We start from the raw sequence: 72,089 nt of genomic DNA on the forward strand, positions 1-72,089 counted from the left end.
CATCACAGAAGAATCGAAATTCCAAATTAATACGAAATTCCTAATTCAGGAGTACAGATCCGCTAAAAATAAAGGACAAAGAAAACTCTTTGAAGAACATTATCCTTTTGATTCTGAGTGAAAAGAGCTTTATGAGAAATGGGTTTCTCATCTGGAAACTCATCAAATAAACCTTCCTTTTTTCTAGTGATTAAAACTTTATCTTCTTAATAACTCCTCTAACCCTCATCAGATTAGTGAGATTAAGAAGATAACAACCACTTATATCTCTAAGGACAGAATAGAAATTGAATCTGTTCATCCTCCATTTCAAGCCTTAAAAATAGGTGGAAACAAAATGGTTGTTCCTCTTAAAATTTCTAGCCATACCTCTGCTGCTATAACTGAATTTCATCTTAGTCAAGTTGTTGAACAAAATAACTTTAGTAATCTTTGTCTTCAGTCTATTGGAAGCCAAACTGATTGTATTGAGACGATAGTAGACTCTTTAAAAATCTCTAATCCGTCTACGTCTCATGCTAAAATTGAGCATGTTTGGCCAACTTTTGCTTCTCAACCTAAAAGCACTCCAAAAGAATCCACTTCTCAACCAAGAATTAACCAGTCTGTCTTATTTAAACCTCCTCCAACCCTGGATATTCCAAAAAAGAAAATTGAAAAATATGGGGCTAACATTCTTGATGAGATTGTTACCCGACTCCAAAAGATCCAAGTCTCTAAGGGAAAATTAGAAGACAGTTAGGCCCTGACTCTTTCTGTCACACCCCGTTGATTCTGAAATAGAGTTAGCAGAGAAAAAATTTCAGTCTATGCTACCTCAACAGGCAGCAGTTCCTGAGTCTCTTCCTCAACTAAATCAAGTTATGAGAAGAGCTTGAAAAATTATGCCTATCGCTCCTATAAACTATTATTACCCTCGACCTTCTCCTGTCGACCTTCAATTTGAAGTAGAAGGAGAACCTGCCAATTTTCTGATCGATGATAATATTATTTTTGAGTGAAATATTGATGGTTTATCTGAATATCAAATCATCAATCTCTTGAAACAGATGCTTATGTATGCCACAACAGCAAAACTAAATTATTCATCTGATTCAGATGTTGCTAAAATGATAGCAATAGGATTTTTTGGCCAACTCCGTGGCTGGTGGGATTTTTATTTGTCTGAAGAAGTTAGACAGCAAATTTTAAATGATGTGACCCGTATTCCACAACAGCTCACTGAACAATTAACTGATGGTAATTTTGCCCAGCGAATTGTTTATGTCGACCAAGAAGATGCGGTTAATACTTTGGTCTATACTATAACTCTTCATTTTGTTGGACCAGCTAAAATTCTAGCTGATCGAACAAGAGAACAACTAATGAATCTTCGTTGTCCTACACTATCTCATTATAGATGGTATAGAGACGTCTTTTTTGCTAAAGTCTTTTCTAGAGAGGACTGCAACAATTCTATATGGAAAGAAAAGTTCATCTTTGATCTCCCTCCTTTATTTGCTCAAAAGGTAAGGTATAGACTTAAAGCAAAGCATAATGGCACTATTCCCTTCTAGCAATACACCTACGGGGAATTAGCTACTGAAATTTTCAATGAAGGTCTTCAACTCTGCATAGACCTCAAACTTAAGAAACAACTGTCTGAAGAGAGACAAGCTAGATTTCGAGAACTTGGAGATTTCTGTGAACAATTTGGGTTTGAAAATGTTCGCCTTCCAGGCTCTAAGAAAACCCATCGGAAACTCTCTAAGTTTTCTAAACCTAAATATCAGGCCAAACATTATATAACTAAGCCTAAGCGTAAATTTCTTAGGTGTATACCAAGTTTGTTGATAAATTGCAACAGACTTATGAGTGTAGGTCTATACTCTTGTTGCTTAAATTGGAATTCTAATTCCAATTCCAAGCTTCCTTCAATCCACCATGGAATGGACCGAGGCTACAAACTTACAAAATAATCATGGCTGGGCAACATGAACGATATGAGGAATCTTCTCTTCATCGAAGGGCAAACTGACAATTCTCGAGCGAATTCCTATGAAATCTCCCCTTCAAGCTCCCCATGTAAAGCCTTACAGTACATATACAACATTGTATTCGCAGCTACACTATAAAGCACGCACATCATTATCAACGTAGAAGAAATAACGGTCAATGCAACAAATATCCAATCTCTCAAACCACTCGGAGCCACCGCGAATCACCAGTTAGTCCACACCGTAATCCCAAAAACCAAGCTGAAGAACAACAACATAGAAGCTGCAATCCCACTCATGCCCTTCACCAGATAAGTACTTCGCCTCAATGGTTCCAGTCCCCAACTCGACTCTACCACCACCACCACCACCAGAAGCCAAAGCCCAATTCACCTCTAAATAAAACAATCTGAAATCCAAAGCCAGCAAGCCAAATTGGGTAAATAGCGAAAAGGTAAGAGAAAGATGGTGAGATCTAAAACTCTAGAGATTCAATCCCTTTAATCACCAAAAGCACGATGACACCAATGGCAAAAGAGATCGCCAAGATGATAATTTGAGAGCAGATAAATGTCACAAACAGACGAGGAAAAGAATTCAAAAGAGATTTGATAGCCGATGCAAATTTCACAGGCCGACCGAAGAATCCATGGTATACGTTGTATGTGATGGTTCCTACAACGCAGATAGATAAGGTGAGGATCGTGAGGGCACAGATTATAGACAAACCCGTGGTTTTTAAGAACAATCGTTGTTCAGGTCTTGATTCCATGGAACCCAAATCAGTTCTCTATGTTTGTTTTGGGACCTCCCCTTGCTTTCTTGTAGCTCAATTGGGTGAGATTGAGTCGGGTCTTGAAGCATCAGGGCATCCCTTCATCTAGGTCCTTAGAAAAGAGAAGCAAGGGCGATGGCTTCCAGAAGGAGTTAAAGAGAGGGCAATGGAAGAAGTTGGTAAAGAAGACGACAAAGGGTCTGATAATAACCGGGTGGGTGCCATAGATAGTGATATTGAACCATCGAGCCATTAGAGGGTTCCTCACTCATTGTGGGTGGAACTCAATACTAGAAGGTGTGGGTGTAGGGGTGCCTATGATCACCTGGCCAGTTTCCTTAGAGCAGTTCTACAATGAGAAGTTGGTGATGTAGGTGCTGAGGATAGGAATTGCGGTGGGTGCTAAAGTGTGGTCTCTATTCGACTTTGATGGACAAAGGAGTCCATCTCTTCTGACCTGTTCTTAACCTTATTCTCTGCTGTCTTCTTCCTTCACTCCTTTGTTTCTTCACGTCGAGGAGTCGCCGTATGATGTCGTCTACGACATTTCTTCCTTCACTCCTTTGTCTCTGTTGTCTTCTTCCTTCGCCCAAGTTGCAATTTCTTCTTCTTCTCCTCCTCTTTATCACAAATCAAACAGTTCCCCTATCGATAAATTGGGAAACAAGAAAAAAGAAACAAATACAAAGACACCACTTCATATACCCAACCGATTGTTATTGGGTTCTTCAAATTCTCGGGTGGAAAGAATCCGAAGGTTGATCGGAGACATCCCATTGTCATCTTCGATGAAGGTGAATATAGGTAGGGGTGAAGAGGAATTGGGTTAAAACATGAATTTTAATGAGTAGCGTATAACAGTCATTTTCTCTTTACTTAACAATAACTGACGGTAAATGGTCTAAGTCTAATTTAGTGAAACAGATGAGATGTTCTTATAATAGTGACATTCTCTAAGGGGTGGCACTGTAAATTTCCCTTTTATTTATTATCCTATTGATCAGGTTACATACAAGAACATTCTCGTACGTCTTTGATCCATGGATTTAGAATCAATTTTCTCTCTCTTCAGTTAATATATTCTAAATCCACGGACCAGGACATTCTCATACATGAATCTAATCCACTCTCAACCCCTTCACCATCAATCTCCGGCCAATGTCCAATCGACTTATGGCCACCTCACTCACTTACACATGCATCTCAGAGGGTTGAAGCACTTACACACGCTGCTTATATTTTAGCGTAATTTTTTTTGGTTCTTGGGAAAGTATATATTTTTTTGACTTCGTGAGTTCAGGTGATGTAATCACCGCCCTCACTTCTTTTCTTCTTTTTTAATTGGTTCCTCTTTTATTTTTTATTTTGGAATTTATCAATATTTCCTCACACCAAACCGTGAATCTGAGTGATCGTGAATCCTGTAATAATGACGCGATTGATGATTGATTAAACCATAAGACGCAAAACCGTCTCGTCCTTCCCATAATCTACTTATCAGAGTTGAACATTTCCTAGGATAACAGAGAAGCAGGGACTCAGGGAGAGAGGATCACATCAGATCGGAAACCCTAAAGCCTTTTCCACTTGCGAATGTCCTCTCTGTCGACTTATTAGGGTTTCTCGCATCAGAAAACCCTGATAACGCATCACATCCTCCTTTTCCCCGGCGGTTTCACGCAACCCTAATCCGGAGACATTATTCGTTGCTGGAGAAAAACAGAAAAAGAAAAGAAAAGCTCAATATTTGTTAGGGTTCTAGTTCCTTTCCCGGACGGATCGGTGAATTCTAGGGTTTTGATTCAAAAACGTATGTATGGCTTCGGGGCCTATAGTCGGTGGAGGCGGTGATGGTTCTCGAGATAAGCATAGATGGGGTGATGGCAAAGTCTACACCAGAAAAGCTCACAACAAGGGTTCTGATAACGCACCTCAACAGCAACCTTCTCAGACCACGGCTCCTGAGGACGGCAACTTCTCTCAGCAGCAGCTTCTCACTCGTTTTGATGCCGCTTCCGACGATTCGTCCAGTATGAACCGTCGTCAATCCGCTGCTCCCAACAGTCGTGAACTCCCTACGGGTAATGGCTCCGTCCGCCCGGTTTTTCCAAGGTTGGAGAATGGTGTCACGATTAACTTGTCCTCTAGGTCTAAGCAGGAGATGCGAGAGCTACGGCGGAAGCTTGCGAACGAGCTCGATCAGGTTCGGAATCTGGTGAAGAAGCTTGAAGCTAGGGAAGTGCAGCTCACTGGGTTCTCCGGTGGTGGTTACAGTCACTCTCAGCTGTCCACTAATGATGTTGCGGACAACTGTAGCACGAAGAGGATAAATTCTGAGGTTGGTTCCGTGGGGCATCATGAGTTGAGGCCGTTGCACCAACTTAATGTCTCAGTGGTGGAGAATAGCCAGGGAGTAAGCGATGTTGTTGAGAAAGAGAAGAGGACTCCGAAGGCAAACCAATACTATCGCAATTCTGACTTTGTGCTTGGGAAGGAGAAATTCCCACCTCCAGACAGCAACAAGAAGTCGAAGTCTAATAGTAAGAAACATGGACATGGGGAATACGGGTTTCAGGGGTTTGGAATGGATAAGTATTCCAGTCAGGTGTTCAAGAGCTGCAGTAATTTGCTCGCCAAATTGATGAAGCACAAGCATTCTTGGGTGTTTAATACCCCTGTGGACGTGAAGGGGCTTGGGCTCCATGATTACTATACCATTATCAAGCATCCAATGGACTTGGGAACAGTGAAATCGAGGTTGAATACGAACTGGTACAAGTCTCCTCGGGAGTTTGCAGAGGATGTGAGACTTACATTCGAGAATGCCATGACATATAATCCGAAAGGGCAGGATGTTTATGTTATGGCGGAGCAGCTTTTAAAGATATTTGAGGATAAGTGGACAGTTGTTGAGGCTGAATTCAATCTTAATTCGAGGTTTGGAACTGATCATGATGCTGTTCTTCCTACCCCTACCTGGAGGAAGGCCCTTCCACCTCCATTATATCCTGAAATGAGAAGAACCCTTGATAGATCAGAATCAACAACGCTTCCAGTTGATTTTAACATTAAACCTTCAAACTTTGCCCTGCCGGGTCCAGGTCGGACCCCTGCACCAAAGAAGCCTAAGGCAAAGGATCCACACAAAAGAGACATGACGTATGAGGAGAAGCAAAGGCTCAGCACAAACCTTCAGAGTTTGCCTTCGGAAAAGCTGGACAACATTGTCCAGATTATTAAGAAAAGAAACTCATCGTTGAGCCAGCATGACGATGAGATTGAAGTGGACATTGACAGTGTTGATACAGAAACTCTATGGGAACTTGATAGGTTTGTAACCAATTACAAGAAGAGTCTAAGCAAGTACAAAAGAAAAGCTGAACTTGCCCTTCAAGCAAGAGCTGAAGCAGAAGTGGAGGCAGAACACAATGTACAGGAAACGGTACACCTTTGAATCATAACGTTTACCTTTGCAAAACAAAATTATGATTTTCAATCTTCTGCCTTGATGGAAGTTTAGCTCTTTATATATATTTTTTGCATATCTTTAATCATTACAGAATCCAGCCCTATCAATGACTGAAGCGCGCAAAGAACCTAAAACTGGTAAAAGTAGTAAAAGCCATATTAGTTGGATTCCTATTTTTAGTTCAATATTTATTTGAATGGTACCTGGTTTGTTAACTCAGTGATTGCTGGAATTATGTTCTCATTTTCACAGATGAGAAGATTGTTTCCTCTTCCTCGCCTGTCCATGCAGAAAAACAAGGGGATAATGCGAGTAGATCGAGTAGTTCAAGCAGCTCTAGCAGTGACTCTGGATCCTCTTCAAGTGGTAATATTAAGAAATTTTAACTTTAATTGGTTGTTAATTGCTTAGGGTTGTTTTGAAACATTTCCAGTGAAATATGACGCTGATCAATATAAATATATATATTGCCTTCACCTGCATGGGCAATGTTAACTGGATGTTTCACTCATTCTGAGCTGTATTCTACAGATTCTGATAGTGAAAGTTCCTCTGCATTTGGATCTGATGTGGGACATTCCCCAAGGACTTGAATGGATTCAATTCAGGTAGAAGTGCTATTTTGGAACATTATTGATTTGTGACTCTTGTTTTATCACTTAACTTCTTTGTAAATTGTTTATTTATTGAAACATTTCCGTTTTATGACCGATGTTGAGTGCATGAACTCTTGATTGTCTCTTTTATCTTGAATGGAACTTTTATGATTTAATTCTGGCCAGTCATCCCAGATGATGAAGTCTATTAACAATACTCATATATCCTGCTTTAGTCTGTGTGGAGAAGGCATTGGGTTTGCTTTCACATCGTGAATTGCCATTGTGAATGTCTCAGTATGGTTAGATGTTGATGCAAACCAACAATTAGATAATTGCTTGTTTTATTGCTATTTTCCATATTTAAAGGTTATATATTGTCAACTCTGTCCTTAAAAATATTGGTCTGTATGGAGTTCGTTCCTCATCAGTTGCAGCTTATGGTTGGTTCATTCTGACATGACTGAACTATTTATAATGCGAAACTCCGGATCACAAACCCTATTGGGTTCTCTATGGCCCGCCGCAAACAAATAATCCCACTATAAGTAAAGAGTGGCAGTATGGTAATTAGTGGAAGATCACAAGATAATTGAACAAATAAGGGAAAGTAACGTATTAGTGGAGAAGGATGATTTTGGAAGGGGAAGCAAAATATGTATAAAAGGTAATAATGGAATAAGGGAGGGAAATATGGGAAAATTGATAGAAAAAAGAATTAAAGGGCAAGTATTGTGGGAGAGGGTGGGATTTGTCTCCTACCTTGCATCATGTAGAACCAGCGGTGATTATTGGAGTCAAGGAGGAAGTACTTCCTCGCAAGAGCTCAGGTCGATCTGAAATTTGGGATGGTGAATTGCAATGCACAGCCTACTAAAAGTGACAAGTGGTTTCCGTAGACAACAAGCAAAACAATGGAGTCAAGGAGGAAGTACTTCCTCGCAAGAGCTCAGGTCGATCTGAAATTTGGGATGGTGAATTGCAATGCACAGCCTACTAAAAGTGACAAGTGGTTTCCGTAGACAACAAGCAAAACAAGGAATCGCAATGATTCTAAAGGTCTGAAACTGAGCCCTGTGGTGATGTTATATTCAGACCTGCAACTTAGGTTTGATTATACGATGAGAGCAAGTTCTAGAACCAGGGTTTGGGGGACTTGGGTTTGCCCAAGGAAGAGGTTCCTATGCCTAGAAGATTGGGGGGTGGGAAGAAGATTTGATGGATATTGCTCACGATCGAATGGTTTCTGCTGTGTGCCAGAGCAAGATGTAACAGAAGGGAAAACAAAGGAGGAGAAGAATAGAAGAAGAAATCAAGGGATAGAGAAAGGAGGAGAGAGATTGCGCTGGGGAGGGGTAAGAAGCTCTCTACCGTCCATTGGGTTACATCTAAATAAAAGAAAAACATCTCAAAAATGGAAAACTATTCTCGTAAAAAACTAAAATTGGAACCACAATAAAATATCCTATCCTAAACTACCCAAGCAGAAGAAGATATAAAAGATCACTGCTATGGATCTACACAAACAAAAGGAAGATCACGATATTATTCTGAAAATAAACAAACCTTCCTATAATCCTACTAGACTCCAAAAATCAATTAGATCCAGTTCTTGGTCTAAGTTCCTAAACAGGCTTGGGTTGATCCATGGAAGTGCTGATGCGGAACTTGGGTCAGCATAACCCTATTGGGTTCGCTTATGGCCCCAACCAGTCAATTAAGATTCAAACAGTAGCAATTTGAAAAATAATCTAAAGTTTAAACAGGGAATGGCAGATTTGTAAATAACCAAATGAATTAATGAGCTACTTGGAAGGTAGGACCTAAAGAGAATTAGTATTTATTGGGTAGGGATAAAGTAGGAAGCAAATAAAAGTATAGGACATGAGAGAATAAAAGGTAAAGAAAAGGATTTTGACAACAGGGATGTGTGGGAGATGTTTTAGCTACCATTCTTACTTGCCAGCAGCCGAGGATACCATGCAATGTATAGGTGGAGCCAACTTGTGCCCTTGTGTATGTTCAACGGATACAAAATGCTTTGCTTTTCTTTCTGTCAACCTACAAAGAGGGCAATTTAGTTGCACCCTGTGCTATAATATTATTGCAAAAGGGTCACTTTGCTGGTATTTGTGGGTTCTCTATAATGATTCATAACACAGTTTTGGATATTTGTGTCATGCTTTGAGATGTTTCTGTCAGTCTTTGAGTATCATCTTACTTTTCCTAAAGGTGTGATCTTCAGGATTGGGGACATCTCCAACTCGGATGATCTAGCCACTTGGCTTAAGTGGTGGATTGAGGTCATTTTGGGAACCTCTGTGGAAGGTGATCTATCTAAAGGAGATAATTTTACCCTGATCAGGGCTTCCCTTTCTAGCGTCTCTACTATTATCTACTGTTAAGTTATTGTATCAGCCTCAATTACTGGTGAGTTTTTGAAGCTCCAACAAGGCTTCCTAAGTTGGGTGGAAAGGACAGTTATCTACTAATCAGTTGGAAGCTGTGTAATCCTAAGAGGCTTGGAATGCCTTGGAACTAGGAACACTGCACCAAGGTTGTCAAGGAGCCTAGGTGTTTAGGCGCTTATTTTTGTATGGGCGCTTTGGCCGCCTAGGCGGCGCCTAAGCACCTTGTTGGTATTGCCTTGATTTTTTACCCTTATCCATCACCTTGGATCGCCTTGCGCCTTGACATGCACTGAACTAATGATCAGGTCTGTAAGTAGCAGTGGTGTTTAAATAGTATACCTCCTCATCATTAAATAAATGCATAGAAATATGGGCTCACTAGCTGGTGGGACTACTCAGAAGTATATTAGCTTATGGAATGGCATCAAGATACACATAATGTAGTACTAAAGAATTAAAATAGTAGCCAGTTGACAAGGATCTATACTCAAAGAATGGTTCAGATGCAAATAATGAAGATTAGGAGTGAAATAAGACAACAACTATGGAGGAAAAACAAAACAATAATAGTGAGGGGCAAAACAGTGGCTATCTGAACACAAAATAGTAATTTTTTCTAGATCTTGAGAAGGGAAGGGAAGGATTGGTATGTTGCAAATATCTTCATATCGAGCCACTAGAAAGAGCCCCAATTTGAATCGATATCCAAATTAGGGTTCTTGAATGCTGGTCAAAATTTTAGTTCGATTGGATGGTTGAATTGCTTAATCCGAAAAAACATGTGAGATCTAACCTTCTAGAAGACTAGAAGAAATTCAAGGAAAACTTGAAGAACAATACTTACTTGTTGTTGGATGACGAAGCTGATGAAAGAATAAAAAAGAAAGATGAAGGATTGAGATGGGAAAATGTAGGTGGGATGGCTATTTCAGCCTGGGTCTCTCACCCACAACTATCTCAGCTGTTGAAGAATTCTTTCTCAGAATATTGGGAGCATAAAGCTGCAATTCCATTAATAAATTCGTGCATGATTCTGTAGCCTCTTACAAACTTATATAGAAGACTCAAAACAGACTCAGACACTAAAAAGGAAAGGCCTAACCCAATCTTTAACTAATTGGGAAACCTCAATTGACTAGAAAACTGAAATAACAAAGAAAATAGACTTGAAACAGGACTCTTAACTATAGTAATGAATTAAATATCGTTTTTCTACTTTCTATCCATATTTTAGACATATTAAAGTTGGCCTATTACAAAGAAAACCAATGGGATCAAAGGCCCAACACATACATAACCCAACCTAAGGCTTATTTTCATAAAATAAGCCCATTAAGTGACTTATCTGCATCAACAGATGGACAGTTCTACAGGTTGTCAAGGTTGGAAATGGTATATCTGCATCAACAGATGGACAGTTCTACATGTTGTCAAGGTTGGAAATGGTAAAGGCACTATAACTTGGAAGATTTATGGTGCTGAGGAGCGGACCCCATTTAGTTGGGATAAGGTTGAGTTGTTGTTGTATTTATGCTGCTGAGGGCATCCTTTTCAAGTTCAGTTCCGAAGCTTTGAACTTGGCCCATTATAAACTTAAGTTCATTGCTGGGTACGATTTGGGCATTGGCAATGAGAAAATATGGTCGGCATCTCTTTGAAGGAAATAGAACAACCATGAGTTTCACAGCCTGCTTCAGTTTCTATACTTTTCTCCCAAACCCTGCAGCAGCTGGAAAGAGGTGGTTTGAGAGAGAAAGAAAGCATTGGTTTAATGCCTCTTCCCTGCCTAAATTTTCCATAGGGCAGCCTCCTCGGATCATATGCTTACCATGGATTGTTTAATCTCCCAGGGCCTCATTATTCCAACATTTGACTGCTGTCTCACAGTCACAGGGACGCTGGAGTCTCTGCATCATTTCTCTTATGTTGTTCCTTCAAGGATGTATGTTTGCTTATGTGCTGGGTAAGTTTATGAGTTGCTTCATTGCTGGCCTGTTTAGGCATGGTTAGTATTTCCCACAAAATTTGAAGCACTTTTCTAGCAGTGGTGGCTTAGCGTATTGGCTTAAAATGAAATCGTTTAGTGTTTTAGAACCATGCGGAGCTGGCATTTACGATGGCAATGAAAGCTGAGGACTTGGTCAGGTTTCTGGGAGGTTGTTGGTTTAAATTAACGTATGATTGGTGAGGGTGATTCTTCATGGACAGAGCTCCATTCTTCAGCAGTTGTGTTATGTGATTTCAGAGAGGTTTGATGGCATAATAGGGAAAGGCAGCACTACAACTATTATTGTCTGGGTCCTGAATGTTTAAGAGTTCCCATGAAGATTTTCACACATCAGCTGAAACATCAGCATCTTGATTTCTTATTGCTTAGGCTCTGTCTGGTTGCAAGTTAAGGGAAATGAAGGGAACTTAATGGCTATATAATTACCCGAAGGCTGAGATTGGAATAACCAGCAGTGATCTAGGACAGCAAGTCCAATAATAACCCTAATTAGCAGCAAAACCAGAAACATGGCTTATGGTGATAAGATCTTGTTGCAACTCTGGTCACAAGGCCTTTTAGATATATGGAATAGGTTGCCAAATTAGAAGTGAATCCAACAGTTGATTTAGAAAGTTACTGACAATTAGAAAGAATAGAAAGCATCAACTAAAGCAAAGAATAGCAAGAGAAACCAAAATAGAAAGTGAGTGAATGAATTTAGTAATTAGAGAACCAACATATAAAGTGAATATAGAAATACGAACTACCAAAACAGAATCAGAGACTAGTGAACAGCAGTAAATAACTCACAGATTTGCTACTAGAAACTTTTCATTAACCCTGTGTTATGGATGTGAACTCGCGCAATTGGATTAAGGGTATTTTGAAGTTATGTTTGTTCCAAGTCACACAGGGGAGGATAAATTACTTATTCCAATAATCCTTGTTTGGGTCTTGTTCCCTGCACCAGTCATCATAAATTACATCTTTTAGTTTAAACATTAAGACTAGAAGATAGACTTGTGACATAAACAGAACCCACAAATATACCCATCAACACAAACCAAATTTTGTATTGATCAGAGCAAAAGAAGTGATCAAAGAATGATTACGTTGAAAAAGAGGAGGCCAAAAGAGTTCTAATAAACTAAGAGTCTTGAGCAGTTACCTTTTTCTGGATTCCATCTACCTTTCGGATTGGAACAAAACACACTTTCATTGTCATAGCAGACATAGAAGGTTCCATTCTTGTCACATTGATAACTGTTGCGGAACGCTCCGGCAAAGACGAAACCGAGCCATGAATAATTGCGAGATGAGGTAAACCAGGCAATGGAATGTGGAAGGTGGCACATGCACGGGAAGATGAACCAGTTTGCAGTCATATGGAGAGATATGATCATCGGGAGTATTGGGTGGAGGTGCAGGTGCGTCTATTAATTTGGGCATGACATAGTAGCGGCCATCTTCTCCAGGTCCAGCCATCGCTAGGAGTTTTTCCCCTTCGTGAAACTTGCCTCGGAGCTACCCCCATCTGTGATATATTCATTACATTCCTCCTTGAATGGTCCGCCTTCACGGGCTGTTTGAGGACTCTGAGCATCATTGCCCCTCCCAGAGACTTGCAGCCACCATTGGAGCTGCTTTTCAGCTCCCTTCAAACCCTAGTGCCATGCCCTTTGGAAGCCTTAAATCTGAGGGCCAAGATGCATTAATGATTAGAAGTCCGTTTTACCACCACCCCACCACCCCCCCCAAAAAAAAAAGAAAAGGAAAAGAATAGGAAGAAGAGACTGGGCCAGGCCAGACTCATCCCAAGGCCTCAACCCTGGCCCTACATGGTATCTAAGCCCAGGCCCCATTCGGGCGCAGGGCTGGCCAGGCGGGCTCGGGCTAACAAGGCCAAACTTGTGCCCTTGGGTCATAGTTCACGCTTCTGTTGTACTTTTCTTTTGGAAGACATCAGTATTAAAGAATCATTTGAATTTTAATTTATGTGAAAAGTATAAACAACAACTCAGCCTTATCCCAATTAAGTCGGGTCAGCTACATGGATCCATGCAAAGACAAAAAAGGAATAGTAAAAGTAAAGGAAAGTAATAGGAAAGGAGCACAACAACTCAGAGAAATCCCACCTAACTAGGGTTGGCTACATGAATGCTTGCCCTCCAATCAGCTATTCGAGGTCATACCTGGGACTTGACCTAAACTATGCATGTCTTACTACTACTCCTATTGTCATTTTAAGCCTGCCCCTAGCTCTTTTAGTTCCTTCAATCTAAATCAGATTACTCCTCCGCACTGGGGGCATCCAAAAGGCCTCTGCTGGACATGGCCATACCACCACTAACGACTCAAATGACTCTCTCTAAGCTTATAATGAATTGGAGCTACCATCTATTGTTTTCCCCAAATCCACTGCAGTTTTTTGATCCCTACTTCTGAAGGTTTGCATTACTCTTCTAATGTAGGGATGCTGATAATGTGCCTGTTGTCTCCCCTCTTTTCATCTCATGTAAATAGGTTAGCCTATTTTGTCATATTTATTTTCACTTAGGTTCATAAAATTTCTTTGCTGTTGCCTATCAAAAGAAGGGAATAAAAAGGAGGAAGAAAACATGAGCAAGATCTTATAGCATCTTAGCATGCGACAAATTGTCTCTAGTCCCGTTGATGGACAATGACTTGGAGACCATAGGAGTATATTTTAAAGATACAATTCAGTTGCCTTGTGTCCAATATGGTAAATTTAATGTCTTTTGCGATGGAACTTCATATTAACAACAAAGCTGAGAATAATTTTCCTAATGAAGAGTATACTTCGGAGATGATTTGATCTTGTCATGTATTGAAATGATAAGTGTCTGTCAGAAGCTATGGATTTTTTTTTTTTAAAAAGATCTGTAAAATTTTGGCCTTCTGATATGCCATGTTGCTCTAAGACTCTGTAAGGATGGAATTTTCTTCCTCCAATGGATCATGTGAGCGGAACTTTATGAACTATAGGTTGTCATCTCTTGTCTATTTCTTCAATTGCTGATGTGTTTAAGGCTATCTTTTCTGCCTTTCTCTGGATATCTTATTGAAGATTGGCATAGCAGGGTTTTGATGCTTGGAGTGAGGACCTTTGTGTGGAAGGAGATGAACCAACTATTTTTTTTTTTTCAAGGCAAAGGTGTGGCATTTTGTAATGTTGCTACCAATGCACCTTTGATCATGTTCATCAACAGCCCATTGTTACATTACACTGCTCTCCACTACTATGGTGTTTTTTCTACAGCCGATGACCAACAGTGCACACCACACTGTTCCCATCCCAAAGGCTAAATGTTGAATGGTGTGCTGGAGCCCACTACCGACTTCAGAAAACTAAATTTCAGTGGTTCATCTCAGAGTAACCCACACCGGACAAGGTGGTTGGAGGCTTTCCGAAGATGAGGAATGTTTGCTTGCTTATAATTTACACTCCTGATTTAGTGAAAAAAATATTCTATACACTTCTGTTATACTAGCAGTGGGATCAAAGAGACTTGAGCTTGACAGTTTCAACTGTGGGCGCTTAAACTGGCAATATCCTCACATTCAACAAGAGGAAGATACTCTCATTATTGATATACTACTAGACCAATCTAGCATTCTTCTAGATAGATCATAGACACAAAGGTTGATGATATATGATCAAGTCAAAGAAGTGTTCTGTGGATGGCTGGGAACTTTCAAGACTCTGACATATGTACCGTCCATGTACTGTAAATACCGCACTTAAGGATGATACTCAGGGCACATCCTTAGAAGTGTGCCTTGTAGCAGCAAGTCTGGTTTTCGACCAAAACAAGAATTTTTATAAAATTGGGAACCTATTTTGGTCATTAATTCTTGGAAGGGAACTTTTTGATTGAGTTTTTCTGTTTATTTGGAAGGAAACATTACTTCCGTGCAACCATGGAAGGCTTTAGAAGGCTAAGTGGAAGTTCAATGCCATCCAGATTGGATCTTTCTAGGTTTCCCGTTCAGATATAGATTGCTGTTTCCTTTGAATTTCTTGCATCATTGGTTGCTGCTTATGCATACAGTTCAGTTTTATTTCTTGTTGAGGCTAACAGCTAATATTGTTGTCAGCTATATGTTGAATGGCATCATTGCTTCTGGTTGGCATTGTCATATTTGCTGTCTGGGTTTCCTTTTGCTACTTGTAATTTTGGGCCTATGCTGTAAATCCTTGAGAATTTATACTAGTAACTAACAATCAATACGCAGCATGAAAACCATATCTTCGGTATTCTTGTTTTGGTGTTTCCTTGTTCATGTTTTTATATGCTCTTCTTGCTATTTAAACATTGAAAAAATTACTGATGTTTTACCAAAAATAAATAAATAAAATAAAATAAAATAAAAAAAGTTAATAATGTTCTTATAGTATGATTGTTAAGACATTATTAAGCTGTTGGCAAAGAGAAGTGGGTTGGGTAGGGAAGATAACAAGAATTTGAGAGTGGGCAAGTTTGAAGCTCATCAGATAATTTAAGCTTTTCCATTTCTGAGATTAAAAAAAAAAAGCAGCAGGAATTGATTATGCAGTTGCATCTCTATGGGATTTTGATTCTGAACCCTTTCCTTTTGTTGGCCAAAACAAACTCATTCAAGAATGCACTGGGATAACTTGGCAAGGCATAAATCTGCTCACAGAAGCATGGAAATAGCAGATCTCATGGTTTACTGGTACTTACCTTGAATCTAGACCCTCTTTGGTTCCATCAGACAAATTGCTTAATGATGTTTGAACGCCAAGTCTTCAGTAGTTCATCTGGCCTCGACTTAAATAAATTCTCTATCTTTTGCCTTAAATTTTATTTGTATCAGTAGGCCATCAGGGTCAAATCACTACTAAATGTCAGTACTTGATTTCATTTATTTCCATTCTTAGTTAATTACCACTTACAATTATTATCTTTTCCTCCTGGTAGCATCTCTATGATCTTCCCAGTCTGAACCATAGCTGTTGCATATTATAAAAGTTGTTGCTGACTGACATATAGTCACTCTTTTACCTGTATGGAGGCCATAGTTATCAAGGCATCGCCTAGGATTTTTCTTGGGTCCCAGGGAGACGGCACATCTTGTTGACACTTCACGAGTTTACGTTGAATTTTTTTTTTTTCCGAGTATGCTTATATTATATCCTATGCTTTGTCTGTTATATGTTAGTTTTCTCATAATAATGTCATTAGCAGATTAATTATATCATATTGCAGCTTTGATGTTGCATATAACCATATGATTATATTATAATTCATTGCTATTTGGCGTATAGTTGTATATTACATGCCTAGGGTGCCTAAGCGGGCACTTTGGCGCCCCTCTAATGCCTTTGGGTTCACCTAGTTGCCTTGACAACTATGATGGAGGCCCAATTAAAATGAAAGATTCCAATGTGTAAACAGAAAGTCTTACGTCATTCTTTCATCACCAGATTCCTTTGGAACTGTTGATCATATTTTTTGTAGTGCAAGTAAGCTCCCACTAATTGTTACAATGCCATTGCTATTCAGCACAGTTGTGCATCGTGCGGGAGGACTTCCTGAGGTGGAAGACTCTTTTTGTGATCATTAGGAGGCTTCTAAAGCTGGAAGAAATTCTTAGATTGTGATTGACATTTAGTGCAGGTACATTTTTTTTTTTGGGGGGGGGAGACTACAACTCATTGAGGCTGTAATACATTGAGTGAACAAAGTAAGCTTTCAGTCTGCAGAAAATCTAATTCACCTACTTTTTGCCTGCTCTCCCAGAATTTTCAAGATATCAATCCCCTTCCGATTCCATCACCATTTGAAGATGGACTTCCACTTAGATCTGATGTAAAAGTTAGTACTGAAGATCCCTTAAACATCTACTAGGATGAGTAAATCACTGTGACACTTTGTCCTCCAAGGAGGCCGATGAATCTATGTGGGTCTTGTGCAATCTGTAAACCAAAAACCATTGACCTTAGTTCCACTATGTTGGATGTTGTTTTACCAACCGGGCCTGAATACCCTCTCGCTATATTTTCTTAACTTTTTCTTCAAACCCCAACCCCATTTCTGCAGGCATCTGGTTTCTCATTGAACTTGTATCACGGTTGAAACTTTATTGTCTTCGTTTTCCCTACACATAATGCTTCTGGTCACAAGATTCCTTGGAATGTTACATGCCTGCTTTATGAAAAGAAATCAAACATGATAGAGGGATCATGATTTGGTATTGGAGGCACTTGCTCGGGCAATCACTGACGTTGTATGGGTTAATTTATATAATTATTAAACATAAAAGAAGTAATTGGGTTGATATAACAACCCAAACAGATCAGATTGGCAGATTTGGTCTTTTGCATCCCTGATCCTCCTTTGTACCGGTAGAACTTTTAGGAATTCAAATCTTAACATGAGAACTCCAGTGAATCACATGCAAATATTGTACAATGTTCATGAGATTTAATGTAATTTGCTGAGTATGATTGTTCCTTTATTTCTCGAAGTATGTCACCATTGCACATTTCCCAGCTTTCTGTACTTTTTTTTACTCATATTGGCATGCACTTTTTTTAGTAAGGGTTTCTGTTCTATGCAATCCGTAGCCAGCATAAAATAGTGAGTGATGATAAGTTCTATTATCTATTTCTATCTTTGTTAATTTAATATGCTGATAAACAGGTGTTAACCAAGTTTTTGATGTGGCATACTTACCAGATGTAATATAGAAAATGCACAATTGGTGACCCCTGATGATTCTTGGAAAGTGGTGTTTCTGGTTGTTGCATCAGATGGTTGTTGTGAAGCAGACCATTCTCAAAGCTTCTTACCTTCCTGCCAGTGGAATGTGTTTGTTTTCAAGTTGCAGAAAGGCTATGACCTTTTAACTTGGAACTTGATTGTTTGCGAGCTCCTCTCTTCCAGCATGACTTGTATGATAATGTTAGTAGATTAGTGTTGGTTAGCAACTGTTGGTTTGGTTTGTGTAGCAAATGTACATCCCTGACTATTGCTATTCATCTTTGCATCACTGACACTAGTTAGATTTCATTGGTGGCTGCAGTTGTTACTTGTTTGCATTCAACTGAGAAAGGGTTAGATTTAACTTATTTAGGATTGGGTCTTCATATGCTATAGGTGTGCTAAGTTGGCAATTTAGTGTTTGATGGCAGTGTCTGTATATGATGGTAATGTTTGTAATGCTAATCAATGGAGTAATTGCTTCATACTAAATATTTTTCAGTAGGTTGTGTGAACTTGTTATAATTCTTCGAATGGCTCGAAGATTTGTAGCATGCTAGTAGAAGTTGATTAATTTAATTAATTAGTGACTGGATGGATTAGGAATGTAGGAGAATAGCTATGTGAATATGGATCCCAACTTAATTCCTTGCAGTTAATTCAACTATGATATCTCTGTTCAAATCCGATTCTAATGATCCCCAGAAAATTGTTGATGAAGCTTGTTGGTCTAGAAACTGGACAGAATACAAGGAGTGAAAGATTGAACTCTGCTTTTAGAAATTTGGGCCAGTTCAAAGTCCAAACTGGCAGGCTTGTCTGTCTGTACATGTACAAACTATAATGATCAGTAAAGGTTTGGAGATCAAGTAAAGCACCACTCCAATTGTTGCACGAAGATTGCTACTAAAAATCCACGTATCAGATTACGCGCTGCTACTGTATAAATGCTTCCTTTGTTTTTTGGATGAATCAGTGGCTTCCTGTTGAACGAAAGCAGAGCAGGGGCATATTTACCAGATTACCAGCCCATGTCGGAGAGCTTATAGGCGTTTAAGTGGCGATTATTACCTTGAAAGATGCATGGGAAATGGTGGATACAGGGGTCCCTACCGTTAGATGGGTTGAAGGTAAATGGTTGGACGCTCAAGTCTCAGAAAGGGGCTGATCTCACAAAACACCATCTAGTGTATAAAAAACAAGATGTGATACGTGGAGAAGCTTCAAACAAAAGGATCTAGTTTAATCTTTCAATCTTTCTGACAACTCCACTGTAGAAAAGAGTACCCGATATTGAATTATAAGACCACTGTTCGGATGAAAAGTATTCTTGGATTGCGGAAAGATGGACTATTGAAACAAACCCGAGCTGATGTTGAAGCCAATGAATCAAAATAGGTTGAGTCATATCAGAGGTAGGTATCCTATGTTTTCCCTCCAAGATAAAATAATTTTTTATTTTTGTCGGATTGCACACAGAATCTGATTCTTTGTGAGAGAGGCTAGGTTCACTAAGTATGGTTTTGTAACATTGTTTGTATGCAACGGTCAAAATAGAGAGAGAGAGAGAGAGAGAGAGAGAGAGAGAGTATTGACAAAATAATATAAATATATATATATATATATATATATATACATATAGATGTATGGATACATATGTATGGGTGCTACTATACACGTATGGAGGTACCTATGGACCTGTCTATGTATGGACATCTACCTATACACATGAGTAGGTATGTATGTTAAGGGTGTTCATCAGTTTGGTTTTGGTTTAAACAGTGCGCACCAGTTCGGTTCACATTTATTTGACTAAAATCATAACCGCATCATTTACTAAATTGTTCCACTTTCTGAAACCATGACCGTTTAGTAAACGGTTTTGATTTCCACGGTTTCTAAATGGTGTCGGTTTCACAGTTTTAAACGGTTTCGATTTATTCCATACGGTTTGTAAAATGGTTTACAATCGGTTTGTTATAACTTGCAACCATCTCTAAACTGAAGATCGTAAGCTTATCAAAAAATAATTGGCAACCACAAATAAGAGATTCTATATTAACGATGGTATGTATTAATTTGATAATCTAATGCTCTTTCTTTGCATGGCCATTCTCAAACATTTAGAACTAAAATCATACAACATCCAAATCCAGCCTTCTACGGCATAAAATATTAAAATGACAGGTGGTTCAGTCAAAACACCCCATCTATGATAACATAATAACATAGTAACATATATGGATTACAAGTTCATGATCTAAAGCTTAAATTTGAACTGAATTGTAATAAATCATACCAAAGCAAGATGGGCATTTAATTTAATTGTTAATTGTTATACGGATTACTGCCCCTTCTTTATTTAATTGTTATACGGATTAATCGGATCAATTTAAACGGTTTTAAACAGTTTCAATTCAATTTGAAACCAATGGGTTCCACGGTTAAAATCAACCTGACCCGTTTAGCTAATCGGCCTGAAACTTGAAACCATAACCTGACCATTTACTAAACGGTTTTATGGTTTTGGAGTAAATGGATCGGTTCGGTTTTGGTACACGGTTTCGGTTACAAATTCACATCCTTAATGTATTTATAGATACTTATACGCATTTGGATTTAAAATTTAAATCTAGTGCAAAAAGACAAGTATCTCTTAACCCACACCCCAGAATAGTCTCACACACATGAGAAGTGGGAGAGTTCATCTTCAAAGGGCTTGCACTTTTAAGTAACAAATCTATATATGTCCACATTTCAACTTTTCTGAAATCAATATGGGACTAAATATCTTGGCCTTTAACACAATACTTTGGGTTTACTTATGGGTTTTTTAAATTTTCATTCAAAACTTCCCTTTAAAACTTTTGAGCTCAAAACTTCCCTTTAAAACTTTTGAGCTCAAAACCCAGAAGCTAAAGTAAAAGGAAAAAACGTAAAACTCAACCAAGGAGACATATCAGTGAAACTTTGTTTTATAATATAAAGTAAGTACTTATATATAAATACAACAATACATGGCCCAACCCACCCCTGAACCTTATTCGAAGATAGGTTTGTCAAATGGTGCAGCTTCGGTTCACATTTAAATAAGGTGATTTTAAAATCGCACTGAATAGAAATAAGGTGAAATCATAATTGTTTTCATATTTGGTTTTATAGGTTTCTATTCAGTTTTTGTTATCTGGTTTACATGTGGTTTATAATGCCTATTTTGAAAAATGGTTTGCAAATTCAATTTATAATGTATTTAATTTAATTCACATTTAGTTTATATGCGATTCGTAGTGCCGGATGAATGTGGTTTAGATATCAAAGCTATTAACAGAACCTACATAATGGGGAAAAAATAGAAATACGGCAAGAGAGAGGGGAAGGAGACATTAGCCCTTGGAGCTTCCAGAACCAGTGGCCAATGGGCGCCTAAATAATGGAAAGAGGTGGGTAATGCCATAAAGGGTTCACAAAGATTAAAAAGGGGGCCCTCACTACTAAAATCATTGCTAAATTTCTGAAATGTGGTTCGATGTCTAATCAAATTGGAATCCCAAATAGGTGTTCATGCTCACATCTTTGCTCACATTGGTGGTGATTTTGCTGGAAACTCTATAAACATTTGAAAATAAGATCTTTTTCTAGAGATTGGCAAATGGAGGAATCCCCACAAAGGATTTGCTGGGGAAATTGGATGAATATTAACTCCTCTTGTGGTTCTGCCAAAATCACCATGAGTTTATTTAGCGATCTTTTATCTCTTGTGAATTCACCAAGAGAATTTGAGCCACTTGCCCATTGGGTTTACGATCTAAGAATCTCTCGACACCCTCTTCTAAACATCTTATTATGTATTTGTTTGACTCTGGCACAATCCCTAAATTAAACTTAGCAATTATTTTATTTTATTTTAATTTCCTTTACTACCATATGTTACTTCATCTGGATCCGTAGGAATGATGTTCTTTTAAACAAGACTAAACCAAACCCCTTTTCTATACCCAACCCTACCAACCAATGGTTGAGACATTATCCACAGTCCCTTAATCAATTGGGAACACTTCCACAAACTAGACCGATGATCACATACCCTATAATGACCTACCACTCTTGGTTTGCACTGCTATAAAAAATTCCTGTCACAATATTTCGGTATGGGCTTATTGCATTATTATCAATGAAAAATGTGTATATATCATTGACTGTTATCTCATGTCAGAAAGGCTTCTGAAGCAATCACAATGAGCTTTTTAGATGGACTAAAGCAAGCTCAACCTAAAGGAGGGTAGTAGATAGAGTTGTGGAGTGATTTTGATGATCTAGAACATCTTTTTTTTTTTGACACAAGTACCACGTCATGGCCTTGAAATGTAGTCCCAAGTTTTTTGGCTCAGACCTACCAATGAAATAGTCATTTTTCTTAAGTTTGTGGATTTTCAAACCATGAACAATAAAACTAGCAAATCCCTAAACGGATGTAATGTTGATATATACTATGGGCCCGTTTGATAACGTTTCAAGAAATGCGTTTCTGTCGTTTCTGTTTTCAGAAACAGCAGAAACGAAGTAAAAAATGTTTGATAAAACTGTTTCGTTTTACTTATTTTCAGAAATAGAAATATAAATTTTTATTTATTTATGGTTCAAGAAACGACATAGGCAAAATAAGTTCAACTTGTTTCGCCATTTCTGAAAACGACTTGTGGCCATTCTTTCACTGGTTACTATCGACTTCTAAAAACATGACTTATCAAACACCTTCAATTCGGTTTCTGTTTCTAGAGACGGAAATTTATGTTTCTGCCATTTCTTGAAACAGAAACGACAGAAACGTTATCAAACGAGCCCTATGTTTTCTCTGAATGTATTTTTTCATTCTCATCAAAATATAGGAACTAGACGGTAGGGAGTTGGGAGTTGGGAGTTGGGAGAGGAGAGATGGTGGAAGACTTACCGCAGTTAAGGGACTTGAAAAGTTGAAGTTGGAGACTTGGACTCTTGGAGTGATTGATAAAGAGGACGAAGGGATTCGTAACCCACCAAAACACGTTAACACCTTTTGTGTCGGTTTCTATTCGGTGCAAAATCGCCATTTTCTGGTTTTGAACCGAATCAATTTGGAAAAATGACATATGAAATCATAACCGGATCATCTTCATTGATTGTAAATGGTAAATCCCAGTTCAGGCAAATGGCTTCAGTTACATTTCAACACCCTTATTTGAAGAGCTGGCGTGCAGTGCACATTCGATGGCTGGGAGCCCCTAGGGATTCGCCTTGAGTGCTTGGATGTGTGCCTAGGTGCTTCTAGCTACCGAATGTGCATTGTACAATGCATCGGCCACAAAGAAGCTTGATCTTTTTTACATATTTCTCTTCATCATTTTAATGATAGAAAGCGGACAAGTGTTGGATCCTTGCCATATATCCCTTTTTCATCATTTTAATGACAACGAGTAAGATAGGTGTTGAATCCTGACATGTACGTGAAGCGAACGTACGGAGACCCAATTTCCTCCATACTACAAATCTCAAGAAATCCCAATTGTATGTTCCATAAAAACATATTAAAAGAGAGAGAGAGAGAGAGAGAGAGAGAGAGAGAGAGAGAGACCGTAGCTTAAGATCAGGTTCAAAGTTCGGACGGCACGGCCGCTAGAAGGTCTTACAATCTCGGATACACATTCTCTCTCCCCTAACCAACTCACATACACTCACTCACTCACCCCCAGCAGCTTGAAGGAAGCAAATGCAGTTTAAAACGATGCTCTGTGCGTCTCTGCGATGTGCTTTGTGCTCACCTCTTTTTCCTACACGCAGAGTTGGGGTGAATGCCTTCTCAACTTCTTCCTCATCTTCCTTCGTCCCTCAGTACCAGCCATGGTCTGGCCTCCAGTGTTGGAGAGAGAGCTCACTTAACGAGAGCCGGGTCTGGGGATCCAAGGGTCCAGAACAACCACAACCACCACCACCACCACCACCACCCTTGTCATCAATTGAAGCCGAGGAGGACCCGACGGCAGCTGCCTCTTCTCTTGCGGAGCTCGGAACTCTAGTTCTCTCCACCGGCGACCCTCTCACCAAGTCCAGGCTCTCCCATCTCGCCTACTCGAGGTGGCGTTCTGAGGGTCTCCCGCTCGGAGTCTCCAAACCACCTGATCAACCTGCTCGCCCTCCCAGACCCCAACTGGTTCGTTCTTTTGACTCTGATTTGTACTCCATTTAAATCTTTCTGCAATCCCCGAACTTTTGATTAGCATTTTTACTCGAATTTGATCACTAAATTGGTACTTGGATGCTCTATCATGATTTCAATGGCAAATTGGTCACTAACTCCCCTGCAACCCCAAATTTATGGGTGTGTACTTTCTCGACCTTTTAATCTTTAGTTGCAGACCAAGTGTTTGATGATTTCACAATCTGGGTCCTGCTTATTTTGAATTGTTGGGTGGTCTCATGGTAGCTCTGTTGATTCAGTTAGTTTGCAGTTAAATGGGAGAATGCTTCTGCTAATTCAGGTGTCCCCAAAGGAGATTCCAGCTCCCAAGAACTCTGGTTTGCCCCTTAATGCTTATATGCTCCACAATCTCGCCCATGTGGAGCTTAACGCTATTGATTTAGCTTGGGATACGGTTGTCCGGTTTTCTCCATTCAGTGAAGTACTTGGAGAAGGTTTTTTTGCTGATTTTGCACATGTTGCTGATGATGAGAGTCGACATTTTGCTTGGTGTTCGCAGAGATTAGCTGAGCTTGGCTTTAGGTAAGAAGAAAAATATTTTAGTATTTATGTACATTCTTTAGAGCCCAGCTTTCTCTTATTCACTGTCCTAATTTTCATTCTCTATGGTTAGTTATGGAGATATGCCTGCACATAATTTGCTTTGGAGAGAGTGTGAGAAATCCTCTGGGGATGTCACTGCCCGTTTAGCAGTGATTCCTTTAGTTCAGGTACTCTTTTTTTTCTTTTTTTTTTAATATTTAAATTTTTTGAAAAGATGCAAAATTGCAATCAATAGTACATACAATAGTCAGAAGCATTCTTTACAAGGTTACAAAGATCAACTGGGAATTCTGAGGGATATACAATAGTCATTCTGTTCAGGTATCCTGTTGCTTTGGAGCAGAATTTCATTTCAAAAATTGGTACTTATATAGAATAAATATTTCCCATATCTGAAAGCTATCTTTCCATGCTGTATGTTCTTAATGATTCGGATGATAATTTTACAGACTTGGATTTGTAGGAAGAATTCTTCGATAAAGTCCATATACTTTGTCAAGAGAGGTTCTAATTATAATTTTATGGCATGGAGTACCATTCAGGGACAATCACGTGTTAAGAACCCCTACATAAAACTTCCTGGGTGGGTGGGGAAAGGAGGTGATTCTAAACCAAGTAGAGTCATCACCTTTTCCATGTTCTTCCCATTGGTTTCCATCTCCATGTTCCTAAGGGTGTTCACTGGTTTGGTTCCATTTCAACTGTTTGGTTTTGATTGAGCTCACAATGAAATAGGTTTAAACTGAAATCAAGCCTTTCAGTTCCAATTTTTCAAATCGAATCTGAAAGTTATTCGGTTTCGGTTATCCGGTTTCTATTCAGTTTTGGTTTTCCAGTTTGATTTCAGTTTCAGTTATCTAGTTTGAATTTGGTTCCATAAGTTCTGTTATAGCATTGAGGAAGATGAAGTTATGAAAATCATTGAAATGCCTTAAAGGCTTAAACTACAATTAACATATTAAAACACCCGAAATCTAAACTCTCAATATCGAAGGGTTTTAGAGGTGTGAAGGTTTTGGATTGGTCCAACCAAGCTTCGGTTTGGTTTCTATTCAGTTGCTCAGATTATGGTTTATTTGGTTTCTATTCAGTTTATGGTTTTATTCAGTTTCTCGGTTTTTTAATCGGTTTGGAACAGGTGGTTTTCTGGTTCACAACCAAGCCAAAGATTATTAGTGAAAACCAAAACCAAACCAATTAGTATTATTTTGGTTCGGTTCGGTTTTAAATGTTCATTTCGATTTCAGTGCATTTTTGACATCCTTACATGTTCCTTATCCTTTGCCTCAAGTATTCAATCCCAATTTATGTGAATTACTGAAAATAAATTGGCACTAACAGGGCCCTTGCTCACTGATTTTCTGTTCATTTTCTTAACTTGGTCTTCTATTACGAGGCATTTCTAACTTCTTATGACATGATAATTTTGGATGGTCCATTGTATATAGAAGAACTAACATCACGATAGTAGTTACAACGGTGAATTTTTGAAATTCAGACCATTGCCACGTGGTTATTATGCTTGAATTTTCACAGTTCAGACAATTGTTGTTTGCCTATTGCATGACGAGCCCCAGAACTTGAGCTTCTGTTCAATTTCTTAACTTGCTCTACCATGGGTTATTCCAATTCTTATTACATGATATTTTTGGACGTTCAATTTATATAGAAACCACTGAAATAAATATTTTAATTACAACATTGAATTTTGAAAATTCAGACCTTTCCATATCTTTACTGCATTTGCATTTCTGAAATTCAGACCATTAAGACATCTATACTGCATGACACCCCAGAACTTGGTACTCTTCCTTCTTTTTTTCTGTTTATAGAATACTACCTGCTCGTGAAGATAACTTATCTACCTGTCAGTCTGTCACTTGTTGTTCAGGTGATTGTGTACTACTTCAAGTCATTTAGGACCTGTTCCATTTCTCTCATACACACACACATGAGGATGCATGCACACCCACAGTTCAACAGTTTATTTATTTTTTTAAATCTCAACCATTAGATAAGGATCTAATCTAAGTTCTGGGCTAGTCTAGTGCTATTAAGAGGCCACATTGGATTTTGGCTTGGAGGTGAATTATGATATAAGGTTTATGCGAGAGTCACAATATCTTTATTCTTTGGGTATTCACAAAGGGAGTTTAGGGCTCAGGTTTGGTTGAAACTTGTTGAGATAACCATGTTTACTTCATAGTTATCCTGGTAATATTCTTAGTTGTCTAAATAAGGATGCTTAATCAGTGACACCTTACTTTATCTGTTATGAAGTAATCTCATTATAAATAAAGCTGACCCCTATCATTATTGACAAGTCGAATCATTCCCTAAAACGTCTGATTCTCAACTAAACTTGATGCGTGCTTGTACTTTTTTTCATCTTTCTCATTGAACATGCTGATCCAATTATGCTTTGTTGATGTAAGCTATAAAGTTGAACCATATTTCTGGTGTTTGTATTTGCTTCAGCTTTCTTGCTTCTCTTTTTTGGTTTTCTCTATTTAATCATAACGAACAATTGCTGCAAACCTCAAACCCTTTTTTAAGGTTTCCCTCGTTCTTCTTCTCCTGATGTTTTAGCCCAAACATGGAAGTGATGCTCTATTCACTTTATTTACTTGGAATATAGTAAGTTAAAAATAATAATAATAAATAAAAAAATAAAAAATAAAAAACCCTTAATCTTACTTTGCGAGAAGAGCCAAAAACATGAATTAATGGATACCTAATTATCCTCTGCTTTTAGGTTATTTTAAACGTAAAGATATTTGTTTCCATGTTTAGGAGGCTAGAGGACTTGATGCTGGACCACGTCTAGTGCAGAAATTGGTTGGCTTTGGAGATCATAGGACTTCAAACATTGTGGCTAGAATTGCTGAAGAAGAAGTCGCACATGTTGCAGTTGGTGTGTTCTGGTTTGTCTGTATCTGCCAGAAAATGGGACGCATACCTTGCTCAACTTTTAAAGGTTAGACTGGGCATCTACTTGAGTTGTCTATACAATGAACTTTGATACCATATATTAGTTTTATTGACTATCCATAGTGGCCCTTAGACCTGTTGAGTGAGTACAATGTTGAGTTGAGAGGCCCTTTCAATTATTCAGCTCGAGATGAAGCTGGCATACCACGACACTGGTGAGAATTTGAATTTTTTGGTTGGATTCTTGTCACCAATATAGATAGGGGAAGCTTATTTTTTGATTTCTTCTCTTGTCTACTTTCTAGGTATGATGGATCATTTACGGATAATCTTGGTAACAATGAACAGCTTGCAGGGGTAATAACCCAAGAAAGTAGGATTTCCTCCAAATTTTATTAAATCGTAGATTTCATTCTCATAGAGATTTTGAAACTTTCAATGTTACAGGTCTATGACAGGCTGGCTTGCATCATCTCAATGGAGAAGGAAAACTCAAATTTGAGTAATTAGCTGCCTTACGTCTTCGGTGCATGTTACCGAAAGAATAGATGTCTCCTTCAATGCAGCTATCAAAAGCGGATTTTCCAGATCAGTTGCATGATATATTTACGCTATACCTTAAGAGCAAGAATTATTTTGTAGTGTACTAGTTAACAATTCGGCCGAATAATTAGCAAAGCTAATCTGACCCTAGTTAACAATTCGGCCGAATAATTCGCTAATTATTCGGCTGAACCGAATTTTACCGAATTAAATAAAAAATTCGGATTGAATCCGAATTAAAAATAAAATTCGGTAAAAAACGCGCTTTTTACTAATTTGAATTTAAAACGCGAATAATTCGGGCTGAACCAAATTAAACCGAATTATTCGGTCCACTTAAACAGTATTATAAAAAAAAAAAAAAAAAGTCATATATGAAACCCACAGTACCAACAACCGAAATAGGTTTTTTTTTTTTTTTTTCATCTTCTTCTCCCCCAAATTTCTGCCTCCTTCTTCCCATCTTTTTTCTCCACTTAATTCTTCTATAATAATCGTACGAATCTACTATTTGTTTCGTTTCTTTTTCATAACTTCATCAGTTCATCTTAAGATAGGGGAGATATCAAGCATTGATGAATAATTTGAGGTTCCGGGGGACCAGGACAGATTCATATTGCCGTATCAATCAATCTTCTTTTATATTGTTGCTTTAATTTTGAAAAATTAGTGCGTCTTAGTGCAACATGGGTCTTGTGAACTCAAGCAAAATGATAGTGAAAAATTTTTGTGGTCAATTTATTTATTTGTTTTATTGTAGTTGTAATCTTGCTTTCACTGTTTTGGGGCCTAATCTATTTCATGAGTAGAAATTGGATTACAATAACCATTGCTTCCATCGCTCAATGATAATTTTTTCATAGTTTTTTACTTTATTGTATAAAGTAATTTTCTCTTTCTAAGTATACAAATCAAGTTAATAACTTGATAAATAAAAAATATACAATAAACTATAAAAATAATATCCGAATTTTTTGTCCGACTTTTATTGTTTTAATCGAATAATTCTCGAATCCGAATCCGACTCTGATTTTTATTTTGTCTGCTTTTTTGATCGCTTTTTTGACCGAATCCTTAAATTAATCAATCGAATTATTCCGAATAATTCTCTGCCCGAATAATTCCCAAATCCGAATTTGCTAACTATGCACGAGACTGGAGGCTATCTCCACTGAGTTGTTCACTTGAGCAACTGATTGGTGTACATTGAAACCAAGTGTACTAAATGGAGTTGCACTAGACTTTATTGGAAGTTAAACCATGCTCTGCATTTGATATAGCCATGTAATAGCAAGTTTACTGTTGTTGCATATGAATGTAGTATGATGCTTATTGAGGCGGTTGCATCATCCACCATATCTTTGTTAAGTACATTTCTCATCATACACACATTGCCTCTTCTCCAGATTAGATTTTGGGTTCCTAATTAGGCCAAATTTTTGTACATCCCCAAACTCAAATAAATCCACCAGTTTCTTTCATATTTCTAGGGGTGGCCCAACTGATTTTTCCGCGTATCAAAATAGCATTATATATATATATATATATATATATATATATGTATATAAAAGCCACGGTGGTGGTGGATTCAGTTTAATTGGTTTCGAAGATCACTTTTCTTTTGAGTAATCATTTAATTCTAGTTTTTGACTAGGTTTAAGCCTTTGGACTTTTGGGAGGAGTGGTAGATAAGAGTGTAAGATCACGTTTGTGCCCAAATTAAGTTGGATATAACCTGTCAAATGACTAGATCTAGGAGGTTACCCCAAGCTTAAGTTATCTCAAACAATGAATCGTCTATCCCGCTTGGAGATCGGCAAGTGAGGTGAGCACAAGTTCTAATGTGCTCTATAATGATGAACAAATAACAAACATAGACAGAAGACTTCAAAAATGGGATATGCCCAAAATTTCACAAAATGAAGTTTATGATAAAGATTGGTTCTCGTTCGAGACCATCAAAACCGTCGAACAAACCATCAATTTCACCCCTGAAACCAAAGAAATTACTCTTTTTGATCTTAAGTCTTTACAGGATCTTTACCAAAACCACAAATTTAATTATATCCATATTGGCCTTGTTCAGGTTGCTATCAAATCTCTTCATCGTGAAGGACTTAACACTTCCCTTCTGTTAGCCCTTCGTGATCAAAGATTCATCGATTTCAATAATTCCCTACTATGAGCCATTGAAATTAGCCTTTGTTATGAACCTGTCCATTTCAATGTCTACCCAAACATGGTCATAGCCCTTGAGGACCCAAATATTCTTCAATCCCTCAAAATCAACCTCAAAACCCACGGGTATAAGATGATGCATGGATCCATCCCAATATCCATCATCCATCGCATCAAATACAAAGCTATGAAGACTGTTAGACCCCGTGCTCTCAAACATTCCCCTAAGGGTCATACCCTTTAACTTGAGACTGACTGTCTCCAAGGACAAATTGTTTACCCCAAATTTGTTCAGTGGAAAGATATCTCTTTACCTGCTGAATGGCAGCTACAAACGACTGCCATTCCACCCCAAGTTTCAAATACAAATATTCAATCTAGTACCCAAAACACAGATGGATTAGTAACTCTTAGATTTAACAGACAACCACCCCCAATTGTGTACCAAAGTTCCAGAAGGTCTTGCTCAGATGCCTCAACCTCATCTGACTATTGGATTCCACCTCTCAAGACTCCACCCCATAGTTCAAATCTCTCTGGGTTACACCAAAGCCAAAATATTGTCCATGGTACTTATGATGTTTCATCATCTGTATCTAAACCTGCCCGTTCTGAACAACAAACTGATCAAAATCAATCCCAATCTCCGACACCGTCTGATGTAGCTCCATCAGAACAAAGCTCTGGAGTCTACATGATTCAGGTTGACCATGAATACCAAATTGACAAACCCTTCCTTAGAAATGATTTCGAATCACCCAAAAACAAACAAAAACGTGAATGGTTTTTCAAAACCTTTAATCTAGAACAACAAGCTCAAATTAGAACAAACTGGTATAATTTGACAAACCTTAAAACAAATGTTTTCTTTTTTACATATTTTGATATTTATGCCCAAGATAATAATATAAATTACCCTTGGCATAATCAAATCTGTACTCAAACTTCTACTCACAAATCTTGGACCCTTAATCACGGTCCAACTACTACTGCTATCCATTCTCCAGTGGAAAGCATCAAATATGCTTATAAAAATACAGAAATTGTTGCTTCCCCACTCAAAGTCACTGATCAAGAAGACCCAAACGGGAAACAAATTGAACAACTAAACTTTATAAATTTAAGTCTTCAAACCATAGGTGATCAACTCTGACGAGTTGAATGCCTTGTCCAACCAAAACCGTTAGCCTCAGCATCGATGACTCCGGCTCCGGTTCCCCCTTCAACACCTTTATTCAAACTTTATAATATTCCAAGACAAAAACAAAAGTTACTTAACAAATCTTATATTCTTGACCAAATTAATCAACGGATTACTTCTTTAGAAGCTCCTCAAACAACAGTTCAAAGTCAACCAACTGCTGAGTCTGCCAATCGTAATGGTGGTGTTTGCACCATTAAAGGTTATTCTTCAAATTCATCCTCTAACTCAGATTATGAGTCCGATGTTTTTCCTCAAATTAATCAAATTGGACAAAGCTCCACACAAAACCCAACTTTCCCAGACCTCCAAATTGAAGCAAAACGAAGAACCCCTCAAGCCTCTTACCAAAGTGGCATCATCTATGAATGGAACATAGATGGTCTGTCCAAGCATAATCTCATGAACAAATTACAGGAAATGACTATGGTCAGCAATGCATACCGAATTCAAAATACTGAAGACAGTGCAGTTGCTACTTTACTTATTTTCGGCTTTACTGACCAACTCAAAAGATGGTGGGATTATGTCCTGACCGACGATCAAAAAACAGAAATATTAACTGCCATTCAAACCTCTCCTGATGGAGGACCCCTTCTCAACCACTTAGGAGAACCTATAGAAGATGTTGTGAATACTTTTATTTTCAGCATAGCAAATTACTTCTTAGGTAATCCTTCCCGTCTCAAAGATAGAACTGCTGAGCAGTTGTCAAACCTTAAATGCAAAAAACTTCATGATTTCAAATGGTACAAAGACACTTTCTTGACCAAAGTCCTTACCAGACCTGATGCTAATCTTCCTTGTTGGAAAGAGAAGTTTCTTATAGGTCTTCCAACCCTTTTTTCTGAGAAAATCAAACAAATACTCAGAAAAGAAAATGATGGGATTATCCCATACGATCAAATGACTTATGGCCAAATAATTAACTTAATTCATGAAGAAGGTTTAACTCTTTGCATTGCTATTAGGTTAAGAAAACAAATTAATAAAGAAAACAAATTCTACAAAAAAGAATTAGGGGGTTTTTGTGAGCAATTCGGCTTTGCTCCTCTTAGACCACCAACCAAACATAAGCATAAGTCTTCACGCAAATATTATAAAATTTTTTACAAATCTAAGAAATATGTCTCTCACAAACCCTTTACAACCCCAAAATTTTACCAAAAATCTTCTTGAAAACCAAGATATAATAAATACAAAAAGCCTTTCAAAGCACAAAAAAATCAAAAGGATTTTCGACAAAACCTTGATTCTCAAGGATGCGTTAAGTGTGGCAAACCCAGCCATATTGCTAAGTATTGTAGAGTTTCCAAAAGAATTAACTCTTTCCAAATCTCTGAACAAGATAAAACTCATATCCTTGCTCTTTTCCAACATACGTCTTCTTCGTCCTCTGATGAAGAAAACTACAAACTTAATCAAATTCAAGCTTATGAGCATACTATTTCCAGTTCATCTAATAATGAGAATTTTCAAGCTTGTGCCTGTGATTCTTGCATTATTGGTTTAAGCTGTGCAGATTGTGCTCCCAAATCTGTCAAGATGCTTCGTGTATCTCCTAGTTCAAACATCTTTGATTATATTGATAATCTGACAGACCCAGAACAGAAGAAGGCCTGTCTTGAACATCTCAAACATAATGTTTTTTCACAAATACTCAGCCTTACAATCTTCAACAAATTATGCAAAAATTCGAGAAAATATCAAAACCCTATATACCCGACCATTCCAGTCGGATCAAAACCCTTGAAACTACCACTGTATCTTTGCAGTATGAAATAAACATATCAAACAACAAATATCCTTCCTTAATCGGAAAAATCAACAAGCCTCAACTTCAAATATTGAACCTTTAATTAATCCTTTTGCAAACCAAAAACCATCCGTACCTAACCATGAAGCCCCTGGTTTTGTGTCAACTATTACCTGTCAGAATTGGTATGTTCACATAACCTTGGTTATTAATGCTTCATTTAAGTTTTCTGCTACGACTCAACGCCTTAACACGGCTAATGGATCTGGGTTGAATGTCCAATACAAACTCTCAAATACCCATATTTGTAACAAAGGCCTATGCCTTCCCCAAACTTTCATCCTCGCAAAAGATCTTGACCAAACCATGATTCTTGGCCAACCTTTTTTAGAGAAAATCAAACCTTTCAAGATAATCCAAGATGGTATCATGACAAAATTTCAAGGTCAAAAAATTGTTTTTCCTTTTCTACAAGCTCAAACATCCGCTAAGCAAAGCCTCAACAAAATTAAACAATTGAATTTTCTTAAAACAGAACTTCTTCACCAAAGAATTTCTGAACAACTCAAAAATCCCAAAACCATTCACCAAATTAATCAAATCAAGTCCAAATTTGCCCTTAACCTCTGTTCTGATGTCTCTAATGCATTTTGGCATCGCAAACAGCATATGGTTTCTCTTCCTTATGCTTCTGGATTTTCAGACCTCCAAATCCCGACCAAAGCCCGACCAGCCCAAATGAATCAAACTCTTCTTGAAGCATGCAAAGAAGAAATTAATGACCTCCTGGCTAAAAAACTTATTCGGCCCAGTACTTCTCCTTGGAGTTGTACAGCTTTCTATGTCAATAAAGCTGTCGAAATTGAACGAGGAACTCCCAGATTGGTCATCAATTACAAACCTTTAAATGATGCCCTTCAATGGGTTAGATATCCTATCCCAAATCAAAAGGATCTCCTACAAAGAATTTATCAAGCAAAGATTTTTTCAAAATTCGATATGAAATCTGGTTTTTGACAAATCTAGATTCATGAAAAAGATCATTACAAAATAGCCTTCACAACACCCTTCAGCCTTTATGAATGGAATGTCATGCCATTTGGCCTAAAAAATGCTCCTAGTGAATTTCAAAAGATTATGAATGACATTTTCAATTCTTACGGATAATTCACTATTGTCTATATTGACGATGTCCTTGTCTTTTCAAATTCAATTGAGCAGCACTTCAAACATCTTAGAACATTCTACCAAATTATTAAATCAAACGGCCTTGTTCTATCCAAAAGAAAAATGGAATTCTTCCTTACCAAACTTAGATTTCTTGGCCATCTTATCGAAAGAGGTACCCTTACCCCTATCGATCGTGCCATTACCTTTGGTGAAAAATTCCCTGATCAAATTCTTGACAAAATACAATTACAAAGGTTTCTTGGAAGCTTAAATTATGTCCATGATTTTCTTCTCCAAATTAGCAAAATTGCCGAACCCTTATACCTTTAGCTTAAAAAGAAACCTACTCCCTGGTCTACGGCCCAAACTACAGCCGTCCAGACTATCAAAAAATTAGTCAAAGAAATTCGCTGTTTATTCATTCCTAATCCTGAGGCTTTTAAAATTGTTGAAACCGACGCCTCAGATATTGGGTACGGAGGAATTCTCAAACAGAAGCTTCCCAATGACAACAAAGAACAATTAGTCCAATTCACTTCTGGTATTTGGAATTCTACTCAAAAGAATTCCAGTACCATAAAAAAAGACATTTTATTAATTGTTCTCTGCATACAAAAATTTCAAAATACATTATTAAATAAACCATTTTTAGTTCGTATTGATTGTAGCGCAGCTAAATATGTTTTACAAAATGATGTTTCAAATCTTGCATCAAAACAATTTTTTTCCCGATGGCAAGCTTTACTTTTAATTTTTGAATTTCAAATAGAATATATTAAAGGAGAAACCAATTTTGTCCTTGACTTTCTTACCCTTGAATTCCTACAGGGCCAAATTCCACAAATCAATCTCCTCAAGATGGCTCCCCTAAGGAGTCCACCTCCACAAACTCCCTTATCAAAACTAAGTCCAGTTATGGCGCCTCTACTGCACCATCAAACCAAATAGTCACAAGAAGCCAGTCCCAGTTGGCATCCATAAATAAACCTTATTCCCATGTTGTGGTCCTATCCTCGGCTGCTGGTCCCCTTCAAACCACAAACAGGGCAAGCTCCAGCCTACAAACTACACAAGCCAAGCCTCTCCAAACTTCCCAGGGTCCCAAACTCAAAAGCCAATACCATGAGAAACCTTACAAAGAATACCTCTTTACTATTGAGGAATCTCTTTTCAAATATACTGACTCACCTATCAAATTGGCTCAAAATGTCTTCTTTCAAGGATGGCACCATCACTCAGCTTCTGCCGCAAAAAACCAAGAATTTTACGAGTTTATCCTCGTAGACATTGACTCTATCAGATTCAAACTTAATTTTGACAAAAATGACTAATCTCTGGTTACCCATACAACGGTAACCATCTATAAAATTCTCAACCTCCAAGACTGGGGTGATCACCCCCTCACCACAAGAAACTTTCCAATTACTTTCAACCCTCAAACTTACACATACTGTGACTACTAGGAGGCATGGTTCAAAGCTTTCTGTTTCTAAAACAGGATCAACCGTCATTCATGGTTTTTTTGTTTTGAATACAGGTTCAATAACCAAAATCCCCTCTGGTTTCCTCGATGGTGGGATAAATATGGACCTATGGTTGATATCCTTCCACCACAAATATAAAATTCATTCCAAATATTTTGTCAAAATTCAACCCCGCATTCTCACCAGCCTGACCTTCTCCGGTTCTTCCTCCACTGCCGCATGACGTGGATACTTTTCTAGGAATATTAAATATACGATTTCCAGCCATCTGATTGGGTTGCCCCAGTCCTTTGCCGGATCTTCAACGTCAAATGGTGGGACAACTGTGACGTCTCCAAATGCGAGAAAACATCACTTATCCAAAGTCTTATGGGTCTCAAACCAGTTCCGACCCTTCCAAGCTCATCAAAATCAAGTATCAAAAGTGAGAAGAAAGCCCTTCTTACCCGTTTGGCTGAGCTCCGTTCTAACTCAGACAATGATGAAGACTCAAGCGATGGTGCCTACAGTCTTAGTTCCATCAAAGGTTCTATGCTGGCCCATTGCCACACTCAGCAAATGGCCCAAGACCCGTATGAAGATGATCATAACTACGAGCCTGCTAGCTCCAAGGCTTCTTCTTCAAGCAAATTCAGAGAAGTGACCTCCCGCAGGTCTCGACGGGCTATAAAATCAAAATCTTCTTCGATCAAACCCTGATTTGGTCCTCAATGTTTGCTAGGACGGTTTTAAGACTAGCCGACCGGTGAAGTCGAAAACTCACCTAGTCAAATAACCTCGGACAACCTATTAAGGAAAGGAGGTACTGTTACTGTCTCAGGGTATAAAAAAGTCAAGCCAATACCAGGCTCAAATGAATATGGTACAAATACCCTTGATCAAACCAATACGGAGAACAGTGTCCCTGACACGTGGAATGCCATGGTACAATCATAGAAGATTCCAAATCAAATGCCAAGAACATCTCCAACTTTCAGCGCCTACAGTGCCTACAAATAGTATCCAAATTCAAGTGCACGATACCAAATGAAATGTAGTACTGTTCAAATTGTAATTTTCAATAGTGTTAAATGATACCCAAATGCACCGAAAACCCAAATGTAATTCAAATATGCTTCCTTCTATTATAAAAGGAGCACTACCCCATTACCCAAACCACTTGTAGTTCCAAACTAGAATTAAGAGAGAGAAGCTCCCCGTGAGGCATCAGCCTCTGAAGTTCTGCAAATCATCCATCATCGGACTCCCAAGTACTTCACCGGTCTTCAAACAACTCCAGGTTCCGATCATCCCTACAAGTCCGATCGCCCTCAAAGGTTAGCACCAGCAAACTCCAAAGGTCTCTCTTAGATCAACATATCCTTCTTCTTCTCAAACCTTCCAACCCAAACCTACCCAAAGCCTTGTATCAAAGATCTCCAAATATTATATGCAAAGTTTACTTTTATTTTCAAATTATATCATTATTTTCTGCATTTCATCTTGTATATAGCTTGCTTCTTGTTCTATCCTCAGATCAAAGCCTACAGTCGTGCCTCTTGATTATGAGAAATAGATCTGGTTAAGTAGCTTTAATTTCTGTGCAATTTCATATCCTTATATTTTAAGTTCATGGTCTTGTTCTTTTATTTGAATTTAGCACGATTTAGTTCTAAGTAAGGTATCACACCTATCTTAGTGTTAGTCTCCTTGCTGGATCGGAGTATGGTATTGCACCGGTCTCGTTCTTCTTACCATATAGAACCAGGAGATCCCTATTTCCCTGGATTTTGGTGCAGATCGATTCTGTTATTCTGGTTATATATATACAAGGCTTTGGGTCTCGTTCTACCCAAAGCCTTGTATCAAATTCTCCAAATATTATATGCAAAGTTTATTTCAATTTTCAAAATTGCATCATTATTTCTTGCATCTTGCATACAGCTTGCTTCTGATTCTATCCTCAGATCAAAGCCTACATTCGTGCCTCTTGATTCTGAGAAATAGATCTAGTCAAGCAGCTTTTAATTTTCAGCTTTTATTTTTTGTTCTGATTTTGAGTTCATGGTCTTGCTTTGTTTGATTATTCATTTTAATTCAGCATGATTTAGTTCTAAGTAAGGTATCACACCTATCTTAGTGTTAGTCTCCTTGTTGGATCGGAGTACGGTATTGTAGCAGTCTCGTTCTTTTCACCATACAGAACCAGGAGATCCCTATTTCCTTGGATTTTGGTGTAGATCGATCCTGTTATATATATATATATATATTAGCTGATTATTATCAATTGTGAGGGATCTAATAGGGATGCGCTTGGTCCAATGGTAAGGTAGAATGTTGCGACCTGGTGGTCAAGTGGTCGAAACGGCCTCTCAACATTCTTAGGGTAAGGCTACATACTTCTCACCCTCTGGACCCCGCACATGCAGGAGCCTTGTGCGTAGGTACGCCCTTGTTCTATGAGGGATCTAATTACCTACAATCATTAATGTTTTGTTGTTCCCGACTTGCTATGCTTACTTAGCAGTGATACAGAAAAATACATTGCTTGCAAAAAATTTAGTGAGCACTTTACAGTGGTAGAAACATTAAGATTTGGCAAAACCCCCCTGTGGAGTATGAAGTTTATTATGATGTGTGTATATATATATATATATATTTATTAAAAGCGATATAACTTAAAACATCAATGTTTGAGTTGAAGTTTGTGATGTGAGATTGTTGTTCATAGCTATATAGGCTAATATACGTATTAGTAGTACCACTTTGTTACTAGGCCGGAGACAATGTGGTATAAACAAGGAATTATAGACATCCAAAAGAATAGGGATAATGCTCAAAGGCCACGATGTGGTACTATAGTAGGAAAGTAATAGCTCTAATTTTTCCGACTCACGCCATATCTCCTCTATGCTCCATGCTCCATGCTCCATCCTCCATCCTCCATCCTACATCCTTTGCCTGCTTTACCCTAAAGGGAAGGCCCCGATAATTGACTTCAATGGTTTTTTTTGTCATCATGTAATTGGAAAATAATGAAACATTTTCCTTTATTAATAATACAAGTAGTCCAACCAAAAATATTGTTATTGCATCAGTCACACCCACACAAATAAGAATAGGTGGGGTCAAGACAAGGAAAATTGGTGTAACCGATGTATGTATTGGAGTCACCTGTTGAGGTATAGAGTGACAAGATTGGTCAGTCCATTGCTTCACATGGTATAGAACAGAATAAGGGGTTAGGTTTAGTCTGAGCAAAATTGACATTATTTCTATGTATCCATAAGTAGCATGCTATGGTAAAAGTACTAAAGAAATTATTCAAGTCATTGTTTGGAATTGTATTTGAATTAAAGAAATACATAATAAGATCGTTAAGAAAGTAAGTAGATATAGGGCCCATTTGATAACGTTTCAAGAAACGTGTTTCTGCCGTTTCTGTGTCTAGAAATAGCAGAAATGGAACAAAAAACGTTTGATAAAACAGTTTCGTTTCACTTGTTTTCATAAATAGAAATTGAAATTTCTACATATTGATGGTTCAAGAAACGACCCAGGTGAAACTTGTTTCGCCGTTTCTGGAAACGACTCATGGCCATTCTTTTCGTTGGTTACTATCGACTTCTAGAAAATGACTATCAAACATCTTCAATTCTGTTTTTGTTTCTAGAAGCGGAAATTTATGTTTTTGCCGTTTCTTGAAACAGAAACAGTAGAAACGTTATCAAATGGGCCCATAGCTTCTGTTCGAAGAAATAATGGGCCGTCTGCCCAAATTCTCTTTGTAAATTCTCATAAGGGAAAGATACGCCAAATGGATCCTGCTGATTAAGGCGGAATCCACAGTTGGATCAACATCCATCCATTTTTCCCAATATGTCTTTGGAGGGGAGTTCCTCTGTGAGCTACTCTCCAGAAAAATATCTTAAATTTTGGATGTAGTTTGATTTTCCAAAAGAAACGCCACCAATGAGAGCACAAAGATACGTAGGCACACATGTTTGATAATTCAATTGGGTTAGTAGATGAGTTAAATTTTAAGATCTTTGCAACCAGCTTGGTGCTAAGAACCCCTTTTTTTGGAGAGGTGACACCATCTATAAATGTTCAAGGGAATTGGAATATGTAAGATAATATTTGCTACAGGTAATGGGAGCATGGATGAAAACAGAATAGTATTCCAAACATTTCCTATAACGAAATCACTCACTCATATTAAAGAAGAGGAATTTGACAAGAGACATTGAAACGTGGTAAATTGGGAATGAAGGGGATCCAACTATCAGTCCAAAATTGTATATTATTTCCATTCTCATTTTAAAAACAAAAGATCCATTTGCTTCAAAGTTGGAAGAATACTCACAATACTGTTCCAAGTCACTATGCCTCTTTTTTTCAAAGTAATCGAGTAAAAACTGACATGTTGGGAGAGTACTTATTCTCAAGGGTTTGTACCCACATAAATTTCTATCTGAAATGAGGTGCCAGCCTAACCTCAAGAGGGGAGCTTTGTTTTGAATTTCAGATCTCTTAATCCAAGAGCACCTTCCGATTTGGGAGAGCATATTTTATGTCACCAATAGGAGGTGGGACTTTCTGGTATTTGATATTTAATGTCGTGTTTCTATGCCCACAAGTATTTTGTCCTGAAGCATTTAAGCATATTGGCTATTTCTCTTACTAGACTTATGTACTAGAAGCATAACCTTTTATATTTTGGGTATGAAAATAGTAGGCTGGGGGTGGGGGTGCGGGTGTGGGTGCGGGCACGTAAGGTTGTGTTTCCATGCCAACAAATCTTTGGTTTTATGCATTAAGGCTTTATTTGTTTGAACAACTATTGCCTAGCATAGTTGATCCATTGTGGTGTCCAAAAAAAACCCACTCTCACGAGGAGGTCTCGAGTTTGATCCTCATGCCTGTTATTTACTTTCCCTTCTTATATATTCAGAAAAAAAAAAAAAAAAAGTTCCCTTGGTAGAGATAAAAAGTGTGAAACGGTTGTCAGACATTCCCAAAAAACATAGGAAAGTGGAGTGTTTGAATTGAAGGTGAGGAAATATCTCTCTCTCTCCTTGGTTCATGAGATGATTTTATAGGCCTTTGTGATTAAGCTAATGGGTCTAAATTCATCCGGAGTGGTCGCATTTTCTTTCTTTGGGATTAGGGTTAAAAGAGTATGGCTCATTCCAAATGGGAGGGTTATTTTAACAAAGAATTTATGGACAAACTCAGCAACACGATGACTTTACCACTAGCAAATCAATTCTTAACAATATCGACTTCTACAAAAGTTGATAGATGGTGGTGCCACCTCTCCAAAAGAGGGGTTTTAACTACCAAACTTCTTGCGAAATTTTTAAGCTATGGTACTACTACTAATTTTCATGGATTCTCAAACAGGTGTTTATTCTTATCTCTATACTCACATTGGCGGCGATTCTTTTGAAATCAAATTACATCTAAAATTTAAGCTCTTTTTTTTTTTTTTTTTTATACTTGCTCATGGAGGTATTCCTCCCTAAGATAATTTGGAAAAATGGTAGGATGTCAATCCAACCTGTGGCCTTTGCCATACTCATCATGAATCCATTTGACATACTTTTCTCTCTTGCGAGTTCACCAAGAGGTTGTGAGTTGCTGGTCTTCTGGGACTCCAAATTGAAAACCTAACCAGTTCCTCTTTTATCACTCTCATTATGTACTTCTTTAATTCTTTATCCCTGCTTCTGATTTAAACAATTTCTTCGGCACTTTTATTATATCATGTTATTTCATTTGGCTTAACTTGTGCTCAAGTTAAGCCTACCTCTTATTTTATTTTGAATAGCATGAAGTATTGGTCTGCCCAATGGTACTCTTCTATTTGGTAATAGGTGACTCCCACAGATTGTGTCTCGTTAAACCCAATAACGAGTCCACCTCGACCTTGCATTCTCTTTACGAATTCTACTATATGAATTTGCACATAGGTGTTACTGACCCCACTCAAAGTGTGTAGGGATGAGCTAGTGGTGTTATTTTTAAGGAAAGTTTGTCTCACTTTATGCAGAATACATGATGATAGGAAAAAAATATTGAAGCTTTACCTAAGCCCAATGAAGTAGGCAAAAGGGGATGGACAGGGAGCGGAAGTCTGAAGTGACTCAAAAGATCTTCACAACCTTCTCTCAAATGACATTACCAGCTCATGAACTTGGAGCGATATGTTCTCCTATTTTTTTTATGTCCATAATTTTCTTTTATTGCCATTTTTTTTGTCTCAAGCCCACTAAAAATTTGGCCCTATTCAACGTAGCTATAGAGATGATTAAATAATTTAAGATACAAAAGAATCCAACCCTAATCTAGAAGTATTAAGTTATTTTTTCTTAATGAATTTTTATTTTTCATTAAAAAAGAAAAAGTCGATAGTACATTAAATAAGATCCCAACACTAGTTGTAAAAGAAGGCATAGACTCCATGATCTTGGGGCTTTGTAGGATCCTATGCAAAACAATGCATCTTTAACTTCCTTGACCGGGGGTAATCAACTTAAATGGAGTTGGTCAAATGGAAAAAAGAAACTTAAAAAATCTAAGCCTATTGAAAGGGTGCATGTCAATGCATGGACGACTAAGAGGATGAATAGATGGGTGTATGATTGCATGAAATTCGACATGGGGACAAATCAAGTTACGCCTTATCTATTTGAGGGTTGGAATTGTCACTTGGTCCTTTTATAGTCTCCTGTGTCACAAGTGCACAACTAAGTGAGTTTTTAGATTTTTTTTTTTTTTTTTTTTTTAATCAAAGTTTCTAGGATCCCCTTCTTGCTTTGATCGGCAGGAATCCATTGTTGTAGGTAAGGACATGAATAAATGTTAGCTCCACTCCAAAGATTCCATTTTATTGCATGCAAATGTTTTCGGAAGGAATCTTTTTACAAAATAATAAAAATTGAAGTACCAATTCCCAAAAAGAAATTGGGAGAATGAATTCTCTTAGATTGTTTGGTTATGTTTCTTTAATATGTATTTGTATTTAAAAAAAGAAAAAAAAAAAAGGAAAAAAAGGGCATGTGACTAGTTTGGAATCATCAAATTTCACTCAACTTTCTAATTACGACCATAGAAATTTGCATAACACTTTGTTTTCCTTTCTTCTCCAATTCCATGGAGAAGTGATATCAGACTATGAAAGGATGCCTATGCCTCGGCACCATTTCTCTGTGTGTCTCGATGTACGCAATACTAACGGGTAGCATTCTTTGACTTGTTAACACATGTACATACCAGTGCCCACGATCAGTAAAAAGATGCAAGTGAGCATCTTCAGGACAATGCAATCTTTCCACAGCTATTGTGTCTTAGTGCAAGTACACATTATCGGATAGAGTTTTCTCTTCTAAATATATTTTTTTTGCTATTGAAAGCAACCACTATCCTATTAACCCTAATAATTGCTATTGGAAATTCGGAAGCCGCCACTATCATATTAACTCTAATAATTGCTATTGGACTCTAATAAAATCAAAATTCATGGAAGTATATAATTTCTCCCATAATGGGTGAGAGACCATAGCTGTCAAATTCAGCGAATATATGGTAAAATATTTGGCACATTTTTACCAAAAAAATTATAAAAAAGAAAAAAAGAAAAAAGAAAAGAATCCGGATATTGTCCGTGTGGCGGAATATTCCTTTATATGGTAAGAGAAATGTGGGGGTTCACATCATCTCTCCTCTATAAACTCCACTATTTAGCATTCGAAAGGAGGGTTTCTCATACGCCCGAAATAGTACTCAAGCGTATTGGGAAATCTGACCATAGTAGTAACTTATTTATGTATTACAAGAGTAAAGTATATCTGGCTGGTCCAATTAAAAAAACTATTATGGTTGACCCAATTATCTCTCAGGTAGGATGTTTGGTGCGTCCAAATTTTGTGGATGCCAGCCCCAATAGTTGATACTCACTTGTCAAGTTTCATTATAAATGGAATTTTCTACTAAATTAGAATATAATACTTTCAAAATACAAGACTAATCTCAGTGCAAGTGCAATGGTCAAAGACTCAAAGTACTCTAGGCATGCATGGATGTACATGGTGATACATGGGATTAACATGAGGTATATAGTTGAATCTGAGTTTGGGTTAATGATTTATGTATTTATCCATCTCATTCTTTTGCATCTTCAATTCCAACTACTATCACTCTTTTCATTTAGATCTATCTATATTGATTTATCGTCCATGGATCATCCCATTTTATTAGTACATTAGATCTTTCAACAACAACAACAATAACAACAAATTCAGCCTTATCCCAACTTAATGGGATCGGCTACATAATCCATTAGAGAGAGAGAGAGAGAGAGAGAGAGGAGTAGATAGAAGAAAGATGAAAGGTGAGAGTAAGAGGAAAGAGATAACAATTCAATAAGTCAAGAGAACTCAGCTAAATGGGGTTCACTATGTGGATCCTTGCCCTTCAATAGGTTCTATCCAAAGGCATACCCGACTAGATTGAGACTATGCATATCATTCTTCACCACTTTGCCTATGGTCATTTTAGGCCTACCCCTAGTCTTATTGGGACATCTTCATGCTTCCTTTGAACATGGTCATAACACTTCAAAAGACCTTTACGAAGCTTGTCGTGAATTGGGGCAACTGCCAAATTAGCTCGAATACGCTCATTCCATATTTTATTCCTTCATAGTTTTTTTTTTTTCGCATATTCATCTTAACATCATGTTCTCAACTACACATGACTTCTCTAAATGACACTTCTTAATAGTCCAACATTCTACCCTATATATTAAGTACATTCGATCTTTAATCCACAAATTTCTTCATCCGACTGAGTTGCTGTAATTATGTTACAATACTTACGCCTATGTGGATTTTGGCACTACCTGATGCAAACAAAACAAGAGACATTTTACCCTATATATCAAGTATTTTATTTTATTTTTTATTTTTTATTATTATTATTATTATTTCATCTATAAACTTTAAAGTGAGGACTGGATTGTAACAATCGGACTTAGGTTAAAACTTGAAAGCTCGATTCCAGGGTAGAAATCGTCTGAAATTCTCATCTCGTACAATTCCATACAATTCCACTCTAAACGGCTGACACGTGTAAATATTCCATATCTACGGTTCAGATTAATCAACCATAATACAATGTTAATCAACCATAATACAATCTGAACCGTAGATATGGAATATTTACACGTATCAGCCATTTAGGGTGGAATTGTATGGAATTGTACGATATGAGAATTTCAGACGATTTCTACCCCGATTCCAGGGTTGAAGCTCCTAATGAAGGCTTACCTTTACTCCTACTTTTAGTTAATTTTGACTTCCACTTTTCTCATGCAATAAGACTTCAAAATCATTCCTAAACATAAGACTGTAATGTCGATGGTTACTATATTAACAGAATTTACATAAGCTAAGAAAATTTGGGGCTATATGTATGTTAATAACTTGTATTTCATTTTAATTTAACCTTTCATTAAAAAAGTTTTGATTCGACTTGCCACATCATTCTACCAAATAGAAAAAATTATGGACAAGCAAGGGAATCTTTTTTTTTTCTTTTCTTTTATGAAACACAAGCAAAGGAATCTTATCTTGAGGCATTTTATGAAACTGAATTGGAGTCTCAATAATTGAAATTCTCTTTTCTTTATTTTTGTAAGGGTTTGAGTGTGTGAGGAAAGTGAAGCTTTGGGAGACGACAGATATGTCAAGTTTGTAACATTTGTTTTATTCTTTATTTAATGATATTCCTATAGATGTGGCATATATATATATATATATATATTTTTTTTTTTTTACTCAAAGTCTTAGGTCTCATGTTTGATTTGGTATGATTTCTATTTCAATTTCATGAGGTGATTTATATTTCGAAAATATATTTGATTTGATTTTGCACCTTACTTTAGTAAAATTGAAATAAATTGGAATAGGAATTTTGAAATAGCTGATGAGTTGTTTCAATTTTGAATTGAAATTGATTTCATTCTTGCTTTTTAATGTTGGAAAAAAAATTTTAATTTTATGTTAAAAAATAAAACACCACGCTGCTTTTTCTCCTAATTGTCATGCCACCATTATGCCACCACCACCACCTTCCCAATCCTGCCTCACCTTGCCTTGCCTTGCCCTACCCCACCCCACCCAGTAGGGTGTTGATGGCAGGGTGGTGGTCGGTGAGACCATCAAGAGAAGAAGTGTGGTGTTTTTTATTTTCAACAGAAAATAACAATTTTTCCGGTTAAATTTACCAAGAATTTTATTAAAGAGTAAGAGTGAATGCAATTTCAATTACTACACTAAAAAAACTTCTCACCTATTTTAGAGTTGAGAGGGGGTTCTCTGAGCAAGCGATATAGAGTAGCACACCAAAGATGTGCGGCGCAATAGTATCCTACATTATGAGGTCATTTCATATGACCAAGAGACATATAGCCAGAGGTGACAGCGTACCCAATCCCAATGGTTCAGAAAACTTTTCCCCTTTATAATTTAGGTGAAATTTCATTTCTATTTCATTGAAGGGAAAATTTTGGGTATGCCACCGATATCAAGTATGTTAGCAGCCATTGTGTCTATCTCTCTCTTCCCTTTTTCTAAAATGTCCCTCATATTTTTTTCTGAATGATACTTAATCATGTGATCCTATTGATGCTATCCACTAACATACTTGATATCGACGACATACCTATCCCTCTCCCTTAATTGAAATAGAGAACAAAAATTCAAACCAAACAACTTACGAAATAAAAATCATTCATAGGACAAATTTTTGCATGAACTTCCCCCTCTCCTTGTTGGTTTTTTTACTCCCATAAATATTTGTTTTGCATACACTTGCCTGGCTAAATGCTTTTTTTCTTAGGAAATTATTGATTTTACCCATCCTCTAGTTTGGTAGACCTGTCTATATGACATATACGACAATATGATCATATAGACCTTGTGTATTTCGTGTTGTCTATCAGAATGAATTTCTTTTTACCAATTTATTTTATTTTATTATAAAAATATAAAAATCATACCAAATCAGGTCTTAAGGTAACGCGGTGTGAAGAAGTTTCACTCTGCTTTCATTTTCCACAAGCAAGGTTATGAAGAAAACGACCAATTCCAAGCCAGAAGAGTTTCCAAGTGGGTTTCTTTCCAAGAAGGCAACAATCATATCATGTTCGTCATTGAACTATAGGAAGTTTCTTATTACAAAGTGGCACCGTGGGCAGATGTCAAATTAGACTAGAAGAAGGTCGATACATCTACCTGATGGCCACCTGCCTATCCCTTTTATAACATAATATAATAGAAAGGGTCACTCTATACTTTGACGAATAAAACACAAACGTTGCTTTTTCTTTCTCCTAACTGCCGAGGGTAGTGCCCGTCTTCGTCGCTTTTGGTAAACGGCAGCAAACGTGTTCGAGTTCTCTTTCTGGTTTGGTTTTCTGGGTCGTTATCTTTGAACTTACAAGAACCTTGAAAAAGGGTTGTTTGCAAATCAACCACAGACACAGTTCGCCGTGCGAGAACGCGAAGCGAGAGAGAGAGAGAGAGAGAGATGTGCTGTGATGGTGATTGTGAGTGCAGACCCTTGGGGTTTCTCCTGGGTCTCCCCTTCGCCTTTCTGTCACTACTTCTCTCCATAGTCGGCGTCGTCATCTGGATCGTTGGGTTCGTTTTTTTTTTTATTTTTTTTTATTTATTATTTTTTTTTTCATCTTCTCTTGATATTATGATCTGATTGATTAGGGTAATTTTGAGGGGAAAAGGGTTTCCCGATTTTAATGGTGTTTTTCTCTGTTTACAGGTTGCTTCTGAGTTGCATATGCCCTTGTTGTTTCTGTGTGACGGTGTTGGTGGAATTTGCGCTGGGATTGATCAAAGCCCCCATTCACGTCATGGAGTGGTTCACAGATCAGATCCCTTGCTGAGGGACGAATTTCTTGAAATTCTTTGATACTTATCACTTGTTTCTCTGTATTTAGTTATCTACTCCCCCTTCTTGTATGATTTGCTTCTATGGTTTTGTTCAATTCGGAATTCTTGTTTTGGGGATAGCGTTGGATCATGAATGATTGTTGGAATGCGAAGAACTGACCAGAAATTATAAAGTGCTTTACTAGTGGATTTTGTTTGATTATTATTCCTTATCTGTCCCTGATCTCATCACTTGAATTTCTGCAATGATCCAGCAATTTGGATGATAAAACCTTATCCTGAAGTGTAGAGAAGAAAGAAGAAAGTCTCACTTCACACATTCACAAGCGAACATATGTAGATCTCTGTTCTATAGGGAAAACGATAAGGTTGACGTTTCCTGCCCGGTAGCTGAGGTTACGCGGGCAGTGAATACCAATTGGCCATTACCCTCCATCGCCCAACCAATTTGGGACAGAGATCATTTCATGGAGAGAGAGAGATGGGTTGTCAATCAATTTGGGGCAACAGAGAGGCCATTCACTGTTCACCGGAGAAGATTTGAGTTGGGGGGGGGGGGGGGACAAACGTTTGAAATCCTTGGTGACCTAGTTTTGTTTGCATTGCGTAAGGTAATATGAATCGATGCTTGTAAGAGCATGGTAGTAAAGCTTTAGAAACGTAGAATTTTGGGCATTCAAGAAACATACTTTGGAGTATGGATGTAAACGAATCAAATGTGATCGTATCTAGATTTGGATTTTCGATTATCCATTTACTTTCTAATTTCTGTAGTCCAGATCATCTTTTCCCTAATAAAGACAATATGCTCTAATCAATCTTTTCCAATTGTCTTAATTTTTTTTCTCAATCTCTAGAACTTGTCTAAGTTTTAAGAACTTTTTAAAATTATTAATTGATTATTTAATTGGATTGGATAATTTTTTTTTCAAATAATTGAGATTTAGATCTGATTTAGGTCTGGATACCTTTTAATATACGTATATTCCTAAACGGATTTAGGCTATTCGTTTATATCCCTACTTCGAAGGAAAATCAAAACAAACGTTTGAAATTCTTGGTGACCTAGTTTAGTTTGCATTGCATAAGGTAATATGAATCGATGCCCGTAAGAGCATAATAGTAAAGCTTTAGAAACGTAGAATTTTGGGCATTCAAGAAACATACTTTGGAGTATGGATGTAAACGAATCAAATGTGATCGTATCTAGATTTTCTTAATTAGATACAGAATGGATACGGAATGGATCAAATTTGGATTTTCGATTATCCATTTACTTTCTAATTTCTGTAATCTCGATCTTCTTTTCCCTAATAAAGACAATATGCTCTAATCAATCTTTTCCAATTGTCTTAATTTTTTTTTCTCAATCTCTAGAACTTGTCTAAGCTTTAAGAACTTTTTAAAATTATTAATTGATTATTTAATTGGATTGGATAATTTTTTTTTCAAATAATTGAGATTTAGATCTGATTTAGGTCTGGATACCTTTAACATACGGATATTCCTAAAAGGATTTAGGCTATTTGTTTATATCCCTACTTCGAAGGAAAATCAGAACAAACCCAACAACAATACCAGAATAATATAGAGTATAGAGTGCAACATTATTATTATTATTATTATTATTATTATTATTATTATTATTATTATTATTATTATTATTATTATTATTATTATTATTATTATTATTATTATTATTATTATTATTATTTAGAAGAGGGCAATATTGTTTTGATTAGTAAGAATTTTTTTAACCCAAGGGGGTAGCGCAGTTGGTGAACAACAGACGTCGACTCCCACTAAGCACACCTTGGGCCACTCACACCTATGGGCCCGTGGGACTAGTTAGACAAAAAAAAAAAAAGTAAGAATTTTAGTAATAGGACCATTTTAATCTTAACTACTACATAATAGGTCCTTGGGGCTTATGTTACCGCTGGGGTTTAGATGTCAAGTTTTAGATTAAATGGAGTTGTTTATACATCACAAACGTGGTTGAAAATTAAAATAATTATTTAGAAAAACTCATATATATATATATATATATATATTTTTAATAGGTAAAGAAGGAAAATTCATTAGGATAGAGAAACCACATTTAGGTCATCATATAAAACTATGTTAGACTTATTTCTAATCAATTTACTACAAACCAGATCGGACATAAGTTGAACCACCAAACTAGTACTAATGCTCATATGACAAAAGGAGACATTCCTATAATACAAGTAAATATCCAGAGAAGAGTGCCATGGCCATGATCATAGGATCGATTGTGGAATGAGTTGAATTTGAAGTAAATTCTGAATTGACAACCAAATTTTAGTGATGTTCTATCTATTACGAGCAACTGATTTTAGGCCTTCCAGGATATCCATTGCTTCTACTTTCACATGTTGTTTAGTTGGGACGAATCTGATGTTGATGACACGAAAGTGATCTTGAAGAAAGATAACGAAGGTCCATTCTAAATCTCTTTTAAAATGGTTAGTAGCATGGGTGCAAACTAAAATGTGATAGTTCAAAAATGGAGAAGTTGATTGTCTTCCAAAAATGTAGTATGGGTCATCTCAAGAAGATAAGACCACGGCAACGACGACAACAACAACAAAAAAAAAAATCAGCCTTATCCCAATTTAATGGAATCAGTTATATGGATCTAATAGAAATCTGAAATCCATAAACAGTAGATAAGACAGTTATCAATAACAGGGTTAGCTGAAATATTCAAATCTGAAATCCATAGATTCACAAACACAACATTAGGTATAATACGTTTAGCAATAATCTAATTTCTAGGACCCCATAAAAATTAAATAATGATAGAAAATACACTAAAGCACCATTTAAGTTCCGAAACCCAAATGGTATTTAGGACTCGGGGAAGCCTCTATAATTTTATTAAACAAAGAGAACAAAATAATAAAAATAGGGGGAACAAAATCTGCCTGACCCAGCCCATGAGATACAAATCATTCTATAACTCACAAAATCCATATGAAAAACATCAATAAGAGGAAAAATTACATTCTAAAGGTTGGTAAAACCGTTTTATCTTGCCAAATAATGCAATTAATATCAATTGAGAAAGATTTATCATCATGAAAAACTAAATCTATAGTAGATTCATATGCAAAGTTAGCTAATGAATCTTTTTAACTAGATATTCAAAAGATGTAATAGCTATACTTTGAAGTCACAATCTTATAGGACTCACAACCCAAAATTCTTGAAGGGAAATCACATGAGATAAACAAATGATGGATTAGACGAGCATCTGATGGCCGTGGGAGCAACGAGCATCCGATGGCCGGAACGATATCGGAATGTGGGCCGATATCGTCTCGACAGTCAGATGCTTGCTGCACTGTCGCACCCGCAACAGACAATAATCACTAAATTTTTAGACCCTCAATAGATATTGACACCATTGATCCATATCATAGTTAGTAAGTTCGGGAACGGTAATAATATAGGAACGAATATGTACGACAATTAAACGGGCCATACGGAAATAATATTTTTTAGAAAGCCAGCGCAATAAATCGCGCACGGTAATGATACGATACATGTTTAATACGATTGCCTTGCAAGAGTACGAGAGTAAAAATACGGGTTTATATTGGTATTAAGAATGAACTAAAAGTGGTTGTTTACAACTAAATTCTAATATTTCATGCTCTCATACACACCTAAATCCAATCTAGTTTCCCAATTGGGGATTATTTCTTTTTTTACATCTAATATTTATTAAGTTTAATCATGTCTATCATAACCAATGTTGATAGGTGACCTATCAACAATTTTCTGTTATGGTAGATAATAGCATATATTGTCAAAATAATAATAATAATAGTATGTGGATAATCATTTAACAAATTAAAATATCATCATTGATATTAGCTTATCAAACAAGAAAATTCACAGCAACCCCTACTGATGCGGATCCATATTTTAAAACTAGAATCAAATCGTGTATAGGTCTATTTAGTGATTTAGGTATTCAATAATTCAATCATAATAACTAACGATAGATTCGTAATTAAGGTAAGATTTTGAATTGGATGATAAAATTATAATGAAGTAGACTTAATAGACTAATGGATAGGAACAAGAGGGTGGACAGATAAGGTAAACTTGAAATGAAGTTAAATAAAGAGTATAAGATAATAAATAAGAGAGAGGAAGCAGCAACATGGAAAGAGGGGTTGGAATTAATAAAATAAGAAATAGAGACGCATGTCATCTACATTGTAAACTTGAAATGAAGTTAAATAAAGAGTATAAGATAATAAATAAGAGAGAGGAAGCAGCAACATGGAAAGAGGGGTTGGAATTAATAAAATAAGAAATAGAGACGCATGTCATCTACATTGTAAACTTGAAATGAAGTTAAATAAAGAGTATAAGATAATAAATAAAAACTTGAAATGAAGTTAAATAAAGAGTATAAGATAATAAATAAGAGAGAGGTTCTCAAAATCAAGAAACCTACAGAAAAGGAAGAAGTATCGTTTTGATTTTTGGGATTGAGGTTTTTTTTCTTCCCCAAACTAAGCTTATTAATAAGAATAAAACGTGTTATATGCATATAATATATGTACCTATAGAATACGCGTATAATATGGATTTTTTGGATTGATAAGTCAAATTATAACTTTTTGATTGAAACGTTCAAATACAGAAAAAATCCGAAAATTATATGCGAATTTACTATCTATGATCCGTATGGATATCAATCTCCGATAATGCTGATATGTATCGGATGATATGCTGATTCAATACCGACACTTAATTCCAGTGAAAAATTCACCGCTAGTGTTCCACTAGTCTAGTTGTTTTAGCTTCCAACCAAGCAATAACCACAGCTCGTAACTAACCAAATAGAAACGGTACACAGTTCAAGAATTCGTGAATCCGCCTTGAGAGTTTCTTCGAGGTCCAGGGAAGATATAGCAGTTGCCGGCTTCAAAGATGTCGAATCTCTCTTCCGAAATCTGCAATGTGGAGAAGGATGCGAAGAAAGAGATCGAAGAAAAGAAAGAAGAGCTTCGACAACTCGTCGGCAATAGATATCGCGATCTCATCGACTCTGCCCACTCCATTGTCCAAATGAAATCCTCCTGCGAGTCTACCTCCGCCAATATTACAATAATCGATAAAGGAATCCGCTCCCAAATTGACACCTGATCCTTTGAGGCTTCGGATTTTACGGGATCGCTAGTCGTGTGAAGAACCTCATCGGTACGCCGGAGAACATCTGGGGTTGCCTTGACGAGTCAATGTTTTTGGAGGCAGCAAATAGGTATATCAGGGCTAGAGAGGTTCACGAACTGTTGGTGAATCGCCGTGCGGACAAGGATTTCCTGTCCAATTTTCCTCTGCTTCAACACCAGTGGCAGATTGTTGGGAGCTTCAAGGGGCAGATTTCGCAGAGGAGTCGGGAAATACTAATGGATCGGGGGCTTGGCATTGCATCATATGTGGACGCTTTGGCTGCCATTTCCGTCGTTGATGAGCTGGATCCCAAGCATGTTTTGAGGTTGTTCTTGGATTCAAAGAGGTTTTGGACATCGCAGAAACTAGGTGCATGCGGATCTGGAGCTTGCAATTACGGTTTCTGTTGTTTCTGTTTTTTGTGATGTATTGAAGATAATTCAGCTTAGTCTAGGACAAGTAGGAGAATTGTTTCTCCAGGTCTTGAATGACATGCCTCACTCTTACAAAACTATATTGAGTTCCCCTCCGAGTTCCCAACTGTTCGGGAGAATCCCAAACCCTGAGGATGAGGTTAAGTTATGGAAACAATTCAGGGAGCGATTAGAGTCTGTTATGGTTATGCTTGATCGGGAATTCATTGCTGAAACTTGTTCAAGTTGGTTAAAGAACTGTGGTGAAGAGATTGTTAGTAAGATACGGTAGGTATTTGATTGATGTAATTGTGTGAGGCAAAGAGCTTGCATCGACTGAGAAGCAAATCCGAGAGATTTTGGATGGTCGGGAAGCATTGGTGGGGAGTCTAGAATGGCTCAGGAGTGTTTTTGTTCTGAGATTGAGTTGCCTTGGAACAGGATCCGAGAGCTTCTATTCGAAAGTGATGAGGACCTCTGGGATGGGATTTTCGAGGATGCTTTTGTTAGGAGGATGGAAAGGATTGTTGATTTGGGCTTTGAGGATTTGAGCAGAGTTGTCAATGTGAGTGATTCTATTCGGGAGGTTGTGGCAATTAATGGAGACCAGATTGATTTCCAGGCATACATGACCAGACCTTCCACAGGTGATGGGGTTTGGTTCTCAGAGCCTAATGTTAAAATGATGGGCCTAGGATCTGGCCTCAAGGCCGCAAAGGAAGAGTATAATTTCCAAAGTTATTTAAATGCCTATTTTGGACCTGAAGTCAGCCGAATTAGAGATACCATTGACAATGTATGCCAGAGTGTTCTGGAAGACCTGCTGTGCTTCTTAGAATCTCCGAAGTCATCTTTGAGATTGAAGAAACTAGCACCATATCTACAAAACAAGTGTTATGAAAGTTTATTAACCATACTTAGGGGACTTGAAAATGAGCTTGAATACTTATCTACTGCTCTGGACAAAGAAAGGGGAAGGACATTGAGCCTCCAGCCATAGTTGTTCAGAGATCTCTGTTCATTGGTCGACTCTTATTTGCGTTGCAAAATCACTCAAATCTCATACCATTAATATTGGTTTCTCCAAGGTTATGGATGAAGGATACTACAGCTAAGGCATTTGAAAAGTAACCATCAATGCTGAGGCCACCAGTTTGTCCCATGATTCCCCAGTGTGTGACAACAGTAGAATACAAATTCTTGACAACCCTAGTAGACAAACTTGATTGGCTGCTTTGGCCTTGTTTGGAGTGAATGGTAACAACAGTCCAGGACTTGAAGAACTTAGCAGGGTTTCACGAGATCTTTGCATTAGAGCTCACTGCTTGTGGATAAATTGGTTATCCAATTAGCTATCAGTTATTCTGTCCAGGGATCTTAAAAGAGATGATGCATTATTGGCAACATCCTTCAGAGTATGTGGCTTTTGCTCTAAACCCTTTACTTTTCTGTTCGTAAAGTTTCCTTAACAATTTTGTTTCCTTCTTTACTTCTTGCTTTTACCTTCTTTTGCTTGTTATGAATTCATTCATTAACCATGGATGAGGTTAAGTAAATTGAGTAAAAACGACCATATGGATGTTGGTTCTTGACTTTTGCAGAAAGATCTGTTTTCTCTGCTATAGTTGAACCCATTATGTTCTACATTGGGTTTAATTAAAGTAATTAGGCACATGACATGATTTCTGTTAGGTTAATTGCCGTGTTTACATTACTAGTTTAGTAAAGGGCCAAGTGCTGCTAGTTAAACTTCCGCAAAGTCTTGGGAAGGGTGGACTGGAGTTGGTCCCAAGTCCTAACCTTCAACATTTTGTGCAATGTGACTGCCCTCAAGCTTGCACTATCATCTTCACATTGCGTAGTCGTAACTCGTTATGCAATCTAATCTCCTACTTATCTGTTATGGCATATATTTATGTGTCAAAAAGCATCTGACTGCCTTTCATCTCGTTCTGCTTGAAAAACTCTCTAATTTTCCAATGTATATCGAATACTTAACTAAAAAGGGATTTTTCTATATTAAACTTACTTCACAACTCATGGGACCCCACGATATTACCTATATACTTAGTCCCATGTATAGAAGTAAGACCCCAAATATGAGCTTATAAAAGAGGCCCATTATATCAACAAATCTAAAAATAAGGAGCCCAAGGTCCATAAAACCAAACCATGGGCCAAAATAAAGTCTTTCAAGGCCGACTTGGCCAAATTGGATAATCTTAAATGCATCAACCCCCTTTGTTTGAAAAACTCGAGCTCAAGTTATGTAGAATGGGAGAATCATCACCATTCGATTGGCATCGTCGAAGAATTGTTTTAATTTGATGGAGAATCAAACGCTTTTTATAAAAAAAAAATAAAAAATCAGTAACAGTTCACTTCCGAACATCCAAGGTCTGTGGAAGGAGAAGAAAATCAACCGTCTTGATATCCTTGTGAAAAGGCCAAGTGGTGTCTCTTAAATTGGAATGCACCTGTGTGATGTAATCATGGGACAGTATCTACATGGTCTAGTGATTTTTCTTTATGTTCACAATTTATATTTCTATATTTCTCCATAAGACCATTTATTTCAGTTGTCTTGTAAATTTTTCTGCAGGGCTGGGAAGAAATTGTGGTAAAGCAAGAGCAGGCTAATGAGGACCAGCCGGAGATGAAAATAGCACTTCCTTCCATGCCATCTCTCTACATTGCCTCTTTCCTTTTCCAAGCTTGCAAAGAAATTCATCGAGTTGGAGGTCATGTTGTTGACAAATTTATACTTCAAAAATTTTCTTTGAGACTTCAGGAAAAGGTAAACATCTCTTCTTATCTCTAAAGATGGCCAATATAGCACTCAAAAGTCATTACATCTGCACACAATTTTGGTATAGAACTATATCTATCTCCACATTCTTCTTGTATTAGTTTTTTTTTCTTTTCCTGTTAGCTAAACATTATTTCTCTTGATAGTGGATATGTATGATAGCTGTGACTTAAGAACATGTCCAGGTGATTCATTTTCTCTCTGTATAAATTTTCTGTGATGTGATTTTGTAGGTGGTTGATATGTATAAGGACTTTCTTTCAACTTTAGAGTCTCATAAACCTCAGGTGTCAGAGAAAGGAGTTCTGCAGATGTTGTTGGACTTGAGATTTACTGCTGATATTTTATCTGGGGGTGATCTCAACATGAATGAGGAGTCAAAAACTTTGAAGTCAAAGGTATCTTTCAGAGGGAAGATGAAAGCAAACCAGCCTAACTCCATAATTAGAGAACGTGCCATGGGCTTGATTAATCATCTCTTTCAAATGCTGGATTCAATAGACTGGCTCACGTGAGTTTTTTAAATATAACATATTTGGTCCTTTTAGTACATCTTCTTCTCCTCCTCCATTATGCAGTAGAGGTAGAATCTCTTTTAAGAAATTTAAAAAATTGTTACTTATCCTCCCCCCCCCCCCCTAACAAAACAAAAAAGGTGATAATCTATGGTGAATTTATTTTGGAGAGTGTAAAACTAAGTCTGGATCAGTGGATGAGAAGTAGTTAGTCCTGGCCTTGTATACATTTACCACAGATCCTATTGGTTAACTGTTGTTTTACCATCACATTGACATTTTTGATAAGTTCCTTTGATTGGATTGGTTCCACTATCTTGTCTGTCGTACTGGGTTGATTCTGATCTATCCGTGAGAATATTTATGTTTAAGGCCATTCTAATCTGATCAATTTAGCATGATCGACCCATCTCCCAATGGATGTGTGCTTGAGGATAGGAAGACTGAACTTTCCCCCCCTTGTTGTCTCTATTTATCACTGTTCTAAACTTTGAGTGGTGAGAAATTAGTCACCTCATTATGTACATCCTTAGTTTCTGATCTGGACATGCTGGAGGTATGAGCCATACCTTTGGGAGAATGTGAAGCGGTCTTACCTGAGACATTCTGTTCTTTTTGGGTCTTTGTGCAACTTAATCAGGTGTATTCCGGTGCACTGCGGAAGTCGTCCTCTGCAGAAACAAACATAATGAGATTTTCCACAGTTCCACACTTCCACACTTCAAGTACCTTCCAATCAGGTGAATATTCTTATTTCTTTGAGATAGAATTGTACAATTACACTTTGTTATTGCATTTTCTCTTAGATATATGCTGTTTTTAAATATCATCTACCAAGTTCTTCTTTGCCCTTAATTGAGTGCCAAAATTCTGTCCTTGTGGTGAATCTTGCAAGAAATCAAGTTAAGCTCTCAAGCTGATGAAATGCAATGCTTGGTTCTTGCCCGCTCGATGTTTGATGATATTGGTTGGTGATTCTTTGCTCCTCCAGACTGGAAGTCGTTCCTGCTTCTTATCTAAAATTTAAAGCATTGGCTGCCCTTCTTTTCTGTTTCCTATACCTTCTAATCATTTCATTTCCCATATGATATTTTCTTCACTTTTTACGATGGAAACTGCACCTGCTTTCATATTTTCTTCTATTATAATTTTCTGTTGGAATTTCTTGAAATCTCCTGATATTACTTATTTTTGATAATCATTTGTTCAGTCATTTTGGTTGGCTTGATGCTTATTGGTTAAGCATTACTGTCTTGAAGATTCAGATACAATGAAGATTCTATCTTTCGATTATTATGTCTTTACTATTGTTAGCAAAAATGGGAACGGCAAAATAATAGAGACGTATGGTACAGATTTTGAACAGATAAAAACGATGTCAAAAAAATGGTCAGGAAAACAGTGAACGGCAAATGGACGGAAACGAATGGTATGAGTATTAAATGTGTTTGTTAGGGCAAACACCAAGAAATACAAAAATAAATAGACAATAGATCCGCACAACATAGAGATTTAATGAGGTTCACACACCGGTGTGGTGTGCCACGTCCTCAGGGGAAGAAGAAGATGTTTCACTATGCATAAGAGAGATTACACCCAAAATATAATGTCTTTCTCAACAAGACAACAGTACATTATATACTCCTAGTCCCGGGTCAACCCATCGGGTCACGGTCTATCCAGTCGAACCATACCGCTGGGGGTAGCCCCCACACCCCCATATGAGATCAGTGCTGGGCCCAACACCTCTGCTTCCATCACAGATCTCAGAAACCTTCCCATCTGGGTCGCCACCAAAATATGTCGGAGCTGGTCAATCTTCAAAACGGGTCTAGAATTCGAGACAAACTTAATAAATGTGTAATTTTCAAAAAAACGAAACCAAAAAAAAGGGCAATATACTCATGTAATTTGAGAGATTATTACCTGTATACCTGCATCTAATGTTCTAAACTACAACAACATCAAACATTCATGCATATATCATCCAAAATATAGCATCCAATGTAAATTCCAAATAAAAAATTAATACACCATAATAAAAAAAAACATGTCCAAAATATAAAAAAACTCCATACATATCATCCAAGATGTCTAAACAATTAAATGGAAGTTCACCTCCTGAAGGGAAAATACCGAATAAGCATGCACTCATGTATGTTCATGCTGCTCAATGGTTTCTAATTGTCCATTTTCCTCATGATGGTTGTTCAGCGCACCAGCCCTGTTGTCAAGAGGGACATCTAAATCATCTCTTGCAATGGCCTCAGATGATTATTCTTCCCAAAGCTCTTGGAAGACAATTTCGAATGAGGAACTCTCTCCAAAGCTTGATTTTGATGGTAACTCAAGTTTTGGGGTTGCTGCACCATTTTTGAAATCTTTCATGCAGGTAAAGGCCCTACTTTTTTTATTTTTATTTTTTCTGTCAGTACGTTATCTTTGTGTGTGTGTGTGTGTGTGTGTGTGTGTGTGTGTGTGGATTCTCTCCTTGGCCATGGAGATAGCCTCTTCTAATATGCCTTGGTACCAAAATGTCTTCAAAATACTTGTCCACATTGTATACTCATGGTTTAGGTTTTTTGCCAGAAGTTAATGCTACATGGAGAAATAAAGCTTTGTGATGGTTGAACAAATCCATAATTTTGAAATCAGTTGGATATGGCTCACCATAAAGTGAACCATATGTTGAGATGTGCTACGAAAATTGATACATGACCAATCCAGAGCCTACCTAACCTACATGTCCAATGATCAGAATGGCCAAATCAGCCCTGCTCATGGAGAGAAAATGCTGTTAATATCTATGGGAGAAATTTATTTGCCCCCTCCAACCCTTTTCTAATAATATTTTGAGTTCAGAGAGTTTGGAAATTGCATTATTGGGTAGTTGAAATGATCTAATATCTTTAAACTTCTGGCTTATCGTTAAATGAGGATATGGTAATTCTAGGCTTTGTAACCTGTTTAAGGACAACAGGCTTGTTGGATTCATGGTCAATTTTTATACATATCAACTGAGTTGGAAACCCAAAAGGGTTTCATCCTCTGGGATGTTTTTCCTTCTTTTAGTTAAAGTGCAAATTTTATTCAGCCTTGTAAACCTCTGCTGTTTGGCAAGAAGGGTCAATTTCTCACCTCAGAAATTCTTTTTTATTCACGCATACACACAAGACCCAATACATATCCTATGAAAGGACAAACACAACCACAACCTGAAGCATACAGAAAAACAATCACATTTTCATTTTGTTCTAACCTCATTTGTCTGATAATATTAAATAAAATTCAAGAAATCAGAGCGGTGCTTGTTGGATTGAGTTGGTACCTGGTTTATGACATGCAGCTGATCCACAGCTTATCAGATGGGAATGCTGTATTTACTCTCCTTCTGGTGGAAACCCCAATTTTCAGTCTTCAAGTCCTGCTTTTGGGGTAGAGTACCTTTTTTCTTTTTGCTTCCTAGGAGTTGGGACTTTCTCAGTAGGAATGATTTTGTTTTGAAGAATGTTATTCAATAAAGGATACCCCAAAATAGGCGCCAAGATATACCACACAAAGCTGCTAAGAGCCTAAGAAAATCCTTAACAAAAGGAAGCATACACCCTTCACAGAGACAAAGTATTAATAAGCAAGTGCATAATATTTTCTTCTGAAATCAATGCTAACTTATGAATATAGTTAGAAACCTTGGGACAATGACTTGGAGACAAATTCATTCACTTATTTGATGTTTATTGCAACAAATATCACTACTCAAGCTAGTAAATAATAGAACATAATAAATTTTAGGGAATTGAAATCATGATGTGAAAAGATGCCCATGCCCCAGCTCCACTTCCCCATGTGTTTGGGCATACACAACAATATTGAGCAGCGTTCTTTCAATGAAGCTATTGTAAAGCCATTAAACAAATCCACCAATAGATAGAAAATAACTTATTTTGTTTTATCATCACAAATATTTTGAGCTGTGACGATTAGTATAACCTTTTGCATATTTGTCACTACAGACAATGTTCTATATTTTCCCATTTTCTAAGTTCAAGGAACCATTTTCTTGTTGAACTTTTTAGGGTCCAATCAGTAATATTACTTGTAATGCAGGTTGGTTCTAGATTTGGAGAGCACGTTCAAACTGGGTTCATGCTTGCTGATGGGCAAGTTGGCAGGCTGAAGGACAGATCAGCTGCTGCCATGTTAACATTTGGAGATATTCTACCTGTCCAAGCTGCTGGGCTTCTATCATCCTTTACAGCTGGAAGATCTGACCCTTGATCGTTAACATTGATATTCTCCTCTTTTCCTTTAGGGATATCTCTGTAATTTTGTGAAGATGATATATGATGGTGCTCTTCGTTGTCATTTGAAAGAGATCAGATCATGCGACTCTTGATGGTTTGAAGTTGATTAAGAAATTAGCCCATCACTTCCATTTCCAGATTCTGTTACAGTGTGGTGATTAAAAAAGAAAAGGATCAGGCAAGTGAATGAAATGTCCTCTTTGCTTTGCTGCATTGAAGATCTGACAAGTTGGGGCAAGCATCGAAATATGTTTGGAGCTCAGTTTTGAGAAGGTAAGAAAAGAAAACTAATCAACAAAGCAAAGGCGAAGCTGAAGCTTTCATGTACAGATATATTTTAAATTAGATGAGAGCATCATTATCCAAAAGTGGAGTCTTGAATAAATGAAGTTAGCTCCATAACCCTGTATGTATCTTGTATAGAAATTAGACTGGATAACATCTGTAAACTGTTAGGGAAAGCTTCTCTCCTACATTGGTCGTCAGTAGCTTATCAGATCAGTCATTCGATCTTATTAAATCTATTGGTTTGCTGTCTTGAGACTCCTTTTGTCTATCATCAAGACTGTGGAATCTCGCATCTGCACCTTCCTTTAGAAAGAATTATATTTTCCAGATTTCTCCACCCCATCTGCTAGACCTTTATCTGCCTCCCCAAGGAGGGTGATTGGGTTGGGAAGAATTCATGAGGTTAACTCTGCGGGCATTCTTATCTCATTTGGAAGCTTGCTTCCAAGCAAAACTCCATTTGGGTCTCTTGGGGTCTATTCCTTTCTCTTTAGGAAAGACTCTTTGGACTAATCCTTTCTCTTTAGGAACGACTCTTTGGATTTTCAACATCTCTTGATTCGTGCAACTCTGAAGAAGAATTATAGATCTAGTATCACCCTTTTTTATGATATCAATTTTGATAAGGAGTTTAATTTTCTTTGAGACAAGTTGTAAACTTGAAATTCATCTGTCGTTGATGCTTGATGGTTACTAATAAAAAATGAGCCCCTTTGGTTACAATTTTGCTGAAACTTGAATATTCATTCATATCGAATACTGGGTTTAGTTGTTGAATGGACTACCCTGTTGTTAAACTCATTCCTCAATGATGATGCTCCCAAGCCATTTGTTTACAGATTAGACTATCAAACACACCAGTGGCATTTTCTGTGCTACTCATAAAAAAAAAAATTACTGATCTTAGATCGAGTAGGAGTGGACTAATAATGCAAAAATGGATGAAAATGCAAAGAGAAACTAAATTCTTTTCAAGAATCTACCGGGTTTGTTCAGGGGGCTACTTGCAGCATGAGGGCCCTTAGTAATGAACGAAGTTGGTTATTGTGTGTTCTCTGTATAGCCTGAATGGAAAATTTGGGATCTATATTTGACTGATTTTGGGAAGAAATAGATCAATCGAGCTAGATTTATTTGCCACTGATGGGAGATGAACTGAGAGGGATAAATGAGAAAGAGAAAAGAAGAGAGAGGATCGAAGATAGAACAGAGCAGGAAGAAAGAAGTGGGAGGAGGAAGAAATCATCGAGCAGTGAGGGTTTCATGCGATCCTTAGAAGAGTGGGTTTGAAAGGGGAGGGAGACCTGAGTTTAGACCCAAAACCCAGAAAATGAAGATCCAACAATGGAAAGCGCTCATAGTCGTTGGGTCGCGCTGAGCCACGTGTTGAGAGCCCAAGGGCTCTCTGCCGGTCTCCGCAACTGTTGCTCTCCACGGACGATGTTTTCCAGAGAGAGAGCCCCCGGGGGGATGGATTGCAGAGGTGGGTAAGCGGACAAAGCGAGCGGAACTGAAAATTCTCTCACGTCTCCAGCCTCAAGACTCGAGGTTTACTATCGTAGCGTTAGATTTCTTTATACCCTTTTTAAATATTCTCTGAAATTAAGGATGTGAATTTGAAACTGAAACCGTTCATCAAAATAGAATCGAACTGTTTACATCAAAATAGTAAAATCGTTTAGTAAATGATTCAGTTCTAGTTTTAAGTTTAAAATCGATTAGTTAAACGGGTCGATTTGGTTTTAACCATTTAAACCGTTGAATTTAAATCGAATTAACACCGTGAAAACCGAACCGTTTACACCGTCAAAATCAACCTGTGTTATCCCGTATAACAATTTAATAGAGTATGAGGTTAACTAATGTGTTTTCAGTGCCTCATGCTTTTTAATTTTAGAACACTAACGATATGTTGTGTTCATTAGTAGTTTTGTTTGTATTTCACTTTCTCCATGTAGTATTTTTTTTTTCTTACTTAATTGTATAGTTGTTTTAATAAAACAGGATGGGATTAATTTAGGGAAGAATCTAAGAGCATAGAGGCTATCCAACAGTCTGTTCAATAATTTACTACTATTATGTAATTATGTAGTTAAATCATTGCTTGTTCAATGCCTTATTTAATTTAATACAAGATTGAAGTGTTTATTAACAAAAGCAAATTTCAGTAAGCATGCGAATAAATTAGCAAACCGATTGCCAACCGTTTAGAAACCATATGGATCAAACTACGGTAAAAAAATGTTTAAAACTATGAAATCAACACCGTTTAAAAACCATGAAACCGAAACCATTTACTAAACAGTTTTGATTTCAGAAAGTGCAATAGTATAATAAATGGTTCGGTTTTAGTTTCAATCAAATAAATGTGAACCGAACCGTACTATATACACCGAAACTGATCCGATTAACACCCTTACCTAAAATACATTCTAGTTAAATGATTTCTATCTAGGAGTGTAGGGCCTACGCTAGCATGGGCCAATAAGAATGCACCTGGAAGTAAGAGTGTCAATTGGTTGGGCCAAGCTAGACCGATCTCAGTCAATCCTAGCCGGGCATGTATCCTTGCACCGTGATTTGCCTATTTAAGGAATGAGTTGATCTTGGTCAGCCTCATGTTAGGCTCAGTCGGGTTCCAGGCCTCTAAGCGGGCTTCTCCCAATCGAGTTATAATCAGGGCCTTAAATGGACTAATGCACCAATAAAGCCTTAAACGAACCTTAAATAGTCTTTAATTTTCTCAGATTTAAGAAAATTTAATATATTTATTAAATCATTAACAATTTAGAAAAGAGTTTACATTTAATTACATATATATATATATATATATATATAGATAAACGGTTGGGCTAAATATGTCTGGTTGAGTTGGGCTTGTAAACGGGTTGGGCCCGACCAACTCAGCCCCTTGCACCGTGTATTATTTGTTTATAAACGTCTCGCGCTTAGGTCAGACCATAAACATGTCGGGCTCGGTCAGGCCTGAAGTTGACACCCCTACCTGGAAGCATCAACAGGGTGGGATTTTCACATTTCATGTGGGGGTGGGGGTGGGGGTGGGAGGGGGGCACGGGCGGTCATTTTTTCCCACCTCTGTGTCTGGGTGCAACCTTTACACTCCAAATATAAACATTCACCTTTATATTATACAACAATTGTATTTAGTCCACAAGAGGCACCTACACCCACACACAGGGTTGCGTAACCCCAGGCAGGGGCATGGTGGTCATTGCATGCTCATGTGTCTATGGCGTGAGGGCCTCTCACAAACAGAAAACTTTATCCCTATAGTATATATGAGAAAAAAGAACTTTCTCTAAGACCGTGGCCTACACAAGTGCTCCCATGAGTCTATCTCTCTCCTCTCTATGGAAAGACATCTCTATCCCTTGTTCGGGGGATGAGAGAGATAAAATAGGAAGAATTGATGTAACCCACATTCACAGACAAGGAACCATAAATAAGGTAAAAGGTTTATTGTAGGGTATCTCCCATGCCTCCCAGATGTAGAAAGGGTGATCGAACAATGAAAGGGGTGGGGGCATAGAACCGTTTCCTATATAAAAATCAAGGGAAAAGTATAGCAGGATAGTTGGTTTTAACTTATCAATAAATAAATAAATAATAATAATAATAATAAGAGTTTTCTAATTCGGAAGCATGGCCTACGCTAGCGCCCCTAAGTCTATCTCTCTCCTCCAATGGGTGATAGAAATATCATTTCAAAAAGGAGACGATAGAAATAAACACATTGTAGCGCTTCAATAGAGAAAACATTTTCCCCAAAACAAAAACGATAATTGTTTTAGGGAAAAGGCTAGGCACATTACCTGGTGCCACACGGTAGTGTACATTGTGTTTCTCTCTTTCCCCCTTTGGAATGATCACATGCCCCTCTTGTATAATGATCTGTCTCGTGTCCCCATTGGTGCAACGTGCCTATCACTCTCCATTGGTTTTATTGGCGTGGTTCTTCTAACTAGTGGTAATAAAGGGAATCCTGCAAATATTAATCCTATCACTTTTAAGAAGGTTTCTCAAGTACATTGTTTTTGGTGTTTTGGGTTGGGTTGGGTTGGGTGGGGTGGGGTGGGGTGGGGGGTGGCATTTGCATGCCATACCAATGGATGTCTTGAATACAGTATTATTCAGATAGGACCTACATATTTAAAGCAAATGACAAAAAATAATAATAAAAAAAAAAATCATGTGAAAAGGAAATTGCACTTTGATGTTGTGGGCTAGTTTTTTCTTTTCTGTTTTATTGGGAGAGGGTTCTGTAAAAGATAATGTAGCTTCTGTACCATTGTAAGGATCGAAGGAACACATGTAAAAGCATCAACAACAATGGGATTTTTACCTTTTATTTGGGATAGGATGGTCATTTTGCCATCTCACCATGTATTAGATATTATAAAGCATACTTGGATAAATTAATTAAAGAGCTTTTGGGAAAATAAACAAGCTCACCAGCATAAAATGTTGCCATAAGCTATGTGACTTTTTTTCACCTTTTTTTCATGTGACTGAGTGTTAATCGGTCGGGCTTTGTCGGACTTAATCAGGGTTGACCAATTTCCCCCTGTACTGTCACCAATTGTTAAATTAATTATGCTTACATCACATGATCCTATTTATTTCCAGGCTTTAATGCGGCTACCTATAATTGGTCTAAGCGAGCCTTAGATGGACTATCGGGCCATTAAACCGTTAAGCACAAAGGCTCTGAAGGCTCATGTAAAATTGGCCTCCAAAGTAAGGCTGCAGGAGAATACCAATAAAATAAGTCTTTAGATGGGCCTTAAAAAGTCCTGAATATCATATTTAGGGGCATCAAATTGCACTTTCTATTAAAATTTGGATATGTAAAACTCCACATTAATTGAAATCGTCTTTTATCTTTATGGTTTGAGGGTTGAATCGGAATTTCAAATAGGATAAAGGGCCAAAAAAAAAAAAAGGATAAAGGGGCTTAGGCAGGCTCATTATTGTAAGGCCCTTGCATGGGGAACGATCATTTATGAAAAGGTTAGGCTTGAGTCTGGCGCATTTATTATATGAGCTGGCCAATTTTGAACTTGGTTGGGCCTACCAGTGCGGGTTTAAAATTGAGACCCCTCCATGTGAATGTATGTTTATGGTAGAAGGCTGACAAAGCAGATCAGACGCACCTATATTCAAAGAACACCACAAGGTTTGGAGCCCGCAATTCCATCTTAGGAGCCTGAAAGAATGCCAAGGAGAGGAGGAATTTTCAATATCCGATAATAGAAGAAGCTTCATGACCATAAAGGTCTATGGGTTAAGGATTTCACCTTACACCATGGAAAAAGATCCTCTCCAACACCAACGACCCTCCAACGATCCATCCAAGGGTTGGGAGTGCTTGGACATGTATCCCCAGGTGTTGGCAGGTGTTGGGATGCACGACCAAGCCCTCCCAACCCTTGGATGGATCGTTGGAGGGTGGTTGGAGGGTGCAATTGTTGGAGAGGAGCCAAATCCATTCTAAATTGAGTCCTTTGGCAGATGAGAAGCCACCCCAGAGTAAGAGTAATCATTGCTATTGTTGTTGCCCACTTCGACTTTGTTAAATGTGCACTTATGGTTATGGTTCTAAATGTCTCAAGTTTCGAGTGAAATTTCACAAGTTTCCCAAGTCTCGACCCACTCCAAGATGAAACCAAGTACTACAATGTAAATGTACATGGTTTTGACCAGCTTCGTGATGTTTCGATGAAATTTTGATTGTTTCAACCATTTCGGTTGGACCAGCCCTTATAAAATACCTTGTTTTCTAAATTTCGACTCTTATCTCTATTTCATGGGCTTTGACTGAGAAACGCCTCTTTGCAAAAAAAAAAAAATACCCTCAATGTTTGTGACAAAATCCTTCAGTCTACTCCCATATCTTGCATTATCAAGGTAGATATATAGAAGAGTACTTGGATATAGCGTTGGGCATGGTGGATCTTCTTCATTTGAACATGGAAGTGGTCTAGGTGGTGGGTCATATTTTGTTGACATCTTGGGTTTCTAGCCCAACCAAGTGTGCCACATCCACATCTTTTAATCTAAGTGAGCAATTCGCCAAGTTGGGATACCTCTGAGATGTTGTTGATGAGTCTTCTAGATGGGCAGTGATGGGCATTGAAAAAAATTGCATTCAAAACATGCCATGGGACTCATATATATTGCATTTAGAGGAGCGACTATGACATCTACACTAGCACGTGGCTTGATGATCGGAGCCACCTAGAAACTCCACATGGATTGGAGTGGTGAGAGTTGTATAACTGGAATCACAGAAGTCAGAAGAAGAGCTCGAGACCGCCATTGAAGTCCTTCGATTAAAGGGCTATAATCTTTTTGGCATGATACAGCCAAATTGATCTCTCGGTAGGGAGATGACACGTGTTGCCTCTGAGACACGTGTCCTCCACCAGATAAGGGTTCCAAGAAATCAATCACGCTCAATCACTCAAGCACGCTCGATCACTCAATCACGCGGGATCACGTCATTTGCATGAGGGGAATATTCCCCAGAAGGACGGTCGTATGGGAGAAGGAGGGAGAAAAAAGACAAGAGGGAAACCCTAGCCCCGAAGAAGGATATAAGGAGGCCGAGAGGAAGGAAGAAGGTAAGCTCTGATACCCTCACCTTACTCCCTTACTGAACTGTGCGGCCGACCCTGACTTGAGCGCCGGAGGACTAACCCCGGACAAAGCTCCGGGCCTCCTTCGTCTGTGTTTGTGCAGAACCGACTAGCGGGGTTTTTTGGCAGCAACAGATTGGCGCCATCTGTGGGAACCGACGGTAATGGTGGGGAGAACCTACAACCCCAAGAGGACAAGAGCGACGTCTAACATAGACATGGGGGTAGAACCTTCAGGGGAGCTTCCTCCCTCGGCGGAGATAGGACAAGAAAGGGGCAATGACAACCGGGAAGTATCCGTTAGGTACCAGCGTTCGGCTGGATATTCAGTACGTGAAGGTAGTGATCATCAGCCTCCTGCAGCCCAGGAGTACGTGACGAGGCAGCAATTCGAAGACCTCCAGGACAAATATAACCGGATGGCCGAGACTATAAGGGAGGTCTCCAAAGCTGTCTCTCATAAGACCGGCGGAGCACCCCCAGGTCCCCACGTCCAGTTTGAGAGAGCTCGAGATGAAGACCGGAGCAGTACAGGATCGACAAGGGCCGATCGTGACCCACGAAACCGAGCGAGGGAGAGTCTCGCGCCCTAAGGTAGGACGCAACGCACAGCCAGAGACCCACATGGGGATCTGCACCAAGGAGACAAACAGAGGCCCGAGGACTCGAGATTAAAGAGGATGATCCTAGACCTGAAGGATGAGATCAGGAAGGTGGCAGAAAACCAGACGGGAAACCGCGAGCCGACCTCACCAATGACACGGCCCTAGCTGACGAGGTTATGAGGGACCCGCTCCTGATCGGTTTTTGTCTGCCCAAGTATGACACTTATGACGGGTCAGGTGACCCCGTCGATCACCTGGAAGGCTTTAAGGTCGCCATGCAGTTCCATCGGGTCTCGAAAAACATTATGTGTCGTGCCCTCCCATTGACGTTCAGAGGAGCGGCGAGGCTGTGGTACAATCGACTGCCAACGAAGTCGATCCACAACTTCAGCGACCTGAGTTACTTCTTCGTGAAGGGATTCTCTAGTAGCTAGCCCCTTCAGAAGACTACGTTGGACCTGACCAACGTCAAGCAGCAAGAAGGGGAATCGCTGCGGAACTACATGAAGCGATTCCAACAAGAGAAGATCACAATCAGAGGACTAGACCCGAAGGAGGAGTTCACGGCCCTGTTAGGAGGCATCAAGGACAGGGAGTTGAAGAGGTCCCTAGAGAAGCATACGCCTAGGAATTTGACCGAGCTGAGGGTACGATGCGATAAGTACATCCAGATGGAAGAAACCCTCCAGGCCGATGAAGAAGCCGAAAGGAAGGCCGTGAGAAAGAGGCTCTCAAGGGTTGACGATAAACCCTCCGAAGAAGGCAAAAGATGAAAGTCCGAGCGCAGTTGGGCCCCCAGTCCACCAAGGAAGTTTGAGAAGTACGCATCCCTGAACCGAAGGCGAACAGAGGTACTAATGCAGATAAAAGATTCCTCGGATGCCAGAGCCATGAAGTGGCCAGGAAAGATGGGGCGACACCCCGAGAGACGCAATGTGGACAGATATTGCCACTTCCACAGAGACCATGGCCATGATACCGAGGACTATTGGCATCTCAAAGGGGAGATAGAAGGAATGATCCGAAGGGGATACCTAGGCCGATTTGTAGACTGGGAAAAGGAGGTGGCCCCAGACGGCAATGGCCGGAGGGATAACCGTCGGAGAGATGGCGGAGGTTGTTATGAGAGAGGGGGGTTCGCCCGCAGAGGCAATCAGGAACGACGAAGGAACCAGACACCCGAGGAAGCTGAGCGTCACCCCTGAGAGGAGAATAAGAGCCCCACCAGAGTTATAGCGACCATCTGTGGAGGCCCAGCCGCTGGAGAGAGTTCAGTCTCTGCCAGGAAGGCGAAGGCCTACGCGAGGAGCGTACATATGGCAGAATGGCCGAACAAGAAGGCGAAGACGGGGACGGTTATCTCTTTCTCAGATGATGACCTAGATGGGGTACAGACCCCACATGACGATGCCTTGGTTATCACCATGACCATAGCGGATTGCAAAGTGAAGAGGATCTTAGTGGATAACGGCAGTTCAGCTGATATCCTGTTCCTTGAAGCTTTCCGGAAGATGGGCCTAGACGAGGGAAAATTAAAGAAGGTCGAACACCCGCTGCAGGGATTCTCCGGCATCCCGGTGAAGGTGGAAGGGTCGATTGAGTTTCCGGTAAGAGCTGGCACCGGAGATCGCCAGGCGACGGTCATGATCAACTTCCTGGTGGTGAGCATTACATCGGCGTATAATATCATACTAGGAAGGGTAAGATTGAACCTGTTAAAGGCTGTCGTCTCCACTCCCCATCTCAAGATGAAATTCCCCACCAAGAATGGTGTCGGGGAGTGTCGGGGCGATCAGGAGACATCCCGGAGGTGTTACGCCACTACTCTATGGGAAAAAGAAAAGGCGGGGGAGGCGCTCCCGATAGAGGATCTATGCGATGATGCCAGTTATCAATGGGGGAGTCGGCCGAAGATTTGGTGCAAGTTGAAGCTGAAGAAGGGGATGACACTCGACAATTTCAGATTGGGGCTACCATGCCAAGGTTGCAGCGAGAAAGACTCGTCTCATTCCTACGAAACATCGCTGACATCTTAGCCTGGTCGGCTTCGAACATGCCCGGGATAGATCGAGAGGTGATAGAACATCATCTGAATGTTAGCCTAATGAAGAAGCCGGTGCAGCAAAAGAAGAGGACCTTTGCCCCCGAAAGACAGAAGAAAATAGACGAGGAAGTGGAGAAGCTACTGAAGGCCCAGTTCATCCGTGAGATCCAGTACCCGGAGTGGATATCTAATGTGGTAATGGTCCCGAAGGCAAACGGGAAGTGGAGGATCTGCATCGACTTCACCGACCTGAATAAGGCCTGCCCGAAGGACGCATACCCCCTGCCCAAGATAGACCTCCTCATCGACGCCACAGCGGGATACGAGGCGTTGAGTTTCATGGATGCATACTCGGGGTACAACCAAATCAAAATGTCCGAGGCCGATGTCCCGAAAACATCCTTCATAACCGAGGGTGGGCTGTATTGCTATGAGGTCATGCCTTTCGGACTAAAGAATGCAGGGGCCACCTATCAAAGGTTGGTGAATAAAATTTTCAAAGGGATGATCGGCAAAACTATGGAAGTATATGTGGACGATATGCTCGTAAAAAGCCTGAAGGTGGAAAGACACATCCAAGACTTGGAAGAGGCGTTCCAGGTGCTGAGACGGTACGGCATGAAGCTGAACCCGGTAAAATGTGCATTCGGAGTAGCCTCGGGAAAGTTCTTCGGCTTCATCGTCTCAGAGAGAGGAATTGAAGCCAACCCAGTCAAAATACAAGCCATTCGGGACATGAGGTCACCCCAGAACGTGAAGCAAGTCCAGAAGTTGACGGGTCGGGTCGCCGCCCTCGGAAGATTCATGTCTCGGTCTGCAGATAGATGCCTCCCCTTCTTCAAAGCGCTAAAAGGGACCAAAAAGTTCGAGTGGACGGAGGAGTGCGAAAAGTCTTTTAAACAATTGAAGGAATACTTGGCTGCACCCCCGCTGCTGATGAAGCCGAACACCGGGGATACCTTGTAGCTGTACCTTGCTGTATCGGCAGTGGCGGTAAGCGTTGTACTGACGAAGGAGGAAGGAAGGCAACAACGGCCGATATACTACGTCAGCCGAACCCTTCTAGATGCCAAGACAAGATACAGAAAGGCGGAGAAAGTGGCGTATACCCTCGTGACAGCGGCAAGAAAGCTGAGACTATATTTTCAGTCACATACGGTATGCGTACTCACCGACCAACCCCTGAAGAAGATACTGCAGCGGTCGGATATGTCCAGTTGCCTGGTAAACTAGGCCATAGAGTTGGGAGAATTCGACATCCAGTACAAGCTAAG

At 38.4% G+C, this 72,089-nt stretch overlaps 3 protein-coding genes and 1 pseudogene across 9 annotated transcripts; all 4 read left to right on the top strand.

Annotated features, from left to right (window-relative positions):
• Nucleotides 1–4,101: 4,101 nt before the first annotated feature.
• Nucleotides 4,102–18,458, top strand: LOC122061038 (transcription factor GTE4-like). 4 transcript variants are annotated; one of them, XR_006134535.1, is made up of 6 exons: nt 4,102–6,193; nt 6,312–6,357; nt 6,473–6,586; nt 6,752–6,828; nt 15,862–15,936; nt 17,943–18,458. XR_006134535.1 is itself a non-coding variant. In XM_042624205.1 (5 exons), the coding sequence occupies exons 1-4, from the start codon at nt 4,568–4,570 to the stop codon at nt 6,811–6,813; spliced, it is 1,848 nt and encodes a 615-aa protein (XP_042480139.1). In that variant the 5' UTR covers nt 4,102–4,567; the 3' UTR covers nt 6,814–6,828; nt 17,907–18,458. The 4 variants fall into 4 exon arrangements, 3 of the variants coding, with proteins under 3 accessions (XP_042480139.1, XP_042480140.1, XP_042480138.1); XM_042624205.1 differs by lacking the exon at nt 15,862–15,936 and having other exon boundaries at nt 17,907–18,458; XM_042624206.1 differs by lacking the exons at nt 15,862–15,936; nt 17,943–18,458 and adding an exon at nt 14,319–15,623.
• A 5,090-nt stretch (nt 18,459–23,548) lies between these two features.
• LOC122061228 (uncharacterized protein HI_0077) lies at nt 23,549–28,313 on the top strand. 4 transcript variants are annotated; one of them, XM_042624440.1, is made up of 7 exons: nt 23,549–24,150; nt 24,449–24,720; nt 24,812–24,908; nt 27,535–27,718; nt 27,806–27,887; nt 27,978–28,045; nt 28,120–28,313. In XM_042624440.1, exons 1-7 carry the CDS (start codon nt 23,710–23,712, stop codon nt 28,125–28,127), a joined length of 1,152 nt encoding a protein of 383 aa, XP_042480374.1. In that variant the 5' UTR covers nt 23,549–23,709; the 3' UTR covers nt 28,128–28,313. The 4 variants fall into 4 exon arrangements, with proteins under 4 accessions (XP_042480374.1, XP_042480372.1, XP_042480373.1 ...); XM_042624438.1 differs by having other exon boundaries at nt 23,551–24,150; nt 27,978–28,029; XM_042624439.1 differs by having other exon boundaries at nt 23,553–24,150; nt 24,479–24,720; nt 27,978–28,029.
• A 16,022-nt stretch (nt 28,314–44,335) lies between these two features.
• On the top strand, nt 44,336–48,163 carry LOC122061308 (signaling peptide TAXIMIN 1). Its single transcript, XM_042624535.1, has 3 exons — nt 44,336–44,354; nt 47,565–47,691; nt 47,828–48,163. The coding sequence occupies exons 2-3, from the start codon at nt 47,579–47,581 to the stop codon at nt 47,949–47,951; spliced, it is 237 nt and encodes a 78-aa protein (XP_042480469.1). The 5' UTR covers nt 44,336–44,354; nt 47,565–47,578; the 3' UTR covers nt 47,952–48,163.
• Nucleotides 48,164–52,813: 4,650 nt separating this feature from the next.
• On the top strand, nt 52,814–61,775 carry LOC122061818 (annotated as a pseudogene).
• Nucleotides 61,776–72,089: the final 10,314 nt, after the last annotated feature.

Source organism: Macadamia integrifolia, chromosome 14 (assembly GCF_013358625.1).
Source record: "Macadamia integrifolia cultivar HAES 741 chromosome 14, SCU_Mint_v3, whole genome shotgun sequence".
Taxonomy (NCBI): domain Eukaryota; kingdom Viridiplantae; phylum Streptophyta; class Magnoliopsida; order Proteales; family Proteaceae; genus Macadamia; species Macadamia integrifolia.

What these genes read in the sequence shown, in the direction of transcription:
- LOC122061308 (XM_042624535.1), top strand. Translation starts at nt 47,579, where the DNA reads ATGTGCTGTGATGGTGATTGTGAGTGCAGACCCTTGGGGTTTCTCCTG. An exon ending in GTCGTCATCTGGATCGTTGG is followed by an intron (nt 47,692 to 47,827) that starts GTTCGTTTTTTT and finishes CTCTGTTTACAG; the next exon opens with GTTGCTTCTGAGTTGCATAT.
- LOC122061038 (XM_042624205.1), top strand. Translation starts at nt 4,568, where the DNA reads ATGGCTTCGGGGCCTATAGTCGGTGGAGGCGGTGATGGTTCTCGAGAT. An exon ending in AACACAATGTACAGGAAACG is followed by an intron (nt 6,194 to 6,311) that starts GTACACCTTTGA and finishes TAATCATTACAG; the next exon opens with AATCCAGCCCTATCAATGAC. An exon ending in CTCTGGATCCTCTTCAAGTG is followed by an intron (nt 6,587 to 6,751) that starts GTAATATTAAGA and finishes TGTATTCTACAG; the next exon opens with ATTCTGATAGTGAAAGTTCC.
- LOC122061228 (XM_042624438.1), top strand. Translation starts at nt 23,710, where the DNA reads ATGCAGTTTAAAACGATGCTCTGTGCGTCTCTGCGATGTGCTTTGTGC. An exon ending in GCCCTCCCAGACCCCAACTG is followed by an intron (nt 24,151 to 24,448) that starts GTTCGTTCTTTT and finishes GTTAGTTTGCAG; the next exon opens with TTAAATGGGAGAATGCTTCT. An exon ending in TTAGCTGAGCTTGGCTTTAG is followed by an intron (nt 24,721 to 24,811) that starts GTAAGAAGAAAA and finishes CTCTATGGTTAG; the next exon opens with TTATGGAGATATGCCTGCAC.